Source organism: Tenrec ecaudatus, chromosome X, assembly GCF_050624435.1.
Source record: "Tenrec ecaudatus isolate mTenEca1 chromosome X, mTenEca1.hap1, whole genome shotgun sequence".
NCBI classification, from domain to species: domain Eukaryota; kingdom Metazoa; phylum Chordata; class Mammalia; order Afrosoricida; family Tenrecidae; genus Tenrec; species Tenrec ecaudatus.
The window spans coordinates 113323855-113391095 of NC_134548.1; the positions used below are offsets into that span (position 1 = coordinate 113323855).

At 39.3% G+C, this 67241-nt stretch overlaps 1 pseudogene; it reads left to right on the forward strand.

Moving 5' to 3' along the window:
- Positions 1-21810: 21810 nt before the first annotated feature.
- Positions 21811-59094, forward strand: LOC142433657 (E3 ubiquitin-protein ligase SIAH1B-like; annotated as a pseudogene).
- The last annotated feature ends 8147 nt before the right edge of the window (positions 59095-67241 follow it).

Sequence of the window (67241 nt, forward strand, 5' to 3'; positions counted from 1 at the left end):
TCCACAGGAAAATATGAGGGTGTCTACTCCTCCTCAGAAACGCAAAAGGGCAGTTCTACTCTGTCCTATAGGATCGCTATTTGTCAGAATTGATTAGATGGCAGTGAGTTTGGTTTGGAATGGAAGCAGAATAACCTACACTCAGCAGAAGCAGAAGTATCAGTGACTTTGATACGAATCAGATTTTAGAATCAATTTATAAAGTCATCCTTAAAATGTTGTTTCTCTAAAAATCAACTAGATAGATAGATAGATAGATAGATAGATAGATAGATAGATAGATAGATAGATAGATAGATAGATAGATAATGAGAGAGAGAGGCAGGCAGGTCAGGTGGCAGGGTTCTGGCTGTAGATGTGAATGATTCCAAGGTTGGCAGGTAAGGTGGCAGGCTGCTGCTGATTCTTAGGATTAGCCAGCAATACCGCAGTCTGCTGACACCAAGTCCAAAATATGAGAGGTCTGATAATGAGTCAGATGTAGGTTCCAGACCCAGAAAAAAAGCAAGCAAACTTTTCTATTGTCCACTTACATTGGAAGCATGCCACCCCCTCCAAGGAGAACATATCCTGGGAAAATTATGAGTCTTAAAAGCCAGACCACTGAGCATCTTGGCCTGGCCTGGTCAAATTAACATAAAATCCTAACTACCACAGGAAAATAAGACATGTTTACTACTACAACAACTTGTCTGTGACTACCCACTGACCACAGAGGTGTATTTAAACAGGTTTTGTTTCTGCACAACCCGTGCATGTATAAATTGATATATTAGTATCAGTATTTTGTATTTATCCTAGTATATTCCAAATCAAAGTTTCAAACAATTATTAGACATAAAAAGCCTGAGCAGTAATCATGTAGCACAGATAATGCTGTTTTCAAGAAAATATACTGGTTACTAGTGGCAATGGGGTAAGTACGTTTTCACATGTAGGGTGGAGTGATGAGTTTCACAAAATTTGTAGAGTGCAACAAAAAGTACATTTAAAATAACATGTAGACCAAAACCAATCGCTTCTGCATAACCATTATGCAACCGGAGTCCTTATAATATATATTAGGGGTAGTAATTCTTGATAGTATAATAACTAAAAGTTGAATTAACTATAGAGACAACTATATTCAGATGCAGCTCCTCAGCCTAGGCATGACTGACCCCTGTGCATCTGAACATGTGTGGCACAGGCTGGTAGGCTGGGGGTTGAGCACCTGGTCAGGCTCACAGGAGTCTTTCACAGCTTCTCCCGTCTTTCACAGCTGCTCCAGTGCTGGTGGAGCCTTGGTGTTTGCCAACAACACAGATTGTGCTGGGTAAGCTGTCAAGCAGAGCCACGCCTGAGCTTCCGTCCCCTTGCCAGCATGGGAGTGGAGTGGTGGGGGTCGTTGGGCTGGTGTGGGGAGGGTGAGCTAGGAGACGGGCATAGGCATGCTAAATACAGGACCCTTGGCCAAGGGAGTAAATAACGCCCTGCGCACCGGAGCTTTTCCTTTGAGGCTGCAACTCAGTTGAATTCGTTTGCACTTGTGGGAGGTAGTGCAATTACAATCTTCAATTACTCAAAGTGTACCAGAAACTGGCTCAATCATTCCTTATATTTCCTCAGGCTAGATAGGTAGAATCAGAGAGATTGTTACATTATGAAACAGAAATCAGGGATGTAGGAGGAAAACTTGAGATAGATACTAAGCGCCCAAAGGAAATGAATAAAGCGGGTAAGAAGAAATTACACAGGCAAGTTACGGAGTTCTAAGGGTATGGAGTTCCTGGGTGGCACATACAGATGTGGCAGGCAGCTGTTTTTATAGGACCTAAGCTGCAGAGCACTGAAAGGAACTCACCTAAGCCCAGATTGCCAGTTCACAACAGTGATGATAGGTCACAGGAGGAACCAGAAAAGAGTATGAAAACAGTGAAAATTCTTTATCCCTTTTGGAAAAATGCATCAAAGGATTCAACTGTCACCGATGACTGTCTTAGTGAATACCATGTGAGAGAAAAATTTACTATCAGAGTTGCGTAGAATGACAACTTGATGTAGAAGCTCGAGGGCAACTGTGAATGAAAAAATCATGCAATAGTAACCCTAATTTCTTTACCTGAACATGGATGACTTCAGATAATAAAAGATAGGATTGTATACATAACATATAACTTAGAGTACTATAATTTTAAAATATTACTTTAATCTTTATCTAAAAATGTTTTGGTGGAGGAAAGCTGCATCTCTTTCTAAATAGAAGAATAACCAAAGTGTGATAGTTAAGGTTTATTGTGCGAATCGGGCAGATAAACACATGTGGGATTAAATGAAGGGCAGTGAGATAAATGGCTCAGTGAGCCTTGCCTTTCCTGTTCTCTGGTCTCTTGTTCTCTGATGGTCAGACTAGTGTGCGGCTACCTTAGCTAGTTCTTTGCCTCAGCTGGCAAGGCTCACTTCCTGTGAGACACCCGTGAGGAAAAGCCACATAGACGTACCCTTAGGCAGCCCTGGGTTCTGAAGAAGCCATGTGGATACCCCTGCCAGCGCTGAGATGCTTACACGTACACTGACTCAGCTTTCCTCCTGCATTAGGCATTATTATGTGTGTTTTGAAAGTTTGAGGAGGATTTTGTAGATCAGTGTCAGACAAATGGGCTAATGTTATACTTATGGGCTTGGACTGAACTAGGGTGGGATGCTTTCTTAATGTACACTTACCTTTTATATAAAACTATTTACCAGAATTGAATTAGGTTCATGTGTTACCAAGAGAAATTTTACTTTTGGAAGACATAGGGCATTGGCGAGAATTTTATTTAAGAATTCCTAGGAGGAAGGAAAATTTACTAGCAAACAAGGCCGGCCTCAGTATTTCTGGCCCTTGCTGCTACTCTTCACCCCTCTCCTGCACATCAGAGCTTTTACAAAGCCCCCACCCAACCACCCCTACAACATTCTCAGACCTTCCAGTCAGATAGCCAGAATTTCTGGGAAACATATTCCCAAACTGGTGTCATGGGCATCATGCACATTCTGTCAAAATCTCGACCTTCCTTCCTTTGCCATGTCTCATTCTGCCCTGCCCTCCCCCACCAAGAGATTGCATACGCATAGTTCTTTATGATATTAGGGGCAGAAGTTTCCGATTCTGTGGCTTCTTTTTAATTATATAAGACAGAGAGTATCATCACCCTGCTTGTATGAGTAGTGATGTGTCTTAATTTACATGAAGGGAAGGAGGCTCTTTAGAGTAGATATGCTTGACTCAGGGCTGTGAGTCATTCGCAGGCAAAAAGCTGCAGTCAAGGTTTCTTCAGAATTGACTGAGTTTATTTCAGAAAATTCCACAAGAGTCACACCAAAGGTTGTTCTAGGAGGAAACTCTCAGTCATAATGAGACAAAATAAAAGAGGGGTGAGAAATGAACTGCTGTTGTTTGGTGCTGTAGTGTTGGTTCTGCCTCATAGTGATCCAATGCACAATAGAACGAAACACTGCCCAGTCCTGTGCCATCCTCATAATTATTCCTATGCCTGAAGCCATTCTTGAAGCCACTATGTCAATCTGTCTCATTGAGGGCCTTCCTCTTCTCACCACTGCTTCACTTTATCAAGCACATGTCCTTCTCTGGGGATTGGCCTCTCCTGACAACATGTCCAAAGTATGTACGATGAAGTCTTGCCATCTTGCCTCGCAGGAGCTCTCTGACTTTACTTCTTCCAATACAGATCTCTTTGTATTTCTAGCAGTCCGTGGTACTTTCAATATCCTTCACCAGCACCATAATTTAAATATATCAATTCTTTAGTCGTCCTTATTCAATGCTCACCTTTCACATGCATATATGGCAACTGAGAATACTATGACTGGAGTCAGGTCCACCTTAGTCCTCAAATTAACATTCTTGCTTTTCAATGTTGTAAAGAGGTCCTGAGCACAGATTTACCCAAAGCAACACATCTTTTGATTGCTACTTCCATGAGCATTGATCAAGGTCTGACTTTTGATCTCTAGGCATGTCCTTCAGTCATGTCCTTTGTACGTACTCGGAGGCTCCCTGCTCTGCTCCACAGTTGCTCTGTCACATGCTTTTAGTGGTTTCCCTCAGTATCACAGGGTCAGTCTGGGCCAGTCCCGGCCCTGAGTCTCCAGTGTTGTCCTCCTTATGGCCCTGGGTCATCAAGGGACGTTGGGTCTCATAGTGGGATCAGCCATATTGTCCATTCTATCCACGAGTCTCTCTTCTTTTTTAATATGTGCATTTATTGCTATCAGCCTTCCTCTGATAAACGCCTTTGCTGTATCCCACAGGCTTTGGTATGTTGTACTTTCATTCTCAATGGTTTCTAGAATGTTCCTGATTTCATCTCTGATCTGGGTCAATACCCACACCTTTTGCAATAGGAAATTGTTCATCCTCCAATTGTTTCCCCTTGTTTTCTTCACTATCCTGTTAATTTCCAGCTTTATGCCACAATGATCAGAGAGAGATGTCTGTATAATCTCTATGTGCTTGAATTTACTCAATTTCGACTTGTGTCCCAGTATGAGGTCTATTTTTGAGTATGTGTCATGTGTGATTGAAAATAATGTGAATTTTTTTTGCATGTGGGTGGAAAGCTCTGAAAATATCTATTAAGTCAAGTCTTCCAATTGTGCTATTTAGATCTGAAGCCTCCTTGTTGGGTTTCTTTCTGAATGATCTGTCATTATTAGAGAGTGGTGTATTAAAGTCACCAACTGTAATTGTTGAGCCTGTGATCTCTTTTTTCATCTTTTGGAATGTTTAATTTACGAATTTCACTAGGTACATATATGTTTATTATGCTCACTGGTTATTGGTCTATTGTGACCTTGAGCATTATATAGTGCCCCTCTTTGTATCTTGTTATGTCCTGTATCTTGAGGTCAATTTGGTCAAATATTAACATTGCTACCCCTGTGTTTTTTGCATTACCATTTGCTTGGTATATTTTTCTCCAACGTTTAATTCTCAACCTGTTTTTGTCAGTAAGCTTGAGATGAGTCTCCTGGAGGCAGCAGATCAATGGGTTATGTTTCCTTAGCCAGTCTGTTAGCTTCTGCCTCTTAATGCCTGAGTTCAGGGAATTGATATTCAGTGTTATTATATCTATCAGTGAACTCTGTGATGTCATATTGTACCTTTTGTGATGGATATTTCCTTATCTACCTATCTTATCTGCTTGTGTTGTGTGCGTGGTTTATGTTTGCCTTCTTTCCACTATTGAGCTGATGCTATCCTGGGGCTGTTTCCTCTTTGTCACCCTATAGGTGGAATTGTTCTAGGTGATGGTCTCTTATTTGCCCTTGGTGAGTGTTGATCTTCTGCCCATACTGGATCATCAAGGGTTTGATTTAATGTACTCTTTGAGGTTGTCTTCTGGGAAGACTCTTACGTTTCCATCTATCTTAATAGATAATTTGGCTGGGTACAGTATTTTTGAATATGGGTTGTTTTCCTTCAATTTTTGAAATACGTTACTCCATTCCCCCCTCTTCTTCATTGTTTCCGCTGATAGATCAGAACATACTCTTATTGGGGTACCTTTATACGTGACTGTTTTTCCCTAGCTGCTTTTATGATCTTCTCCTTTTCCTCATAGTTGGATAGTTTGACAATTATGTGTCTTGGTGACATCTTGGGATTCAGTCTGGCTGGTGTTCTTTCAGCATCCTATATGGTTGCTTGATTTTCATTTATTAAGCTGGGGAAGTTTTCCTCTAAGAATTCCCTTGCTATTTTCACTGTTGAATTCTTTGTTGTGTCTTGTTCTGGGAGTCCAATTATTCTAATATTGTTTCTTTTCATAGCATGTGACATGGCTCTCAAGTTTTATTCAGTTTCTTTGATTGTCTTATTTATCTGTTTTTCCCCTTTGGTGAGGTCTGCTTGTTTGTCCTCTAGGTCATGGGTTCGATTCTCTGCCTCCTCAAGCCTATTTGCAAGGTCTGCCAATTTGTCACTGGATTCTCTTATTTCATCCCTTAACACTTGTATTTCCCTTCGGTGCGTTGACTTTATCTCCTCTATCATTTCATCTTTTTTCTGAATTGCTTCCTTCATATCCTTTATTACTTTAAGGAGCATTTTGAAAATTTCTTTTTGTGACAGGTCAATATCTTCTTCTTCAATGCACATCGTTAGGTTCATGACGTCTTCTGTCATTGTTTTCTGTTTTTCCTGCTTTTTCGTTGAAGCTGTTAGAACTGTTTGTTGTTTACGTGTTGTTTTGGAGGAGCCTGGAGCCATCTTCCTGAGTCTAAGGTCCCTGGGCTCTCTCTTGGGAGATTTGTTTGAGTACTTCTATGAACTACGTGCTGGTAGCTGTTCTGAGGGTCAGGCTATCGCTATATCTTCCTGTGGTTTCATTCTTATCCTAACCATCCAAAATTCCATTACATGGAATGTGTGTTGGATATTCCTCTCAAGTGACACTGGTCAGATTGTGCTGGGCCCATGATGGTGTTGCTTCCCTGGCCTATCTCTAAGTAGGCTTCACAGTTCTTGGAGCACCTCGGCTGTCCTGTTGTTTTTCTCTGAAACTGTAGTACTGCGGAGGGCATGCAGGTATACCCTCCTTGGTGTAGTACTCTGTAGCTGGCAGAGGAATTACCGTAGACAGAGAGATCACCTTGGAGGTTGGGTGGATGATCCTGCTATAATGCGGAGCCCCACAAGTGGTGGATAGGTGTTTTCCCCAGTTACTTGTAAGGCCTCAGGATTTAAGCTGGCGATGCCGCCACTTTTCGTAGGGGAGAACCCCCTTCTACTTGGAATGTGGGACAGGACTGGAGTGAATTCCCAGCTGCTTTCCAAACCAATAAATGGGGGTGAGAGCTCCACCAGTTGGGCCTTCAGAGTTTCCCTAGGCACAGGGTGATTGGCTTGGAGTCTGCTAGTGTTTTGTGACAGGAAAGAGAGTGAAAGGAGAGGAAAAAGAGAGAAAGAGGAAGACACAGACTGGGGCAATAATGCCAAGCAAACTGGCACCCACTCACCCATGCATAACTAAAATGCACAGAGTATAAAAAGGTGAAAACAGTAAAAAAAAAAAAAGGGGGGGGGGAGAAAGAAAGAAAAGAAAACAACTAAAAAGGAAACTTAATCTGTTGAGGTTGTAGTAGGAAATGGAGAAGAGATTGGAGGAGAGGATAAAAGAAGAAAATGTGTAAGAAGAGTGCAATGAAAGAAAAAAGAGAAGAGAAAGGGGAGGAGACTTTTAAAAATAGGTAAATAAATAGCTGGTGCTGTGCTGTGTGTAGCACTGACTCGTCCTGTGTGCAGCACTGTCTTAGGGGTCAGCTTCCCCACTGGGAAGACAGGGTTGCCCTAGGCTGAGTATAGGGGTCTGGGAAGCAGCAGTGGTATGTGTAAGGAATGAGAGAGAGCAGAGAATCATACAAGAAGAGAGAGAGAGAGAGAGAGAGAGGCTAAGACAGCAAAGACAAAAAGATGAAAGAAAGAAAAAGAGAATAAAGAGAAGGAAAGAAACCCAACTGAGTTGACTAAGATTGGCTGTGATGGTAAAGAGGGAGGAGAGAGAGAAGGAGGAAATAAAGTATAAAGAGATAGCTGATCCCTGATTACTTGGATATGGAACAAGAGGGGTTTAGACCCTGCCCCAAAATGGCAGGTTGGTGTGCCCTTTAATTCCGGGACACAGTGGTGCTGGGCAGAATTTCCCTAGTTGACAAGATCGCCTTAGAGGTCTGACGGAGGTTTCCTCAGCAGCACAGAACAATGTAGGTGTTTGTCCCAGGTGCCTTTGTGGGGTCCTGGTTTACAACTGCCAGCACCAGCACCATGACATGCTGTATAAAACCGAAGTCTGGGCCAGGCTTAAGCTCTAATTTCAGATTCCTGGACACTGAGGCAATTCAATCAGAGAAGGCATCATCTGTCCCAGACTGACCAGTAGGGTGCAGCGACCACCACCCCCAATTGACCAGTAAAGAAAACATGCGTGAAATTGCTTGCCAACCACCACTGGACAATGCTGACACCAGAAGTTTTCTCCAATAAATTTAAAAACAGCACTGGACTGGCCCTGGCCCCATGAAATCCCAGGGAACAAAGAACTCAGGGCTGATTCCCTTTGGACGCTGGGTCCCCGCTGCACTGGACAGTGGAGGGAGGGAAGCCCTAGCTCAAGCTAGCAAATAAACTCCTTTTGCATCTCAACTGGTCGTAATTCTTCCGTGCGCCCAAGGTGATCTCGCGTTCCCTTCCCCAATCCAACACCTTGTGTGGTATACAGCCCTCCCATGGAGAGTAGGCTGTTGTTCCTCCTGCTATTTGGGTTGATTTGCCCTGAGCAGAGGGTAGTGGCCTGGAATCCAATAGTGGCATATGATAGGAGAAAGTGGGAGAGAAGAGGAGAAAGAGGGAAAAAGAAGAATAAAGGGAGGGATAAAGAAGAAAGAGAGAAAATAAAACCCCAACACAAACCTGAGTTCATTGAGACTGAGTGTGGTGCAAAAGTTTGAAGGACTAGTGAATATACTGAGAAGAAATAGGGTAGTAGATAAGAAAATAACTGAGACTTGAGCCCCCGTCCATGAGATTGGAGGAGTCCCAATTCTTCCTCAAGGTAGCGGGGTGGTGTACACATTTGATGGAGGGTTCCACAGATGCTGTGTGGAATTACTTCAAAAGCAAGATAGTACCTGTGGCCAGGGGTCACTTGGGTGCTGGTGTTCGCTGGTGTACCTGCTTTGTGCTGTATATAGCACTGCAGCAGGGGCTGGGAGGGGGGCACTGGGGTATTCCCACAGCCCCGTCTAGGGTCCCAGGACAGGCAGGGCCTCCCCAGCTATGTGTAGAATCACTGAAAGGAAAGCTGAGCTTGTCCTATCTAGTCTGCTGGTGCTTACTAGATCAGAGGATTTTATTTATTTTTTTAATCCCCTTGGCCAGCTAGTATGTAATCAAATGAAATTGTCTCTCACAGTCACTGGCCTGTTTACAGCTGACACTTGCTACAGTGGGTCTTTGTTATGCTAAAAGCCACCAGACACTGTAGCTGAGTTCTGGCTTTCCTTAGCTAGGTTGCTTTTTATGCTGATTTATTTTAAGGGCCCCCGCCCATGTGCTCCTTGGAGCTGAGCAACCAGACTTGGGTTTGAGTTTTAAACCAATATTTCACATTTTTTGGTAATTCTTGTGTTGTGCTCAATTTGGGGGCTGTCAGGCTGATCCCCCAAGGGGGAGATCCAGCTTATTAGGGGGATTGTTCATTCTCAGCCAATTGGAATTAAATTTGCTCCCTGGACTCCCAACTTTCGGCAAATTTTCTCCCACACCACAATCTTCGTAAGGTAATAACATATTTTTTATTCTACTCTAAATTATGGATACCTGCCACCACTCCCCTGGCCATGGGTTCAAGGTTGCCAACCACGCGGAGAGCTCCGTAGTGGGGTTCCCCTCATGTGTAGGATTCTGTCCCATCTCAGGCATCTGCCTGTAAAATCGCTTCTCCTGACAAGGGCACAGCCAAAGCTAGAGCACTTTAAAGCGTTTTTGGTTTGCTTTGTGAGTGGAAATCCTATGCAAAAAGGGGTTCAGGAGAAACCCTGGTACCCTAGTTCTAATTTCAGGACTCTACCTCCCCATTTCCTTCACCTTACCTCCCAATTTTCTGGTCTGGCAGCAAAAGCTCCGGACTGATGAGTCCTATCTAGTCGCCATTTTCTCTGATGTCTGGTGTAAGTTTTGTGCCAGCATATCAACCGTAAGTCTCTCTTCCTTTTTCATGTGTGCATGTGTTGCTATCAGACTTCCTCTGATATGCTACATCCCAAAGGTTTTGGTATGTCTTATTTTCATTCTCATCTCTGATCTAGGCCATTACCCTCCCTTTTTGTAATAGTTATTCAACCTCTAATTGTTTGCCCCTGTTTTCTTCATCGTCTTTTTGCTGATTTCCAGCCTTATGGTATAGTGGTCACAGAAAAAAAGACTGCATAATCTCTATGTGCTTTTATTTGCTCAGGTTCAACTTGTGTCCCAGTATGTAGTCTATTCCTGCATATGTGCTCTGTGGTATTGAAAGCAATGTGAATTGTTCTGCATTTGTGTGGACAGCTCTAAAAATATCTATCAGATTATTTCATCCAATAGTGCTATTTAGATCTGTAGCCATCCTGTAAAGTTTCTTTTCCTATGATCTGTCTTTTTCAGAGAGTGATGTATAGAAGTCACCTAATATAATTGTTGAGCCTGTGATTTCTTTTTTCATCTCTTGGAGTATTTAACAAATTTCACAAGTCTCTCATTGGGAGCATATATATTTATTATGCTCCTTAGTTCATGATCTACTGTTCCCTTGATAATTATATAGTGCCCCCTCCATGTCTCTTTTTATGGCTCATACATTGAGATCAATTTTATCAGAGGACTCTGTGTTGTTACAATTTCATCTATGGGCTCTGTGATGTGACCTTGTACCCTTTGTTGGGTGTTTCCTTACCTACCTATCTTAACAGTTTGTGTTGTGTGTGTGTGGTTCATTCTTGCCTTCTTTCCTCTATTTAGCAAATACTATCTTAGGAGCTATTTTCTTTTTGTCAGCCTTTGGATGAAGTTGTTCTATGGGATGATATCTTATTTGTGCTTGGTGAGTATTGATCTTCTGCCCATACTGGGTAAGTAAGAATCTTTTGTAGGGTTTGGGGTTGGTTTTTTTTAATGTATTGTTTGAGCTTTTCCTTTTCTGGGAAAACACTTACATCTCCATCTATCTTAATAGATGATTGGTCCGAGTATACTATTCTTGGTTTGTGTTATTTTACTTCCATTTTTGGAATGGTACTCCACTACCTCATCTTCTTCATCATGGCTGCTGATATGTTTGAACATTTTCTTATTTGGGTACCTTTGTAAGGGACTATTTGTTTTTCCCTAGCTGCTCTTAGGATTTTCTCCTTTTCCTCATAGTTGGATAACTTAACTCTTATGTGTCTTGGTGAATTTTTCTTGGGATTCAGTTTGGCTGGTGTTCTTTAACCCTCCTGAATGGTTGTCTGATTTTCATTTATTAAGATGGGTAAGTTTTCCTCTAAGGATTCCTTCACTATTTTCGCTGTTGGATTATTTGTTGTGTCTTGTTCTGGTCATCCAATTATTCTAATATTGTTCTTCTTCATAGCAGCAGACATGGCTCTTCAGCTTCTCTGATTGTCTTATTTGATTGCCATTTCCATTTGTTCAAGGTTGCCTGGTTATCCATTAGACCACTGGTGTGACTCTCTGCCTCCTCGATTCTGTTGGCAAAATCTGTTAATTTGCTACAGGATTTTGTTATTTGATTCCCTTAGTTCTTCTATTTCCCTTTGGTGCATTGTCTTTATCTTCTCTATCATTTCATACACTTCATAATTTTTCTGTATTTCTTCCTTGATATCCTCTATGACTCAGAGCCACATTCTGGAGGCAGGTCAATGTCTGCTTTCTGTGGCAGGCCAATGTTTGCTTCTTCTATGCACGTCATTAAGTTCTTGACTTCTTGCATCATTGTCTTCTGTTTCTTCTCTTTTTTTAGTGCAGGCTGTTGGGGCTGGTTGCTGTTTATACATAGTTTTAGAGGATGCAGTGCCATCTACAGAGTCTAAAAGCACTGGGCACTCTCTTGTGGAGACTCAGATGAGTGCTTTTTGAACTACCTGAAGGTAGCTGCACTGGGAGTTAGGCTACTTGTGTATCTTCTTGTGGTTTCACTCTTACCTTAGCCAACCAGTATTTCGTTATTTGGAATGTGAGTTGGATAGTCCTCTCATGGGAAGCTGATCGGGTGGTTGTGAGCTCACAAGGGTGGAGTTTCTCTGCCTGAACTGCCAGAACACCGTAGTGGTGTGTCCCTCTGGGCTTGGAGCGCCTTGGATAATGTGTGGTGTTTCCCTCTGCAACTGGAGTGCCACAGAAGGTGAGTGGGCATACTATTCTTGGTGTACAGCACCGTGGATTTCAGGCGGAAGTACCCTAGGTGGAGAGATCACCCTGGAGGTTAGATAGATGTTCCCACAGCAGCGTGGAGCACCACAAATGGCAGTCAGGCGTTTCCCCAGTCACCTACAGGGCCTTGGGGTATAGGCGGGAGTTACCCCTGCCATTTGTAGGAGAGATTCCCTCTGTCATTTGGGGTGTAGATGAGGGCAGGTGTGATTTCTTCAGCTGCATTTAAAGCCAATAAGTGCGGGTGGGAGCTATGCCAACAGGGATGTCAGTGTTGCCCTAGAAGGACAGGAGTGGCCTGGATGCCAGTAGAGGTTTGTAAAAATTAACAAAGGGGAATCGAAGAAAAAGGAGAAAACAAAGACAAGTACAAAAATAAGAATCAAATTTACACATATATAAAAACAGCAAAGACAAAACCAGAACAAAGACAAAAAGAGAACAACAAAAAATAAATACAGTTTCTGAGACTGTGGCAGGAAAGAGAGAAAAGATAGAAGAGGAAAAACGAAGAAAATGTGAAAGGAGAATAAAAGAGACTAAAATAAATAAAGTGATAGCTGAGCTCCGTGTCATGCTGTGTGCAGCACTGCCACAGGGAGAAGGCTGGGGCTCTACCAGCTGGGTGGGTGGAGTTGCCCTAAACAGATGGTAGCGGGCTTCTAGGCAGCAGTGGCATGTGGAAGGTAAGAGAGGAAGAGGAGAAAAACAGAAAAGAAGAGAAAAGGGGAGGGAAGAAAGAAAGAGGAATGGGAAAGATACAACTGTGTTCGCTGAGACTGACCGTAATTGGAAATAGAGAAGAAAAAAATAAAGAGGTAGCTGATCCCTGATCTCCTGAATGTGGGGCTGAAGGGGTTGAAACCCCGCTCCAAGGTGGTGGGTTGGTGTACCGTTTGGGTGTAGGGTCCCACCAGTTCTGGGCAGAATTGCGCAAGTTGGCAAGAACAGCACAGGGAGCAGACAGAGGCTTCCTCAGCAGCGTGAAATGCTGTGGAGGGCTATCACAGCTGCCTTGTGTGATGTGGAGCACTCCCACAGAGGGCAGGCTGGAGTTTCCCCTGCTCTTTGGGTTAAGTTGCTCTAGGCAGAGAGTTGTGGCCCTGAAGCCAGAAGTGGCATGTGAAAGGAGAGAGAGGGAGATAAGAGGGAAAGAAAGAAACAAACAAACAGACCAATCGTGGTGGGAAAGAGAGACAGGAGAGAGAAGTAAAAGAATAGAAAGTAAGGAGATAACTGAGCCTGATCTCCTGACTGTAGGGCTGGAGGAATTCCAACCCTGACTCAAGGTGGCAGGATGGTGTGTCCACTTGGTGTAGAGTCCCATAAATGCTTGGCATAATTACCTTCATAGTGAAAAAGTACAAGCAGATGTCCCTGCAGAATTGTTGAGCGCTTGAGATCACTAGTACAACTGCCTTGTGCTGTATGCAGCACATCAGCAGGTCGGGAGGAAGTCCCCTCAGCCACGTGTAGAGCCCCAGGACAGGCAGGGGATGTCCCAGCCACGCCGAGGACAGGCAGGACCTCCCCAGCTGCCTGTAGGATCACTGAGGGTGGACAGTAGCTCCCCCTGTTGGACTCGCGGGGTTGCCCTCCATGCACAATTCTTTACAAGCTAATTTCCTCAATAGACATCCGCAAAGTTTGCTGAGAAAATTTGTCATTTGGTTTGACCCCAAAATCTTTAAATAAAATGAATTTAACCTTCCTAGATGTTGCAAGCAGTTTGCAGTAAACTACTGAACAAAAAGGTTGACAGTTGAGACCCACAGAGTAGGACTGGGGGGAAATTTTTAAGGCCTGCTAATCTGCTTCTATAAAGATTATAGCAATAAAAACTCTCTAGAGCTCTGCTCCTCTTTGTAACACATGGGAATCAACTCAATGGCTTAGTATCATTATTAACCCAGGTTCACCGTTTCAAAACTAAGCGGTCTGGGGCTGGATAAGTTGAACAAATACACCCATATCAATTAGACCTTACAGGTATTTATCTGAAAATCACTAACTCCTCAATTCAGAAGAAATATATAACAGGTTGAAATTGAGTTCTAAGGATATTTCTCAATATATTCTGCAATCAATCTATGAACATTTGTGTTTTCCACTGAATTTCTCAATCCTTACACCAATCTGTTTACTCAAAGTAAATATATATATGTATATATATATGTATGCACATATAATTATGCCTGTGTGTATATATCTAATTCCAAAGTGAAATTTGAGTAAAATATCTCATCAAGTCAATGTAGGCAGTGCAATATATTTTCTGTAGCATGTAACTTTGAGTACCAGATTGAGTTCAAATTATGTTTTTATGTGACCTCAGCAACAACTCCAGTCACTGCTATGAAGACAATTCTGCCTCATATTGTCCCTCTAGTAACCTCACCTCTAATTAACCTCACCTGTGATATTCAATCTCTCCACTATAATATAAGATGATGCTATTCATTAACATGGGATGAATGGTAGCTATAACATTGTAAAACAAGACAGAAATGGAAGTGATGGGAAAAGAAATGACAGTAAGATAAATTCAAGCCTGCAATAAAATCCATGGACAAAATACCATGCATTCCTGTATGAACGCCAGAGATGGACTGCAAATTTGTCTCTGAATTGTCACGTGTCTAAGAATTCTAAGTTGTACTTGTCTAAGAAAAGAAACAAAACAAATATTTGTAATATCCAATAGCTACATAATATAATGGCAAAGTAGTTTATTTCCTGAAATGGAGAAGCTGAAAACCCAAGATGAATTTCCCAGGTGGGTACACATAAGGGGAACATTGTTTGAGATAGTGGTCTGTATCTTCCATAATATGCCTACGAGAATAGCTTTGTGGAGAAGAATCAAAATAAAGCCAATTCCAGTGTGCAAAAAAATAATATTCAGCTTTCTTAAGCTTTAAACATATCTGACACTTGTATCACATGGCTCTCTATCTGGCTGGCTGTCCACAGTGTGTACAGGGCTATATCAAACCTAGTAGTTTAAGGTGATGCTGTCTTGTGTCCATTAATGTGCTAGGAGAGCTCTCAGAACTCACAGAAGGCATTATACTTAACAACTATCAGGTAAACAAAACACTGCCATCAAGTTGATACTGATTGATGGCAACCATATAGAACAAGATAGAAGTAGACCTGTGAGCTTCTAAGACTGTAACTCTTAACAAGAGAAGGAAACTATATCTTTTTTTCCATGAAGTGGCTGGTGGCTTCAAACTGCCGACTTTGCAGTAAACAATCAATGTGTAATGACTACTCTACCAGGGCTCCTTGCCAGTTATAGAAGGTGTACTCAGAATGCAAGCAAAAGAGCCATTATCTTCTAGCTTCATTTTTCCACACACAAAGCACCCCTCATTAAAAAATATATATAAATCAGGATCATCATAAAGAACAGATCATAAGCAAGGTCTGGGCAGATTTCCAGTGTATAGTCTCCATGTCTTAGAGAGAGCATACCACCTTCCTTCATTCAGGAAATTGCTCTCTTCCCTGAATGTTCTGGACTTTTATTGGTCAGTCCTGCAAGATAAGCTAAAGCATACCTCTTGAAGCTAATTAATTTTGGATTCCCCACTGAGCCTTTTTAGTTTTAGCCAGTTCCTATTCACCATTGAATTTTTGTGCTGGACAAGAATATTGAAAGTACCATAAACTTCTCAGAGAATAGAAACTGATATGTAATGGAAGAAGGAAGCCCAGAGTGCTCCTTAGGGACAAGGATGGCAAGACTTTGTCTTACATACATGTGACATATAGTCAGGAGAGAGGAATCACTGGAGAAGGACATCATATTTGGTAAAGTTGAGGGGCAGCAAAAAGAGGAAGACCCACAACAAGATGGATTGACTCAATTGACTCAGGCATTGGAACGACTATAAGGATGGCACCAGTCTGTGGGTGTTTCGTTCTGTTGTACATAGTTTCATTGTGTTGGAATTGACTCAATGGCACCTGTAGTAATTACATAGTGTGTTGTCTATTTGAGAGGATAAAGAGTGAAGGGTTGGAGTTTATCCTGTCAATCAGGTCGCAGCTCGTTGGCCTCATTTAGAGGCAATAAAGAAATAATTAGCTCGCTGGAGGCAGGACGCAGGCTCACTCACTGGGAGACATTGCAGTAGACAAAACACATAGAACTACCTAGTTCCCTGAGCTTCCACACTGAGTTGCTTACAATGCAACTAGATCCACAAGGTTTCCGACCCACTGGCCTGTGATCTTTGTGCATTTGGCGTCATTACATGTGTTTCATGAGTCTGAAGAGGACTTTATACATTGGTATCAAACATATGGGCTAATATCAGACTTATGAACTTGATCTGAACTGGGCTGGGATGTTTTCTCAATATTCAATTGCTCTTGTATATACACATCTTTCTAATACACATATGAGTGTCTATGAATTGGTTTCTCTAATCTGCCCAGCCTAAAACAGCACATAACAAGAACAACAACAACATTTGACAGCACAATTCCTCAAGTGTCACCTGGAAATCCCAGACAAAGTCATACGAGTTGACTTGAGGGTTATTACTCTGGAGTCATGGACAAAGACCACTATCTTTAGAGTAAACCTAAGTCATTTCCCCTACCGCCCCATGATAAATATAAGTGTGTATAATATTCCTTTACTTGGCCTAAGTAAATGTCAAGTGAATGAACTACAAGATAATTTCACTATACTCTGGATTAATTCAAACACAAAATCTGATTATCAAATAGTCACAAACTGTATCACAAGAGAAATAATTAAATGTCCAGATGCTTTTGTTTGGTACACAGAGTCCCTCTATTTCTTTTTTCAGTTTTAATATATTAAACCAATGCATATGGTCTCTAGATTTTTAAAGCCTCTATCATTTTGTTGTCTTATACTGGACTGCATAATGTATACATGTGAGGTCCTTGGCATTCCAGGCATTTGAGATCTCATCTCTTTAAGAAAATAACTGTAGAGGAGGAAGTAGCACCTTTGAGAGGGACTTCTCAGAGCCCAGCACACAAAGGGGACATGGAGACAGAGAGCCTTCACATCCAGATAGGAATATTATCAGCAAAAAGTAAGTAGTCCACCACCACCACCACCACCACCACCACCCCACCACCACCCACCACCCCATAAAAAAAAAGTAAGTAGTAAGAAGTTTGTCTAATTAAAAGAGTAGCAACGTTTGCCAAGAGATTCTCATATATCATTGACCTTCAACATAAGCTGGAGGATTACAGTTCCCCAACTCTCCAGACCGAGTTTTCCCAGTCCTAAAGAGAGCCAAGGTGGCTGACCAACAAAGCTGCATGGAAATAGCTCTGTGTGACCAGCCTAGTGATGCTATAAGAACAAATAGTTTCTGAGGCCAAGCCAAGGGAGCTCCATTTGGATTCTCTCACAACCACACCATCCAGATAGCTGGGATAGGATAGCCTATGAAGCCACTTGAGGATAATTCTACAGGGCATCCTGGAACTGGCATAAATACTGAATAAGCTAACTCTCCACAAAAGTCAGGGGAACTAAAACCTCACTCAACAAAACTAACTCCCTATCCAAGAGGTACAGCTCTGCAGGGCCTGTCTTCTTACAGCACCCAAATGCATTGCCATTTGCAGGCTCTTCTTTTTCCTTTGGTCTCAGAAAACACATTAGCATAGCAATACAAGTTAAGTGCTAAGAGACAGCGGAACTGAAACTGAGCTCACAGACCCTAAAGAAATAATCAATTTCTTAGATTTGAACCACATCACCTGGCCTCCAGAGAATGCACAAAACTGAAACATTCTACAGAATGTGGGTGGTCATCTACACAGGTGTCAACAAAGAAGACTATACATAGCAGAGACAGGAAGTTTCTGCATGAGACAAGGGCCATAAGCAACATGACTTAAGTGCCAAATAGATTGAGCAATGTCCATTGTACCAGAGGCTGCACTCTACACCTTTCAGATTCCCAACCTGCTCCCTGAGTAGCTTCATATCTCCCTCCTCGAGGACCTAGATAGAGGCAGTTATCGACCCCACTTCCCCAGCACAATTTGGTCACTTCCATCATCTGAAAAGTGCAAACTCCATCCATCCCCTTTGATCTGACCTACCAGAGGTCTATTTCTTTAGGATAATTAACCTAAATCGCAAGTATACAGGATGTTCAACCCTAATAGAAACCAAAATAATTCCCCTGGTCTTAATCTCAACCCTTCCCTGCCATTCTCAAAGACCACAACATACTATCAGACATTGCCCCAAACTTCTCAAAAGACCTCTGCTCCAAACAGAACGGGTTTCCCATCAGGACAAGGTCTAGACCCAAGCTTTTATTTTGTTGTTACTATTGTTGCTGTGTGTTCTGTCATTCCCATACCCTCCACGTCTTTAAAACAAAGTCATGCAATATCCTTAAAATTCACTTCTAATTAGGACTTCCCATTATGCTGGTCTACACAAGGACAAAAATATATATTTGCAGTTTTGGTTTCAATTTACTTTTTATTATTTTAATCCCTCAACACATTTTCAAACCAGATGTTAGCACCCACATCACAGACAAAGCTCAAGGGAAAACTTAGAGAGCACAAGCAACCATAAATTAACAGATATTCCACATCTTAATCTAGTATCATTTTTTCTATCCTTATGTTTAATTCTATTATTTCATAGTGGTTTTTTCTTATCTTTAACATTTTCTTTTCTTCTCTTCAGTCCTTTACTTTCCTTCTTATACTCATAAAACCAAAAGCTGACAATACCTTTACTTTCCCCCCCTCAAATATTATTAGCAATTCCTCCATTACTGCAAGACAAGGCAATTTTTGGCCTAATTTTCTTTCTATTAACCTGTGATTTAACACTACCTGATCCACCCCTTTTTTGCTTAATTTTCCTTTTATTTTTCCCTCCTCTAACATTCCCCTTCCACTCTTTGACCTCACCCCCTAATGCTTATTTTAACACTCCCCCCAAATAGTTAATATAAAATATCTATCACCCCTTTACTGCAACACCTAAGAGTTAACTACTCCCAGATAACCCTAGCTCCAGAATACCCCTAATTTAGACACCAAGATGTCTAGAAAACAACAGAAGATACCCGTTCACACAAAAAATCAAGAGAAACAGACTCAGAATTTTGAACATCAAGTATACCTAAATCAAATGCCTGAAATTGAACAGGCTATGGAATTAACAGAAATAGAACTTAAAAATCATGTTTCCTCTCATACAACAGACGATGAAAGAGTCTGAGAAGAAAAGAGAAAAAAATTAAAGAACATAGAAACCACTATATGCCTTACTACAAAAACTCCAAAGAGAATCAGAAAAGTAAAACACTATAATAGCAGAATTACACTATACTAGCAGAGAAATAAGAAACCGGATTGAAGAGCTGGAAACAAATTAGTGAGCTTGAAGACAAATCTATAGTCTCCTATCTAAGAGAAGAACAAATTTTAAAAAATGCAAAGGGGACACAGAAAAGCTAGAGCACAATGTGTGACACAATCAAGAGCAATAGCCTGAATGTAGAGCGATACCAGAAGCAATTAACAACCCAGAAGTAGTAGTCCAAGAATGCCTACAAGAAAAATTTCCTCAATTCATAAAACATGAAAAGATAACTACACACAAAGCTGAAAGTATTGCAACCAGGAGAGAACCACAAATCAAAAGTCTCTGGCATATTTCAGTCAAGATGTCGAACATCAAAGACAAGGAAATAATTACAGGACCAGTCAGGAAAAAATAGAAATTATATACGAAGTGACAGCAATTAGAATAACCATAGTATGCTTCGTGGAAATTACACAGGCTAGGATGCAATGGAGTGACATATACAGAGTCCCGGAGGAAAATTAAAATATCAACATAGAACCTTTTACCCAATAAAAATACCATTCAAATATAATGAAGAATTAAAAGAGTTTTCAGATTAAGAGAAATTAAAGGAATTTACAAAACATGTCCACAACTACAAAAAATTAACCAATGAAGAAATAAGGTAAAAAAAACCATGAGCAACAATAATAGCAAACCTGAAATCAACATACACCACAGCATCACCCAGAGAACACCAGAGCAACATCCAAAGCAATTAAGTAACAAAGGCATAAAAAATTAAAGCAAATCACATATACACTCATGCAACACACAAATATAACGTGAGTTGACAGTAAAATTATATACATATCAATAATCTCACTGAATGCTATTGAACTCAATGCACCAGTGAAATAGACAAGAAAGAAACAATACCTATTAATATGCTACCTACAAGAAGCACACATCAGAAACATAGACATGAACAAATTAAAAATCAGAGGCTGGACAACTACATAATAAGCAAATAACAACCAAAAGAGAGTAGATGTAGCAATATTAATCTTTGAAAAAATAGACTTCAAGACACACAATGTAACAAGTGAAAAGAACAGATAATAAATAATGATCAAGGTAATAATACACCAAGAAGTTACAACTATAATAAACATATATGCACCCAATGAAAGATCCTCAAAATACATCAAACAAATCCTCACAGAATTGAACATGGATATAAACAGCTGGACAATAATAACAGGAGACTTCAATTCGCCATACTCCAAGAAAGACAGAATATCAAGGAAGAAACTCAATAAAGGCCCAAAGAGCTCAACAATACAACCAATAAAATTGATATCTTAGATATATACAGAACACTCCACCCTGAAAAACACATCATGTGTTCTTCACCTGCACGTGTGGAACATTCTCAAGGATAGGCCACAGTCTAGAACACAAAGCATGCTACAGTAAATTCAAAAACATTGAGGTCCATTAGCTTACCTTCTCAGACCCCTTTCTAGGCCACAAAACATGTCTCCATAAATTAAAAAGCATTGAGATCCTAAAACCTATCTCCTCAGATCACAAAGTTATAAAACACGAAATCAATGAGGAAGCAGACAGGAATTCAGAGACAAATGGAGAGTGAACAACATAGTACCATATATACTCAAGTATAAGTCAACTCAAATATCAGCTGAGGCACCGAATTTTACCACAAAAATTGCATTAAAAGTGTGCTGAAAAACTGGGCTTATACTCGAGTATATAGGGTACTAAAATGGGCAATAAGGAAAATAAGGGAGGATAATTTAAAATTCCTTGAGACAAATGAGAATAATAATACCGCATATCAAAACCTTTGAGACACAGCCAAAACAATAATCAGGACCCAATATAGAACAATCCACACGCAGGAAAAAAAGAAGAGAAATCCAAAATCAACACCCCAACAAAACACCTTCAAACAATAAAAAAAAAGACATGATAAACCTTACAATACAAGAAGTAATGAAATTATAAGAATAAAAGCAGAAATAAATGATACAAAACCACAACAGAAAACGTCAACAAGAAGCTGGTTCTTTGGAAAGGTTCATAAAATTGACAGACCACTGGAAATTTTACAAATGAAAAAAAAGGCTAAAAATACATACAATAAGAGAGGAAATGGGTGATTTTACAGCAGATCCAAATCAAATTAAAAGAATAATAACACAGCATCATGAAAAAGTTTATTCAAACAGATTTTACAATATATGAAATATGGAAAGGTACCTAGAAAATATCATCCATGCAAATTAATTCAGACAGATATTGAAAAAAGTAACAGGCTGATAACAGAAGAAATAAAGCCTGTCTCTCCGAAACTTCCAACAAAGAAAAGCTCCTGACACCAATGCAACACAAATCATACCAGAACATATAAGACAACCCCCCACACTCATTCAAGGAAGCCAGCATAGCAATGATCAGGCAAAGACCTCACAAAGATAGGAAATTATAGACCAACATGAACATAGAAGCTAAAGGCCTCAACCAAATTCTAGCCAATAGAGTGCAACATCACATCAATAATAATAATAATTCACCAAGATCAAATTCCAAAACAATCAATGTAACCCACCACATAAATAAGACAAAGAATAAAATCCACATGATCATATAAAGTCATTTGAAAATATCCAACACCCACTTTCTGATAAAACCTCAACAAAATAGGATAAAAGAGAAATTCCTCAACATAATAAAAGCCTTATGACCCAACATCACACTCAATGGGGAAAATAAAAACACAAGAGACCAGACAAAAATATCCTTATCACCATACTGGAAGTCGTACCTAAAGCTTTCAGAGATCAAAAAGAAAAGAAGAGCTTTTTCTTACCCGACCCGCCACTCCCCTGCTACAGACCTACCGCCCAATTGCTCCCTCCCCCGCCCTTTCAGGGAGCTAAACCACGCCCCACTGAGCAGGCGCCTCGGTGCTTCAGTGTGTGGTATCAAGCGGAAGTGCAGATGCGGAACAGGTTGGGAAAGGCCAGAAGGGAATCCCAGCAGCCTTTGCGAGGCTCATTCTCTATCTGAGGCGACTAACGGCTGCGTCAGCACCACGGTTGTGATCAGTGTCACCTTCGGTGGCCCAGTGTGTCTCCTCAGTCTTCGCACCTTGAAAAAGTGGCGGCATTGTCTGTGCTGGAGGGAATTGGCGAAAGTGTGGGCGACAGAGAGCGTTTGTAGGAAGCCTGGGGTCCAGGGCGCTCTCGCCGATCCCGGAAGTGAGCCTTCAGACTGCGACAGCTTTCCTACTTATACTGTACACCCTCCCAGGGGGTGCCCGCGCTGCCCGGCCACAACCGCCGACTCCAGGACTTGGTGAGTCTTTGTGCTTGTCTAGCCCTCTGACTGTGCGTTACCACCCGTCCTCCAGTGTCAGAAAGCTCGTCTTGTTTGTAGCAACTGCCGCCCAAAGCTCACCTGTTGTCCCATTTGCAGGAGGATCTATTCGTAACGTGGCTGTGGAGAACATGACCAATTCAGCACTCTTCCCTTGTAAATATGCCGCTTCCGGATGTGAAAAAACTCTGCCTCCTGAGGAAAAAGCAGCCCACGAAGTGCGCTGTGAGTTCAGGCCTTATTCCTGTCCGCTTCCTGGTGTTTGCTGTAAATGGAAAGGCCACGTGGATGCTGTTGTGCCCCATCTGATGCGTCATCGAACACCCATTACAATGGTAGAGGGGCCAAATGCAGTTTTCCATGCTACGGGCATTGATCTTCCTGGCACTATGGACTGGGTGTCGTTACAGTCCTGTTTTGGCTTTCAGTTCATGATAGTAATGGAGAAACAGGTAGGATTTCATGGTGACGAGCCCATCTTCGCAGTAGTACAGTTGATAGGAACACCGGAGCAAGCTACAACTTTTGCATGTCAACTTGAGCTAACTTGTCCTGGGAGGCGTTTGGCTTGGACATCTCATCCTCGATCTATTCGCCAGGGAGTTAGAACAGCCATTTTGAATCGTGACTGTCTAGGTTTTGACATCACAGGTGCACAGTGTTTTACAGAAAATGGCACCTTAAGCATGAATGTAACTATTTCCAGGTGTTCAACCGGTAATGAAACCTGATCTGGCCAGTGTTTAAAACTATTGCATTCAGTTTTCACAGAGAATTAATGTACCCAGTAGCCAGCTAGTCTGAATTGTTTTAGTAGGTGGAAGTTAGATATATGAAGGTAAATAAAAGGATCTGTTAATACACGAAAAAATAGTATCTATTAATGCCAATATAATGTAAACTATGTCAACATAATCTACTTTCAAAACTATATCTATATTCCCAAGTTAGGCGTTGTTTGTAAAAAAAGTTGATTCTATAGGATGTATTGAAAAATAATTCTGAATTTTAGCTTATTGTAGATTGATTAGTATCATTGAGAAACTGATGAAAAAAGGTTTTATTTGATGCGTGCACCTGCATACAGGTTGTACGGTTATGTGTGGTTTTTTACTTTGCGTTTAACTGACAAGTCATGTGAAATGCTTTGGAGCACTGTGTAAGTCGCTACAGAGTTCAGCTGTGTGTATTTGGGGAGCAAGGTTGTTAATGTTTATTAATTGTACTTTCTCATTAAATAAAGATATTTGAATTGTAATTAAGGCTTTTGTTGGAAACAGTTTTATTCGCCCTTCATCCAAAAATGCAATAGTTCAATCATATCAAGAAGTGTACAATCATTACCACTGTCAATCTTCTACCATTTTCTTCTTTATTGAAGTCATTGTTATTAATATATTTATATATTAATTGGGACATAAAATAATAAACAAAATACACTGTCCAATTCAACAAATTATACATGGATAATTCAGTGCCATTAATTATGCTCTTCATGTTGTGCAATCATTATTGCTACCCGTTTTGAAATGATTCCACCCACATAAACTAAACTAAATGCACCGTAAACAAAACTTCTTCCAACTTTATTCATAGCAGTATTCCACAACTTTGGTTATTTTTTAAAGTCTATTTCTTGATACATTGTTCACATATCCTACATTTCCATAGTTAGCTTTTTACAAGAGTTGTGTATACATCATCACAATCAGTTATAGTGTCCCTCCTTTCTTTATCCTGAATTCATTTTTTGCCCTTCATTACCCTCACCCTGCCCACCCCTCATCTCCAATAAAACCTTCCATCTGTTATTTTTTGTATGTATCCACTCCTTCTATGCTTCATAAAATGGAAGCCCTAACAGAAAAATAAACAACCACAACAAAATGAAACAGAAAGAAGAAAATAGTAATGATATAAAGATGAAAATAACAAGAAATGGTAAGAAAGGAAAGACCACCAATAAATTTTAAATGCCAGAGAAGACATTTCTGTGGTGGACCCGGTGAGAAATATTTGAGCTCAGAGCAAATTCATATTGGGTCAAGACAGATGGCATCCCTCCAATTATCATACCATGTTTGGATCTCATAAGTTTACAACCATCTCTATGAGAGTAATGTTGTTTGAGTTCCTGATCTGTGGCCAGAGGGGATCTGCTGGAGTTTTAATCTGACTAGGAACATATTCAGAGTTTCCACCCAGACACAGATAATTAGGGTGTGTCTACACTTAGCCTCTCTAAAATTATTGTTTAGCATCACTTGCCGAGGTGAGATGGTTTGTCCCCATTTACCCACCACATCCATCAATAGAGGAAATAGTCATCATCTTTTCCCCCTGACATTAACAAAGATATTATTAATTTATTAGCATATCATTTCTAATTGATAGAGGCATTGTTTATCCAATAAAAAGAAGAAGAGTGAGATATTGGTGATATCTTTCTATTTGTTCTAGAGGGAGATTCTTTTTTAAAAAAACATTTTATTAGGGGCTCATAAACTCATCACAATCCATACATATACATACATCAATTATATAAAGCACATCTGTACATTCTTTGCCCTAATCATTTTCTTTTTTTTCTTTTCTTTTTTTACATTTTATTAGGGGCTCATACAACTCTTATAATCCACACATATACATACATCAATTGTCTAAAGCACATCCATACATTCTTTGCCCTAATCACTCTCAAAGCATTTGCTCTCCACTTAAGCCCTCTGCATCAGGTCCTCTTTTTTCCCCTCCCTCCCCGCTCCCCCCTCCCTCATGAGCCCTTGATAATCCACAGATTGTTGTTTTGTCATATTTTGCCCTATCCGAAGTCTCCCTTCCCCTCCTTCTCTGCCGTCCATCTCCCTGGGAGGAGGTCACATGTGGATCCTTGTAATCAGTTCCCCTGTGCCTCCAGCTCCCATATGCACCAGTGTACAACCTCTGCCCTATCCAGTCCTGCAAGGTAGAATTCAGATCATGGTAGTTGGGGGGAGGAAGCATCCAGGATCTAGGGCAAAGCTGTGTTCTTCATCGGTACTACATCGCACCCTGACTGACCCATCTCCTCTCCTAAAACCCTCTATGAGGGGATCTCCAGTGGTCGACATTTGGGCCTCGGGTCTCCACACTGCACTTCCCCCTTCATTCACTATGGTATATATATATATTTGCATGATGCCTTATACCTGGTCCCTTTGACACCTCGTGATCGCACCAGCTGGTGTGCTTCTTCCATGTGGGCTTTATTGCTTCTGAGCTAGATGGCCGCTTGTTCACCTTCAAGCCTTTAAGACCCCAGACATTATCTCTTTTGATAGTTGGGCACCATGAGCTTTCTTCGCCACATTTGCTTATGCACCTGTTTGTCTTCGGCGATCGTATCATGGAGGTGTGCAGCCAATGTTATGATTTTTTGTTCTTTGATGCCTGATAACTGATCCCTTCGGGATCACTCGCTCACACAGGCTGGTGTGTTCTTCCATGTGGGCTTTGTTGCTTCTGAGCTAGATGGCTGCTTGTTTATCTTCAAGCCTTTAAGACCTCAGTCACTATCTCTTTTGATAGCCGGGCACCATCAGCTTTCTTCACCACATTTACTTTTTCACCCACTTTGGCTTCAGCAGTTGTGTCGGGAGAGTGAGCATCGTAGAGTGCCAATTTAATAAAAGAAAATATTCATGCATTGAGGGAGTGCTTGAGTAGAGGCCCAAGGTCCTTCCGCCACCTTAATATTACACCTATCAATATAGACATATAGATCTATTTCCCCATCCTCATATATATATTTGCATGTACATGTTTTTGTCTAGACCTCCATAAATTCCCCTTGACTCCCAGCTCCTTCCTCCATCTCCCTTGACTTTCCTCCTGCCCCACTACCATGCTCCGTCCCCACCTGGGCTACAGTTATACCTCTTCTCTACGCAACCTTACCCTTGATCATTCCCCACCAGGCCTGCCCCTCCCCCCTCACTACCATTTTGGGTCCCATGTTGTTCCCTTGTCCCTGTGTTTGTTAACATCACTTCCTTACCCCTAGAGGGAGATTCTTACCCAAGAATTTCATGATATTGGAACTTTGATGCCATTCTCAGACTCAAACCTTATCTTTTTTGCAAGCTTTAGATTAGTTTTGAGGGGAAAATACAAACACAATCCTTCTTTGTACATGCCAGTTACCTCATTTCTCTGAAGTCTTCTCCAAGTGAAATAATATAGATTTATGATTGTAATTAGCACATTAGGTCATTTACCACTTTGTAATTGCTGCAGGTTGTGAATTATCTGGCAAATGAAAGCATCTGCAGTGCAAATAGAACCTAGGCAAGAATGGGGTGGGTGCTAATTAGAAGACCGTCTAATGATCAGACCCTGGGGAAAAATGGCACAGTCAAATCCCTCCTCACTCTGCAGTCACAAAACAACCAAATATCCCTAAGGAGTTAGAAAATGAATCCATTATTAAGTAGTAGCTTTCCTCTCTCAGACTCTGAATCATCTTTCCTGCAAATCAACTACTTGTGCATCCCATGCTCTGCTTTCAAGTCATTGTTATAAGAATGTTATTTTAGAATTAAAGGTAAACTAAGATTTACTGAAGCTCTGCGAATAGAAGAGCTAAACCATCTATGTAGATAGACACAATAAAGGAAGGCTAGTCAGACCTCTCCAAGTGTTCAGGTGTGCAGAACAGGTCATGAAAAGACAATGGAAAGGAAAAGATGAATGAAGTTAAAAACAAACAATGATATTGTGATGTCCCTGAAACCAAGTAAAGATATTTCAAGGGAGGAGAGATTTATTTTTAAAAATGCTTGTGAGAATTGCCAAAACAAACAAACAAACAAACAAACAGAGGATTGATAAACTACTCATTAGTGACCTTACGAGCAATCTTAATAAAAAGATGGAGACAGGAAACTAACAGTAATTTTAATCCATCATTTAAATGAAGACTTTCTGTGAAATAGAAAGGGGAGCTAGAACATTCTCTACAGAGTAATATTGATGATAATTGTGAAGGAAAAGACACTTGAAGCCGCAAAGTCCTTTAAAAAAAGGAGGAAGAAAAAAGGTTAGCAAAAAAATAAATTAATTTTAAAAAAGGTTAGCACCCAAAATTCAAAGTGAAAAATGAACCTGATCAGTCATCAAACATTTTATCCATTGGATCAGGATAGAAGGCAGGAAAAATGGCCTCAGCTTTTGATAAACTAGACGTTTTGAAAAGATGAAGATGTTGCTATTTGAATCCTTCTCTGCCCCTCCCTCAAATGTAGTATGTAACAGTTTTCAGCAGAATGTTAGGTGGTAGGAAGAGCAAGTATCAGAAATTACAAAATCATGGGGGTTAAATTATTCTCTTCAAAAGGGAAAAAGGCATGCATATCAGGGAAATTCTGAATATTGCTGGTTTTCTTGAGCTCGTTTTTGAAATATGTGAGACTAGTTGGTATCAGTGGGCACGATTCTTCAGCTACACTGGTAAGGAGACAGAAGAGTCAAATAAATAGACAATCTGGGATGGGAAGGAGGCCTGGGCGAACAGTGCATAAAGTTCTAGGAGGCTAACCTAATGATTAGTGGTTCAAACTGACCAGGGGCTGTGCAAAAGAAAAAAGAAACGGAGAGATTTGGAAGTCTGCTTTCCTAAAGATTTAGTCATGGAAGCTGAATGATGCAGTTCTACTTGCTCCACAGGAGTCTTTTGACTTAGAATTGATCCCATTACAGTATATGTGGTTCTGATGGACGTCATGTTAGGTAGAAACAAGATTGTAACACGCAGAAGGGAGCTAATTTTGCATAAAGATTGAACAGAGTGACAGACCTTATATCTAAACCTGGTGAGAACAGATAGGGAGGGTGCTTAATAGTGAAAAAGTGGTCATTGTTGTCTGATCATTTCTGATGACTATGTCAAGAATTTTCCTGATCAATTGCAATCTTTAAAAAGTAATAGAACTTGCCAGAATATGATAATTAAATTCTAATCCCAGATGTTAGATCATTAAAAATATTTAAACTAATTGTTGAAAAAAAATTGATAAATCTATAAACTGGAATTTTCATATCTAGAGTAACCTAAGGCTAAACATTTATGATAAACTCAGTTTGGAATTTTTCACTTTAGTTTGTATTAATACTCACTGTATGATTTAGCCCCCTCCCCAACAAAAAGTATGACTGTGGTATGACTTAAAACCACACCAGAATACAAAGAGAGAAATAAAGAATCCAAAAATATAGAGACACACTGTGCTTATGAGGATTTAGCTTTAATATTAATAGCAGTAAAAGTTTCCACTCCCATCTTTGGATTTTATATTACAGATACAGTGAATTATCTAACTGTCCGTATTTTCTTTCTGAAACAGAGGGTGTGTGGTGCGAAGTGATTTGCAGTCGATGACACTCTCTCACAAGCACATTTCCCATAATCCCTTACTACCCAAATGGAAGTTTCTGAGGATCCCATACAAGCAGAACTATTTTAAAAAATCTTGATGTGCATCCATGAAGCAAGAACACGGAGTCAAGCCTTGCTGGCTGGTAAGTTTGCGTCCCCTTAGGAGCTTCTACATAAAATTCTCCTTCAATGCCCGATGTCTTCCTTCCAAAAGGAAATCTTTCTCTTGGTAAGGCAAGAACCTAATTCTGGTAATAGTAGCATGGTCAAAGCACAAATAATCACAAAGCACAATTAACTATCATTCCATTTATCAAGTGTTCCCTAGCAAAACACCTCTGAGTTTATTTAAAATAGTACAAAGTGAATTTTTGTCACAAATGACAATTTAGGCAGGACTTGCTGGGAATCCCACACTTGGTTGGCTGTCAGCTGGGATAGCTCCAAAACAGGGTACTCACTGTTACCTTTGCCATATCTTCTGTATCTACATATAGAATGGAACATATTGTTGAGGTTGTTTTTGAAATTATAGTCTACCGTCGTTATAATGGCAATGTGGTTAATTGACTGATCCCAATGTTCTCTGCTTAAAACTTGTGAATGAGAGAAATGAAATGCTTTAAGGTCACAGTTTTCTAGTTTCTGATGACAGCAATAACTACAAAATCCTTAATTCATTAGCATACTAGAAGTGGAGGTCATATCTATGGGTCTCACCTCTCCATTTCTGTCCGAAATCTTCAGGAAATGCTCCTACATATTCCATTGTTAAATTAGATGTTCCCATTTACCAACTCACAGGTCTTCTGCTTATATGACCATTGTTTGATATCAATAGCATTACAAATTCTGAACTTAAAAGTTCTCAACAATAAAACCACAATTTCAAAGAAAACGTGAAAGGGGAGAAGGACCTAAGAGACAAACCAAATGTGTCCTAAGAGAGACAAATCAAATGTTTAAAAAAGTGGACCTGACTTGAATCATCATTCAGGCAAATAAAATATTTAAAAAGAGGAAGAAGAAAGAAAAGATAATTGGGAAATTAGAACTCTGACTCAGTATGTGATGATACTAAATTATTATTTTGAAGTTAGGGTTATGATAATGTTGTCTAATTAAAATAAAACACCTTATATTTAGGTATCTTCGGTTAAAAAGAAAAGGTATTCCATGTAAGCTTCCGGCTCATATGTGCACAGGTTGATAACAAACAAAACATTTAAACAAGTCTCTGCAATCAGAGGATGTTTTCTGCAGTCATTCAATTGTCTTTTTCTCAGTAGGGTATCTTGACAGAAGATTCAATCAAAGCAATGGTTACAAGGGGATCAAAGTCACTTAATCAATACAGAGAGATCAGCTTAAAAGGTTTGAGTGAATGGTTTTTTTGGATTCTAAAGGGGTAATATTAATAGTTTCTTTCAAAGGAAACAAGACAACCAAGAGGGATTATTATGAAGAACTTTTAAGAAAATTGAACATGGCATTGGTAAGAAAAAAGACTAGGAAAGTTGTAAAGAACATTTTTTCCCCATCACACAGTATACCTGCTTGGCAGTAGAGGCTAACTTTACCCCACCCACCCTACAGCCCCAATCTTTCCACTTCAAATGTCTTTGTCTTCCTCAAAGTCTTAGACTCTTTAAATGGCAGTCAATTTATTTGAATACCTTGAAGATTCCAAAACTGCTGTTTCAATGCTGTTTAAATGAAGAAGTGAAAATTCTTCTGGATGTGTTAGAGAGGTATGGAAACTCCACTTTCAGAAGTGTGTAGACCTCACTCATTGTAACCAAGTCAATTCTCACTCACAGCAACCCTACAGGGTAGGAGAGCTGTACCTGTGTGTGTCTGAGACTCTTGCTCTTTATAGGCGTAGCAACCTCATCATTCCTCCACAGAATGACTGGTGGTTTTGAACTGCTGACCTCTCAGTTATCAGTTTAATATGTAATCACTGCGCTACCAGGCCTCCTTTGAATAGTTCTACAGGAGGATATGTTGATATTTTGCTTAATAAAGGTTTCTATGATATTGTAGCAATATTTGTTGACTACCATGATAAACAATATAATATTTGCTGAAGATGTCTGAATTGTTCTTTAAATCATCCAAGAGACAGAGTGTGCGGTGATTAAAATTTTAATAAATGTTTAATATGGATCAAGTGTATAAAAGTGAATCACTGTTATTCTTTTTTGAAATAAGCATTTTTGTTTTAAGTTCTGAGTCCTGGTCTTGATTTGTCAAGTATCTTTTGCTTATAATTCTTATTCTTAAAACTTTTCTACTTCCTGATTTTACCATAAAAGAAAGACAGGAGAGGCTTTGAAACATTCTCCCTGATTATATTTATCACGGCTGCTAAACTGCTCAATTTGCTATAAGGATTGCCAGCACTAGCCATATGCTCTTTAAAATGCCACAAGGATTACCTTTCTGATACTGTCCTCTCACCTAGTCAAGCTGCTGTTTAACCTTGGGGCTAGATATATTATTGCCCAAATATACATGACCTTTTCTTATGGGGGTGGAGTAGGAGTGGGGGTGGGCATCTTTTCCTGTTCCACTGACCAGATCTAACCATATAATATCTATTGACCAATGAAATGTAAGGGAAGTGGACCTTTGTGATTTCAAAGCAGAGGTTTAAAAGCCGGCATAAGATTCCAGTGTTCTAATTTCTGCCTGTCACAAGACCAGCAACATCCCAAGAAGAAGCTATCCCTTCCGCCTGGATCCTAGAATGAAGATGACGCAGGAGCCCTGGTGACACCGTGGTTACACTGGGCTGCTAACAGCAAGCGTCAGCAGTTCAATATACTATCCAGTTCTTCATGAGAGAGGCGAGGCTTTCTACTTCCTAGAAAGATGACCCAGAGCAGAGGCAAGTCAGCACAAATGAGTTTCTAATACATGGGAGTGTTAGCCCTGTTGTAAGCCCCTTCTTTTGAGGCTGGTTCTCACTGCAGGAAAGCAGTCTAATCTCCTGGACACAAACTGTTCAATCTCCATTTCTTGTGGTTGTAAAGAGTGTTCCATCCAAAAAGCCCTGTCATCCACGAACGGTTCATAGTGATGTTAGTTACATCATAAGGTCTGTTTCTCATGAATTATAAGAAGATGATCTTCATTTTCAGGACTTTATTGATGATACCAAAGGAAGAGAAATGTTCATCTGTTTACGTGCACTCACATTCAGAGCCTACTTAATTCCTGCAGGAAATTGTTAGTTTATGATCAGTACTATGCGTTCAAACGGGAAAATGTTGATGTCTGTTTATTACATCTCCTTAAATATTTGGAAATAGCCATTAGAATGCTGAATGGAAACAAGTGGCCGCAGCAACAATAAATATCTCCCACATTTTCTTCCTTCCAGGACAAGCACAGAGATAGCACATTAAAATGAGTAATGTGATTTTTTTCTTTAGGAAAGAATGCCAGTATGAGTCGTACGTGAAACACAGCACCATACTCTGTTTTAGTCAAGTTAGAGTAGGTAACAAACCACTTTGAAATCTCAGGAGCTCCAAACTTATCCTTTATTTTTGGTTCACACAAAGTGTTTAGAGGTCAGGTCACCCTCCTGGGCAGCTGCCCTGTATGTGGAAGCTCAACAACCTAAGCTGTTTTGATTTTGCTGCTCTACTCTCCCAAGCAGTGTTTCTCAAAGTGAGTGATACTGCCCTCTGGGGAGCACTGGGCAGATCAAGTAGTGGTGACATGTTAGGGTTCTAACTGCAAGTCAGCAATTTCAAAACCCCCTGTCACACCAGCCAGGGCTTTCTTCTTCTGTAAAGAGTTACAATTTAGGAATGCACGGGGACTCTACTACCCTGTCCTATAGAGACATTATGAATCACCGCAGCTCGATGGCCATGTGAAGCACTTGATCCTGGATTTTGTATAATGTGTCCTACTTAGACAGTCAAACAGTATTGACCCTGAAAATTTTAAATCTTCAAGTAGCAATTATTGTTGCATGGAAAGTTTTCTCTCTAGAGATTTATAAAAATTTCTTAAAATGATGGGAACATAAAGAAAGTATGTCATCCTAATTGTTTTCATTTAGAATTGAAAATTAGAAAAAGTGTTCCATTCTTTTGCTCCATGATAAGTTAGGCATATTAATGAAATAGTTCTATTCACCATAATAAAGTTGCTGTTTTGCAGGTTTCATATAAGGGTACTCTTGCCTGTTTTAAAAGGATAGAGTGGTATAATGAGTAAATCATAGGTATTTGGTGATTTTAATAAATTCAGAAGCAGATTTAAATTATGGGAATGGTTATCCCTATAAAAGGCAACCTATTAAAAGACACTTTAACATTGTAACTATTATCGCATAAGTAACATACAAAGGGACATGAGTGGAAAAAATCATTCCAATGTCATTATTGACTTGTTATATGAGGATAAGGATGGTGTACACATGACATTCCATTTTATCTGATGGTTGACAGCAACTCCAGCTAGATGTGGCCTAAGAGTCCTTCCCAACACACAGTTCTGGAAATCAACCAAACCAAGCCCATTACCACCTAGTCAATTCTTATTCCTGTAAGCCAACTTAAATCAGTTATTAATCAAAGCAAAATGCTTTTCCTATTTCTTTGTGAGCAGCTGCATTATCAGTGGTTTTTCCCCCAGATTTTCTATAGCTTGATGGTTACTTGTTGGACTGAGATCAACATGGTTGGCAGTTCAAAACCACCAGCAGCTCTGCAGGAGAAAGACTGGGCTTTCTTCTCCTATTGACAGTTTCGAAGTTATAGTCTTGGAAACCCACAGCTGGTAATTATGAGTCAGCATTGACTCATAGCACTGAGCTGGATTTATATTTAGTTGTATTTTGACAAATTATGTGATTACATATTTATTTTAAAATGTTGATCTAAAATCATAACTATCCCAAAGGAAATTAATTCCTTTCCAAAGATGTCTTACCTAATGGAAGTTTAAACTATCAAAAGTAAGAGAATGACATGTTTGCCTTTTCTAGAAAGATGCTAGAGAGTGCCAGCATTTTCATCAACCCAAACATCAAGCACAACTTTTATGGACAGATAAAATTGTGGAAAGCAAGTGAGTTATAAGTATCAAATTCTACTCTATTAAAGGTAAATATCTGTCCAGTATATCAGCTCAGCATATTTTAAACTGGAAGTAATCAAGAAAAAAATTCAAGCCTTAACTTTCAATCTTGAAAACTTTTATGGATAAAATATTGAATGAGGCATGAAGCATCAAAAGAAGGTGGAAAGAATACTCAAGGGCCACTATACAAAAATAAGGAGATGACATTCAAACATTTCAGGAGGCAGCATGTGAGCAAGAACCAATGGTGCTGAAGGAAGACGTTCAAGTGGCACTGAAAATAGCCAAAAACAAGGCTCCCAGAAATGATGGAATAATAATTGAAATGTTTAAGCAAGCTGATGAAGCACTAAAAGTCCTGACTCACCTATACCAGGAAATTTGGAAGACAGCTACTTGGACAACTCCCTAGAAGAGATCCATGTCTGTACTCATTCCAAAGAAAGGTGACCCAACAGAAAGCTCAAATTACAGAACAATATTACTAATATAATTACATGCCAATAAAACTTTGCTTAAAATCATCAAACAGTGATTGCAGCAGTACATTGATAGGAAGCTGCCAGAGGTTCAAACTGGATTCAAAAGAGGATGTGGAATGAGGTATATCATATCTGATGTTAGATGACAGATCTTGTGTTTTAATTAAATGTTTTATTTGATGAGCTATTGTAGTCTAAGGTTTTATACCAAATCCTACAATTCATATGGTATGAAGCAGAGGACAGTATCAGCAGGGGGTTCAGAGATACAGCAGGAAATCTCTTACAATTCAAAAGGGTCAGAGTGTAGCTCCTTGGAAGTCTCCCTAAAGCAGCCACACTCTGTGTCTGTTAAGCCCAGTACCTTGTGCCTGTTTGTTAGGACCTCACCAAGCTTCCCTTTTCTTCCAAAGGCTCAGCCAGGCATCCAGTTCGGTAATGCTTTACTTATTTTCTAATGATGAAGCAGGGTTGAGTATTTTTTATAAATAAATAAATAACAACCAAACTTCTTTACGCTTTCTTTCACATTAGGCTAATTTAATGTTCATTTCATATTTATTCCTATTAATTAAAAGTGAATCGTGTGCGGTAGTTAGTTTATTGTTCCAACGTGGTCCATAAACTCACGTGGGGTTAATTGAAGGGCAGAGGAATAAGTGGCTCTGTGAGCCTCGCCTTTCCAGTTCTCAGGTCTCATGGTTTCTGATGGTTGGACTAGGGTGTAGTTGCCTTAGCCAGTTCCCTGCTTTAGCTGGCAAGGCTCACTTACTGCAAGATCCCTGAGGAGAAGCCGCATGGACCTACCCAGATGCAGCCCTGGGTGCTGGAGATGCAAATTACCAGACCTGTGGACCAGTCTTAGGAAGGAGAGGTGTTTCTTAGAAACTGGGAAGTTTCAATCAGTGACCAAAACAGCATAGTTTCCAGTGAATGAATTTATCTGAGAGAACTATACTGCATTACGAATAAGCGTTAGGGAGATGCTAGAATACTGATTAGTTTAAGAAAACATTCTCTATTTCTTTGATAAAGTTTAATTCAAATGATTTCAGGGATTAGTGTTCAAAGTGGGTCAAGGAATACATATGCTCTTAAGATATCTATAGTTTCCCTTTAGAAATCACCGTAAAGAGAACAAAATTCAAAGAGGACTGTAACTATCCAATGGTAAGTATTCTAAATAAAAGTGACAAATGAGAGGTTGGAGACAGAGGCGCAGAAGGCTTAGTCAGGAATGAGAAGTAGAGCGAGGCTTTATTAGGGTGAGGGAAAACTCCCAGACAAGTTCCGCGACCTAAGGAGTTAGGTCAGGGAAGTCGCCTTTTTTTGGTGAGGTGGTGGGAGATATATAGGATTCGAGCTTAGGAAGTATACATGTTCAGAAGGAAGGGAGAATTTGTATTGCTTGCAGCCTCAGAGCCTTAAGTCAGGATCCGACCTGACTAGTGGGAAGTCAGCTTGTTGTTTGCAAACCTGCTCTTTAGAAGTGCTGGGAAAAGGCCTATGTAGACCTGCCTGGCAACACAAATAGCTTCCTGGGGTACTGGGACAGGAGTTGCATAGTTCAAAAGGTCAAATGGGGGCTGTGAAGTTTCATCTTCCTGAGGAGCTAGAGAAGAGGTGAGGGCTGCCTGGTCCAGACCAGACCAAACTACACACTCAATTACCAAGGATGTTTCCAAATACTCAAAATTTTTGGCATCAACTTGGCCAAACAAGAAATAAAGAGAAGCAAGTCTCCTTTCTCTAATGACAATTATTTTTGAGTTATTTAAATAACTGATCTAAAGGCAGCTTGTATACTTTGGATTAACTAGATATTTGTTAAAAACACTTCATTTCACATTTCCAAAATTGAAATTAATTTTAATATATTTAGAATTGTGGAATTGACGCTGTTCCTTTAAAAACACTGCAGTCTTTTCTAACCCAAACTAGCAATATGGAACCACAATGTTCAAGCATAGACTCTGCACTTTTACATGGCCTCTTGAGTGTGCACGCTCCTACAAAGGCGGTCAGACCTGCTAAATGGCACAGCCAAATTTCTCTTGAGTCCTGTTAGAATACAACGATGCATAAGTGTAAGTCAAAGCAGCATCTGACTCTTCAAATATCACACCAAAAGTTCCTTTCAATACAAAGCTCAATTCACGTGGAGAATTTGAGCCAACTTCAGGGAAAAAAATCTGTATCTTTACATGCCTTCTGCATATAATAACCCAATCTCAAACTTTCCCACAATTTTTCCTGCAGTAAATCTCACTTTAAAATTATCTGGTTTGGTTTAGAATGGATTTACAACATGCAGCTGCTGAATTTACCCTTATTTGACTAAAATAAGTCTATAGCATACACATTTTTATAAATGCTAATAACAAAGTTTCTATGTATTTCCAAAATATTTTTATTTCAAAGTATGTAGGAAATAATATATATCTAAAACACTCAATATATTATGAGAAATGAACTAGAAAATGGAAGACTGTAAGGTGAAGAAAAATGGTTCTTCAATTTAGTCAAGTTCTTGTCATAATATACATTAACATATTTTAGGTGGATTGCTATTTGTTTTGGGTTATTTTTCCTTAAAGTTGTCTATTCTAAAGAGTAGAGACGACAGCTTAGCTAGCCTTCTCTCTGCTCAGTAGCACTAACATAGGAACACAATTTTAAAAATACCTGTATTTAATGTTAATTGAAATTAACACTCTAAGAAGAAATTTAAACATTTCAGCTGCCACTTGAATTTTGAAATTAGTAGGTAAAATTACATTACTTGAATTAGTGCAAAAAGTTTTTGTTTGTTTTTTTTCTCCCTAGATTCAAACCATTGGGAATGGTATTTTTTTTAACAATTTATTGGGGCTCATATAATTCTTATCACAGTTCATACATATACATACATCAATTGTATAAAGCTCATCTGTACAGTCTTTGCCCTAATCATTTTTTTCTCTTTTCTTTTTTTACATTTTATTAGGGACTCAAACAACTCTTACCACAATCCATACATATACATACATCAATTGTATAAAGCACATCCATACATTCCCTGCCCCAATCATTCTCAAGGCATTTGCTCTCCACTTAAGCCTCTTGCATCAGGTCCTCTTTTTTTCCCCCCTCTCTCCCCATTCCCCCCTCCCTCATGTGCCCTTGGTAATTTATACATCGTTATTTTGTCATATCTTGCCCTATCCGGAGTCTACCTTCCCCCCTTCTCTGCTGTCCCTCTCCCAGGGAAGAGGTCACATGTGGATCCTTGTAATCAGTTCCCGGAATGGTATTTTTAACACCAATACTTTCTGAGAGAAAATTGTTTAATTTTATTTCTCTTCTTAAAAAGTTGATGTCAATGATAGGTGCATTATACCTTTTCTTAAACTTAAAAGTGAAAAGAATGATTTTTGTAATACTGATTTTATTTTTCCTTAAATTTCACATATAATTTCATAGTTAGTCTCTTCATTTTATGTTTTAAAGATTTTAAAACATTGCATTAATGGAACTTCCAAAAGGTATATGATAAAATTGTAATAAGTGTAAATTTTCAATAATTGCTCACACGTTATGAGTTGTCAGAGATTTAACAGAGTGCCCAGGCAAAACAATTCTTGAAATATTTGCCATCCTTTGGTTATAGCAACACATCTATATTTCTACCATTGCATTTCTCTGAACAGAGATTAAAATATTTTTCTATCCAAAGTCTCAGCTAACCATCTTGCTACCTAGTGGTTTTTTTAGACAATACATAGGCCGGCATCCATCATTCAGAGACTCTGGCTTGAAAATTCTGGAATAACTTTAGGTATCAATATGTGGCATTCATTAGTGTAATTTTGATTCTCTCTTATGCTTAAGAATTAGCATGGATTCCATGACACCAAGAATCTAGTGTTGTCATATCATTTGTGAGCTTCCATTTTTCTTTCAACTTCAGTAATATGTGATCTATTCATGGTTGAAACCCTAAAATGTGTGAATGAGGTCTATAGTAATCTTAGTATTATTTGCCTATCATCAAACAATTATATAAAATTATTCCTTTGAGAATCTATACCTTTTAATGATCTTTTCTTCATTTTTTAAGATATCTGTAAATAGATTGGGAAAATATTGAGTGCCTCTTTAAATTATTGTAATTATTCCCACCTTATTAATATAAAACCTTAGAAATTTAAAGATAGTAGCATCAGGCCCCTTTTGCAATAGGACAAATTTTATAAAGGAAACATGATAACTTCACATGAGACAATAGGAACTGGAATGCGGTGGCACATCCTTCTTTCCTTATGAATTTATAACAGCCTTCTGAGCACATATTCACTTTCAGATTTTTAAGCAATTAGTTTGCAGATGTCACTAAACAAATGGCATTCTGTCTTTAAGCAGGAATCCTACCTGTTAAGCATCTCAGCCTATTCTAGCTTTAAAGCTGAGCTTGATGTGCACAGCATGTTCAAACCTGTACTCACAGTACAAATGAGCTGCATTACAAACCACGACCATTGAGACCCTCTCATGACAAAGCCTTTGGGTAATTAATATGAGGGCTAAATTGCTCTCTGGACTGCTGCTAAAGTGATTTAAATCATGCACATAAAAATGTGATCACAAATTTAGCATGGTGGACAGAGTAGTCACAGTGGGCTTGATTGCATAGAAGATCCCAAATGTGTTTCTTTGGTTTGTTTTTTTAGTCATTTTACTGGGGGCTCGTACAATGCTTATCACAATTCATACATACATCCATTGTGTCAAGCACATTTGTACATTTGTTGCCATCATCATTCTCAAAACATTTGCTTTCTAATTGAGCCCTTGACATCAGTTCCTCATTTTCCCCTCCTTCCTTGTTCCCCCTCCCACATGAACCCTTGATAATATGTTATTATTATATTGTCATATCTTACACTGTCTGACATCTCCCTTCATCCACTTTTCTGTTGTCTGTCATCGAGAAAGGAGGTTATATGTAGAACCATTTTAATTGGTTCGTTTCCCCTTTCTACCTCACCTTCGCTCCACCCTCCCGGTATCGGCGTCTTACCACTGGTCCTGTGGGGTTCATCTGTCCTAGATTCCTGTGTTTCCAGTTCCTGTCTGTACCAGTGTACATCCTCCAGTCCAGTCAGATTTTTAAGGTAGAATTGGGATCATGATAGTTGTGAGAAGGAAGCAATTAAGAACCAGAGGAAAATTGTATGTTTCATCGTTGCTCCATTGCACGCTGACCAGCTCATCTCCTCCCTGCGACCCTTCTGAAAGGGGATGTCCAGTTGCCCACAAATGGCCTTAGGGTCCCAACTCTAACTCCCCCTAATTCACAATGATGTGACTTTTGTTCCTTGATGCATGATCCCTTCAACACCTCGTGATCACATAGGTTGGTGTGCTTCTTCTATGTGGGCTTTGATGCTTCTGTTCTAGATTGCCATTTGTTTACCTTCAAGCCTTTAAGACCCCAGGTACTTTATCTTTTGATAGCTGGGCACCATCAGCTTTCTCCACCATGTTTGATTATGCACTCATTTGTCTTCAGCAATCGTATCAGGCAAACAATGATATGATTCTTTGTTTTTTGATGCCTGGTACCTGATTGCTTCCACAGCTCATGATCACACAGGCTGGTGTTCTTCTTCCATAGTGGGCTTTGTTGCTCCTGAGCTAGATATCCACCTGTTTACCTTCAAGCCTTTAAGACCCCAGATGCTTTATCTTCTGATAGCCGGGGACCATCAGCTTTCTTCACCACACTTGCTTATGCCCCCATTTGTCTTCAGTGATCATATTGGGAAGGTGAGCACACAATATGATTTTTCCTTTTTTGATGCCTGAAACTGAATCCCTTCAACACCTCCTGATCACACAGGCTGGTGTGCTTCTTCCGTGTGGGCTTGGTTGCTTCTCAGCTAGATGGCCACTTGTTTATCCTCAAGCCTTTAAGACCACAGATGCTATATTTTGATAATATGTTTTAAATGTCCTTTAAGATTGAGATTAGGACTTGTATTTACAAGATGCATATTAATCTAAAACTCAACATTTTTCAGTGTTGGATCTCAATAGGAGAACATTTTGGGCAATAGAGGTTCATTCTAATCCCAGGAGGTAATTACACTTTGAAACAATATTCTTTAATTAAATCTTGTTTGCAGTTGATTGATTTAAACACTAAATCTATATTGGAATTTTTATCAGTTTTTGATGCTTATTGCACACAACTTGGGCTTTAATTGATGTTTCTGAAGTCTTCATAGCCCTTGATCCCCATATTGTGGTTGAATTTAGTGTAATTATTAGCATCATTCTTTAATACACTTAATGACTTCCTCTGAAAGCTCAATATATTTGAGCACTTTTATGATTCTAGTAAATCCTTCAAATGTGTTTAATATGTGATACAGCCAATATTGCATTGAAGGGTTCTTCTGTCACACCTTCAGTATACACATATCCTAATCCCCTCTCAGAAATACTGACAAAGGTTCTTTTTTCTAAAGTAGCTATCATTTCCAACAGTATAAGATACAACTTTGCTCAGAGTTCTAGTAATGTGCAATGTACTAAATTTGATAAATATTTGCATTTTTCAAAATCCAATGAATATGACATTAAACAAGAATAAAATGTATCTCTCTCACATATTCAAAAATGGGAGGCTAACTATACACACAAATACGCAAACGAGGGTAATTCAAAAGGCATAGCTACACGATCTCTCTTATTCAACAAAAATATCAAATGTGAGGCGAGTGTTTCTCATCATATCCTCTATCTAGGTCGATGCATTTCTGAAGGCCAGGTGTATACCTCCATAGCTTTTCCTCAAATGATTCCTTGCTCTTTTAATTTATACCATGACAAAACAGCAGTTTTGGCATCCTTGAAGGATGCAAAGTATTTTACTGGTCAATGTTCTTTGAAATTTGAGGACCCAAAAGAAGTGGTAATGGGCACAATAAAGTCTATGGTGTGGATGGAGTAAAGTTTCCCAAGAAAATTCCCACAGGGAAGCCCTTGCTACCATAGAAGAACGAATGGTGCACTGTTGTGGGAGAAACCAATTCCTTGGTACAATGTTACTGGCCTTTTCCTCTATTCTAAATAAGCCCCCCTTTATTATCCCATGTCCATCAAGAAAAATTTATGAATATTAACCCTTTGGAATCTAATAAAACACTTGCTGTAAAGTTCTGTGTTAACCTCTCTTCCTTGAATTGGATTGGCCAAGCAGGTGCCTTTGAAGCCACTGTTTTGATTGGACTTTTTGTGGATGCACGCTAAGACAAGAGTAAGATTAGTGTATTACTGAGAGAACTTGTCTGCAGCAGCTATCACAGATACGTGATAAATATATTTTGTTTGGAATAAGCCCAGGTATGCACTAGAAGTCTAATAGTGATACTATCTGATTTACCCTCGTGTGTGTGTGTGTGTGTGTGTGAGAGAGAGAGAGAGAGAGAGAGAGAGAGAGAGAGAGAGAGAGAGAAAACTTTTTCTCCCTAGTTGGCAGAGGTTACAAAAATATAGTTAAAATGATGATTGTGTGCATTTTAGTAGAATTCCTTTTATATTTGTCAACCCATAGAACACCAAATCTATATTAAAATAAAAGAAAAACTTGTTTTAGAGCTGATTCCACTTATAAAATCCCTATCGCATCAAATGAACTTCCACTTAGTATATCTGAGACTGTCTCATCTTTACAAGGAAGACAGCCTTCCCTTTCTCTATAGTGTGACTGGTGGGCTTCAACAACTGACTTTGAGGTTATCAGCCAATGCAAAGCACCTTCCAAATCTGTATAAAAACTACTAAAATTGAGGCATTTTACTGCTATTGTGAAATAAGGCTGGTCTGGCAGCTACCATTAATGGCTTACTAAATTTAGACATGTCAATTTGGGAACTCTTACAGTTGTGTATTCTTTTTTTAGGAAAGTTGTGAAAAATTTACTATCTTATGACCTGTGAAAAGGAACTTTGAAATATGTCTGTCTTTGGCATATGATATTATCTGCAGAGATGTTATAAAATCTTCACAGTTTTTTTAAAATTTTGTAATTTAAAAAAATCATTTTATTAGGGGCTCATACAACTATTATCACAATCCACACACACATAAACTGTCAAGCACGTGTGTACATTCATAGCCTTCATCATTCTCAAAACATTTGCTCTCCCCTTAAGCTCCCTTATCAGCTCCTCACTTTTCCGCCCTCACTCCCCACTAGCCCCTCTCTGCCCAGTCCCCTCTCCCTCACATTTTTTGGAATATTTGAAAATTACAATGGGAGTATCTTAATAGGCATCTAGATAATCCGCCGTAGTTCACAGATTTATATCAGGGAACACAAAATTAGATCTGTGGCCTAATCATTTAAGAATGCTCTTCACCAATGTTTCTATTTAAACTAGCACAAATGAGAGCAGATGTGTTTTCAGCTCCAGCAGTACCTTATAGCAGCATCTTGCACATTTCGTGAACTACACACACAATGCCATAATTAATAACTTAAAATACACATTTTACAACAATTGCATTTGTCACTGATGAATAACAAACCAGTATGTGGAAAGTTTTATTACAATGACTACATTCTTGTGAGAAATAATTTTAAGTCAATAAAAAAGTAAGGCCAAAAGACCTCATTCACCATAACGCAAATATTAATCACACATAAATAATACAGGTGTCTTACCATATGCCCCTAAAATATAGATTACAAATCCTAGGGGAAATTTACACCGATATAAGAGAATGAAAGGAAAATGAAATCTGACTAATCGACCTGTTAAAAATATGACTTTTAATTTCAAGAATTTTCTATAACTACCACAAATAATAAATATGCTGCTCACAATTAAACCATAGCCTTTCATTTTTAATGATTTCACAGCAGCAGAAAAATAAACCAGTCTCTCAATTCAAAAAGAAGTTTCCCTAGTATGCATCCATCCTCCATCTGGAAGAAAAGAAGGCTCCCTGCCAACCTAGAACACCGCAGAGGGAGACAAACTTCACCAACAGAGATGAACACGAAGTGAAATAGAGAATGCCTCTGGGAGAGGATGTGGAACACCGGAGCTGAAGACAGAAGAAAGACTAATTTGTCACCACTTTCACATTTGTACCTATTGAATGTTGGGACATGACTCTATGCTAGTTTAACCCTTTTGTGATCTGGAGGACATATATTGCCCAACAGTATTTTAATTCTCTCAGGTTTCTTGTAATGATGCTACCCCAGTGCAGTATATGGAATGCTTCCTGCCTGGTAGCACTTGTATTACTGTATTAATTTAAGGTAATGTCTTACCACCAGAGTCTACTTGGGACATCTGTGTCTCACATCATTGTATCAAAATGCTTGTTACCCCTTAATGTCTCCTCCTAGCTTTCAACACGCATTCCATGACATCAACAAAACTTTCAAAACGAAAAACAATTTGACCATGAAATGGATAGGGCACTTACATCTCTTATCACATTCCATAATTTCCTCCAGTGTGTCAAGCACGTTTGCAATATGATGCCATTATCATTTTTAAACATTCTCTTCCCACTTGAGCACCTGATATTCACTCCCCATCCCCCCCCCCACTATTCCTCACAAACCCTTGATAAGGTATAGATTACATTTTCCATATCTTACATCGTCCTCCATCGCACCTCAACTCCTTCTCCATTTTCCATCACCCTGGGAGGGGGTCAAGATAGTAGGACCCCGCGCCCTTCATCACTCTATTTAGCCTATTGGCCACTACTGGAGTAGCATCAGGAGAAAACGCCCTAAGATTATAACAAAACATCATGAGAAAATCTGCAAGAGCTTTAGTAAAGACTAATTACACTAGCCTTAGTACAGGAACAATTAAAATATCTAACCAGGGTTGTGCTATAAAACTAATGAGCTCGAAGTTCTAACTCCCTGCAGGGAAAGACCAGCACTGGAGGCCCACTGCCCAGATCACTCAGAGCATGTCTCTTCTACTTGCAAAACACTTTAGCATGAACTTGGGCAAGCTAGTTTACCGCATATACTCAATCATAAGCCAACCCGAGTATAAGCCGAGATACCTAATTATTACCTGAGAAACCAGAAAAACTGATTGACTCGAGTATAAGCCTAGGGTGGAAAATGCAGAAGCTATTGGTGAGTTTCAATAATCAAAACAAATGAAAATAAAATTACTAAAAATTGAGATATCAGTGGGGTAATGTATTTAAATATTTATTTTAAATAAAAACATAAATAAAACTAATGAGCTCTGGAGTTAAAAAGAAAGAAAGTTATCTCTACCGTAGAAGGCTGTTTATTATATCAAGTCAGGGCAAGTTAAAGACAGTATCACTGAGATTCTAGGATCAGTAACAAATATTAAGGGTAAAGCCTCATATAAACTCCCTTTGTGGTTGCTATCACTATTACTACCTCTAACTATGCCTGTAATAGTCTTTATTATTCCTCGAACTCTCGATCCATACTTACTTGAGTAGTTCACACATGCTTCTTTTCTTCTAGAATTGAAGATCTCATATTACAAATGGTATTGAACCAAGACTACTATCCTCAAGAATATCAATATTTGTACCTTACCCTAATCCCCATTTACCTGTTAAGCTAGCCTCTTCTAGAAGGACATTCAGTAGGAAGCACCCAGAATGACTGATACCCTTCCCCAATTATTTGAGTCCAAATTTCTTGAGTCAGGATGCCAGAGAAAAAGTAGTTATTCCCTACAAAGATCCACCATTTATCAAGGAACAACAAACCAAGCACATAAGAAAAGGGGAAATTTCTAAGCAGTCATGTATGCCCCAGAAGACTATGAAAAGAACAGGTAAAGTAGGACAGTTATGTCACACACCCATTTAAGCACACCTAATCAAAGCCTGAACATACCAAGTAAGTACTACTTATATTACATGCCACCTGCACACAGGAGAGCATCCACTAAGAGCCTTAGCTCACAGGCAACACCCACCAGGTGGAGGTATGTTGTCTGTATATTGCAAATAGTTCATAAACTTTCCTCCCATCCTGATGCTGTGTCCTTCATCATACAGTCCAGCTTATTATTTGTTCCACATACAAATTGAACAAGTAGGGTGAAACGATACAGACTTTTCTGATTTTCAAGCACACAGTGTTACCTTGTTCTGTTAAAGCAACTTCTTCAGTTTTTACATGAACACATGTTCTGGATTCTAATTCTTCTCTAAGTGATCCAGAGATGGCTAGGATCCACACTGTCTAATATATTGTTTATACATTAAAAAGTGTAGTTAAACTTCTTTCTAGTATTATTTGTTTTCAACCAACATCCATTTTATAGCCGCTACCTCGGGGCAGGGACTAAACTCTTGCAGCTCCATGGGTGGGGAGTGGGACTCAGCTACATAATTGCTTTTGTTTCCCTCTCTTTCCTATATACCTGCACAGTCTAAACGGTCTTACTTTTTAATTTTTCCTCCTTTTTGTTTCTTTCCTGTTCTCTCACACTCCACTGCTGACCTGTAGACCACTCGCTTTAGCCTAGGGCACTTACACCTGTACCAACCCCAGCTAGGTGAGCTCCACTGTGTGTAACTAGCCCAAGGTTAGGAAAGCCCAGCTTTCCCTCCAGAGGATATTTTGCCCAACTTTTCACAAATTCCTGCCTGGCTACCTGGGGGCATAAAGCAGCTCAGCCAACAATCATCAACATTCCAAGCTGTTGCAGGAAGCATTGCCCAGCCTCCACAACACCAAAGCAGGCAACCCACTAGCCTTCTGGGGCACTCACCTGAGAGGGAAGCCACAGAAGGATAACGTGGTAGGTTAATCCCATAGTAAAATTAGCTGTAGGCAGTTCTAAGAAGTATTCCTGTAAGTCTCCCAGAGAGAGCCAGTGTTTTTGACTCCCTGGAACATGGTACATGGCTCCTCTAAAACAAAGCAATGCAAACAGCCATCAGCGCCAACGACCTCAACGAAAAAACAGGAGAAACAACGGTAATGGCAGAAGACGTCCTGAACATAACAACATACATAGAAGATGCAGACATTGAGCTGCCACACAAAGAAATTTTCAGAATGCTACTTGGAGTCATACAGGATATGAGGGAAACAATACAGAAAAAGAATGAAATTATATAGGAGATAAAGGCCATACACCAAAGGGAAATACAGGAGCTTAGGGAGGAGATATGAAAAACCAGTAGCAGAAACACAGACCTTGAGATTAGACTGGAGGAATCAGAGAACTGCATAAGTGACTTGGAGGACAGCCAAACAGACTTTAACAAATATGAACAAAAATCTAACAAGAGCATCACAGGAGCTGAAGAAAACATAAGAGCTATGTCTAACGCTATGAAGCAGAACAACATTAGAATAATTGGCTTACCGAAGGAAGACACAACCAAGAATTTATCTGCAACAATAGTGAGAGAATTCTTGGAGGAAATCTTACCCAGTTTAATGAATGAAAACCAGGCAACTATTCAGGAGGCTGAAAGAACACCAACTACACTTGATCCCAAGAAGAAGTCACCAAGGCACATAAACTATCCAACTTTGAGGAAAAGGAGAAAATCATGAGAGCAGCTAGGGAAAAACAAGCAATCACATATAAAGGTTCCCAAATAAGAATATGCTCAGACCTATTAGTAGAAACTAGGAACAAGAGGAGAGAGTGGGGTAACATATACCAAAAATTGAAGGAAAACAACGCAAACCCAAGAATACTCAACCCAGCCAAATTATCAATAAAGATAGATGAAGACGTAAGATTCTTCCCAGACAAGGAAAAACTCAAAGAATACATTAGAAGAAATCCAGCCCTACAAAAGATCCTTGCCGACCCAGTATGGGCAGAAGAGCAACACCCACCAAGCATAATTAAGAGACCACCACATAGAACAACCTCACCCAGAGGGCAACAAAGAGAAAACAGACCCCAAGATAGCATTGGCTTAAGGATGGAAAGAAGTCAAGAATGATACACACACATACATGCACAACACACTAATGAGAAAGGCAGTAGGAAAACTCCCAACACAAAAGGTATAAGATGACATCACAGAGTTCACAGATGGAGATGGTAACCCTGAATATCAATGGCCTGAGCTCAGGCATTAAAAGACTCAGACTAGCAGACTGGTTTAGAAAACACAACCCATCAATATGGGAGACACATCTCAAGGCTACAGACAAAAAGGGGCTGAGAATCAAAGGCAGGAGAACATCAAACCAAGCAAACAGCAATACAAAAAAAGCAGGGGTTGCAATCCTAATCTCAGATAAAATTGACCACAAAGTGAAAACCATAAAAAGAGATAAGGAAGGACACTATATAATGCTCAAGGGAATCGTAGACAAAGAACCACTAAGCATTGTAAACATATATTCCCCCAATGAGAGACCCACTGAATATGTCAAACACTGCAAAAGATTAAAAAAGAAATCACAGCCTCAACAATTATAGTGGGTAAGTTTAACACACCATTCTCTCAGAAAGATAGATCACAGGGTAAGAAACTCAACAAGGAGTCTAGAGACTAAACACCACAATTAGACAATTTGACCTGATAGATATTTATAGAGCTTTTCATCCAAATAGAAAAAACTTAACATTCTTTTCATGGCCCCATGGCACATATTCAAAAATAGACCACATGCTGGGCCATAAGGCAAATCTACATAAATTTATGCACATTGAAATAATACATAACTCTCTCTCTGACCACTGTGCCATCAGGCTGGAAATCAACAAAAGGAAGACAAAGAAAACAAGAGCAAACAATTGGAGGATGAATAACTCTCTACTGCAAAAGGAGTGCGTACTGGCACAGATCAGAGACGAAATTAGGAAATTTCTATAAACCAACGAGAATGAGCACATGACATACCAAAACGTATGGGACACAGCAAAGGCAGTCATCAGAGGAAGTTTCATAACAATACATGCACACCTGAGAAAGGAAGAGAGATTCATGATTGATATGCTGGCACAAATTTTACAACAACTAGAGCACAGTCAGCAGGAAAATCCTACTAATAGCCAGAGAAAATAAATTATAAAAATCAGGGCTGAGATTCAGGAGAGGGAAAATAAGAAATCTATGGAAAAAATTAATACTGTTAAAAGTTGGTTATTTGGAAGGATAAACAGAATCAATAGACCATTGGCAAACCTAAGCATAGAAAGGAGGGAACAAATTTCCATAGCAAGAATAAGGGATGAAAGAGGGGATATTACAAAAGACTATAATGAAATTGAAAGTATAGTTACACAGTACTACAAAGGATTGTACTCCAATGAATTCAACAATTTGGAAGACATGGACAAATTCCTGGAAAAACACCCCTCCCTAGACTATCCTCGGCGGACATCAAGAATCTCAACAGAACCATAGCAATAGAAGAAATAGAAAAGGTTATCAAGGGATTACCAACAAAGAAATCCCCTGGACCAGATGGGTTCACTGGAGAATTCTACCAAATATTTAGGGAAGAACTAACACCAATCCTACACAAACTCTTCCAGAACATAGAAAGAGATGGCAAACTCCTGAACTTCTTCTATCAAGCTAGTATAACTCTGATACCAAAACTGGCCAAGGATCCCACAAGAATTGAGAACTACAGACGAATATCCCTAGTGAACATTGATGCAAAAATCCTTAACAAAATACTAGCCAACAGAATACAAAAGTATATAAAACAAATAATTCACCACGACCAAGTGGGATTCATATTAGGGATGCAGGGATAGTTCAACATATGAAAGACCATTATTATTTTTCGTCACATCGACATGAAAAACTATAAGAACCACACGATAATATTGATAGATGCCAAAAAAACATTTGACAACATCCAACAGCAATTCCTGTTTAAGAAACTTGAGAAGATAGGAATGGAAGGACAATACAAGCTATATATGAAAAACCAACAACTAACGTGGTAGTCAATGGTAACACAATCCCACTGAAAAGGGGGACCAGACAAGGATGCCCATTGTACCAAATCTTATTTAATATTGTGCTGGAGGTTTTAGCTAATAGCATAAGGCAAAGAAGAGACATCAAAGGTATTCATCTGAGGAATGAAGAGGTGAAACTATCCTTATTTGCTGATGATACAATTTTATGTATGGAAAATCCCAAAAGTTCCACAAGGGGAGTACTGGAAGCAATAGAGGAGTTTGGCAGAATGGCAGGATACAAGATAACAAACAGAAGTCCATTCTACTGTTATACACATCGGATAAGATCACATAAAAGGAGATCAAAAAGGTGGTACACTTCAAAACAGCCATATACAAATTGAAATATCTACGGATATACCGGACTTAAAAAAACAAAACATCTATACAGGGAAAACTACAGAACACTATTACAAGAAACTAAGAGCGACCTCAACAAATGGAAGAATATCCCATGCTTGGATTGGAAGACCCAATATAGTCAAGATGTCAGTTCTGTCAAAGGCACTATATAAGTTTAATGCAATCCCAATACAATTATCCTCATCTTGCTTCAAAGAAATTGAAAAACGGATTGTGAATTTCATATGGAGAGAGCAGAAGCCCAGAATTAGCACAGAAATCCTCGAGAAGAAGGACACAGTGGGAGGGCTAGCTTACCTGACTTTAGTACATACTATACAGCCATAGTTGTCTAAACCGCATGGTATTGGTACAATGACAAATACTCAGACCAAAGGAAAAGAACTGAAAATCCAGAAATAAAATCATCAGCATGCAGACAATTGATCTTTGATAAAGGCCCCAAAAATATGAATTGAGAAGCAGATGCCCTCTTTAACAAGTGGTGATGGAAAAAATGGATATTTACCTGCAGAAAAATTAAGCAAGAACCTTATCTCACTTCATGCACAAGAATAAACTTAAGGTGGATCACAGACCTTGAAGTTAAACCCCAAACTATTAGGGCCATCAGTGAGGGAATTGGGACCCACTTGAGAACTTTGGCACAGGGAATACATAGGCTATCAGAAATAGGGAAGGACACAAACACAGAGGAGGCACAAATTGGCAAATGGGATATACTGAAGATAAAACACCTGGGTATATCGAAATAATTCACCAAGAGAGTAATGAGAGGGTTCACGGACTGGGAAAACATCTGTGGCAATGTCACGTTAGACAAATGCCTTATTACTAAAATCTACAATACCCTGCTAGCTTCCAAAAATTAAAAAAAATAAAAACCTAATTGTCCACTTGAGAGGTCGACAAAGGGCTTGAGCAGAAGTTTCACAGGGGCAGAAATCCGAATGGCCAACAAACATAGGAGAAAATGTTCCCGATCTTTAGCCATAAGAGAAATGCAAATTGAAACACAATGAGGTACCACCTCACATCCTCAAAAGTAGTCCATTTCAAAAAATCAGAAAGCAACAAATGTTGGTGGGGCTGTGGGGAGACAGGAACCCTCATCCACTGCTGGTGGACTTGTAATTATGTACAACCACTATGGAAATCAATCAAATGGAAATTGAGCTCTCATATGGCTCAGCAATCCCCCTACTGGGCATATACCCAGAAGAGGCAAGAAACAAACTAAGGCCAGACATCTGTGCTCTAATATTCATTGTGGCACAGTTCACAATTGCAAGGAGTTGGAAGCAATCCAAATTTCCATCAACTGACGATTAGATTAAAAAACTGTGGTATATACATGCAATGGAGTACTACGCATCACTAAAAAGCAGTGATGAACGTATGAAGCACATCGCAGCATGGGAAGAACTGGAGGAAATCGTGCTAAGCGAAGTAAGTTAGGCACAAAAGGACAAGTACAACATGAACCCGCTGACGTAAACATTAAAAAATGCAAAAGGGGCATAAGGAAAAAGCTACTATATACAAACATTCTTGGGGTGAAGGCCATGTAGTGTGGCAGGGACCACATAAAATGCAGGGATGCACAAGGTATACAACTCGGGAGGAGGTGGGGAAAGGAAAAAAAGGATGAAAATAAGGAAGAAATGGGTAGAGGGGCACGGGTCGCTAACCCACCCAAAGGGAGGGTATTGTTCATTTCTCCACAGGGAAAGAGGGACCAGACTTCAACCCAGTGCCCCAAGGAGTGAATGCAACATTCCGGCGTGGAGTAGGGCACCATTAGAGAGGTCTGGGGGTTTGGCCCCAGTCCCAAATACTAAGTGGACTCCTGCCCCACCTCCCAGAAGTATTTATTTCAAAGGAAGGCATTGAATCTGCAGCTCCAGGAGAGGGACATATCTAATAGGAGCACACTGGAGCAGATGAAGGGGGAATAGGAGAGGGTGCAGCACATCGTGGCCCACCAGACCTTGAGGACGATGACCCCAATTAGAGCAGCCAGTCCACAGAGAGGATCACATGGCCAGTCCCACTATGAGACATGACGTCCCTCGCTGACCCATGGCCCTGGGGGGACAGCACCAGAGACACAGTGTGGGAATTGCGCCCCACCTGATCCCACCACACGGAGACAAAGTACTGGGGGAGTGCAGCAGAACAGCAAGGGAATGGAGCGGCAAGGTCCCTAGGAATGCTGAAGGTGGACTTTGGGGCCAGGGTGTGGCACCCCAACAGACTGGACTGGAAAACACTCTTAAAGGTCAACAAATTATCCTTGAACTAACTATAAGCTTTCCTTTCTTATTGTGCTTTGTTCTTTTGTTGTATATTGTCGCTTGCTTTTGCTCTGCCTTGTTTTTGTGCATGTTATTATCTCTGCATGTCTGTCTAAATAAGATAGACTGGATGAACAATCTGGAGGAGAAAACAATGGGACCGACAGTTCCGGGGGGACATGGGATAGGGGGAGGTGGGGGGAAAGGAAGTGGTGTTAACAAATCCAGGGACAAGGGAACAACAAGTGATCCAAATTGATGGTGAGGTGGGTGTGGCAGGCCTGGTAGGGCATGATCAAGGGTAATGGAATGAAGAGGTATTGCGGAAACACAGGTGGGGATGGAGCATGATAGTGGGACAGGAGGAAAGTCAAGGGAAACAGAGGCAAGAGCTGGGAGGCAAAGGTTATTTATAGAGATCTAGATAAATACATTTACATATGCAAATATATTTATATATGTGGATGGGGGGGAATAGATTTATGTGCCCACATTTATAGGTTTAGTATTAAGGTAGCACAAAGTCATTGGGCCTCCACTCAAGTACTCCCTCAATGCAAGAATACTTTTTCTATTAAGTTGGTATTCTATGATGCTCACCGTCCAGAGACAGCCACACAAAGCGGGTGAATAAGCAAATGTGGTGAAGAAAGCTGATGGTGCCCGGCTATCAAAAGATATTGTGTCTGGGGTCTTAAAGGCTTGAAGGTAAACAAGCGGTCATCTATCACAGCATCAACAAAGCCCTCATGGAAGAACCATACCAGCCTGTGTGATCATGAGGTGTCGAAGGGATCAGGTATAAGGCATCATCAGAACAAAAAAAATCTTACCATAGTAAATAAAAGGGGAAGTACAGAGTGGAGACAAAGCCCCTTTGTCGGCCACGAGAGATCCCCTTGCAGAGGGGTCTAGGGGAGGATATGAGTCAGTCAGGGTGTGATGTAGCACTGATGAAGAATACAGCTTTCCTCCAGTTCCTAAATGCTTCCTCCCTCCCACACCCAGCACACTATCATGATCCGAATTCTACCTTGCAAATCTGGCTAGACCAGAGGATGTTCACTGGTAAAGATAGGAACTGGAAACACAGGGAATCCGGGGCGGATGATACCTTCAGTGACAGCGGTGTGAGTGGTGACACTGGGAGGGTAGAGGGAGAGTGGGTTGGAAAGAGGGAACTGATTACAAGGATCTACATGTGACCTCCTCTCTGGGGGATGGACAACAGAAAAAAAGGGGGTGAAGGGAGACGTCTGACAGGGCAAGATATGACAAAATAATAATTTATAAATTATCAAGTGCTCATGAGGAGGGGGTAGCAGGGAGGAAGGGGGAAAAAAGAGGACCTGATGCAAAGGGCTTAAGTGCAGAGCAAATGTTTTGAAAATGATGAGGGCAATGATTGTACAGATGTGCTTTACAAAATTGATTTATGTATGGATTTTGATAAGAGTTTTATGATCCCCTAATAAAACATTTAAAAACAACTTACTTATGATCTTATTGTCATTATTTCATAAATTCTCCATTCTGTTCAGTCCCTTTTCTTTTGTATGGGTAAATGTATTTACCTTTTTGAGTCAGTTGAACACAAAAGTAGTCTCCAATTATTCTTTTTAGCTTAGGTAAGTACGCATTTTCTGAATGACTTCCAGTTGTTGACTCTTCTCACATCGCATTCTACCAATGCCTTCAGTGCATTTTGGGCTTCTCTCTTCCATACCATGGGTTCTTGATCATCTGTTACTTTCAGAAATGATCGAATATTGACGAATTCTATTTATAACAATGACTGTATGCTTCCATCTTCTTTTGGCGCTTTCTTTGTTGTTAATATACTTCCCATCTAATCCTTCAATATTTCAACTTGAGGTCTGCATTTTTTTCAGTTCTTTCAGTTTGAGAGTGGTAAGTGTGCATTTCCCCTTTGGTCTTCTCATTTCTAGTCTTTACACATTTCATTATAACATTTTACATTGTCATATGGGGTTGTCCTTTGAAATCTGTTCAACTGTTCACTTAACCATTTATAAATTTTCTTTAGCTGCTGTAACTTTAAGAGCAACTTTCTGAGATTCTCCTGACATCCATTTTGGAGTTTTCTTTCTTTTTAGTGATTTTTTTCTTTCTTCAGGTATCATGTTCTTGATGGCACCTTGCTTTCTGGTTCTTAATTATTCTTGGTCAATAGTTCAAATCTATTCTCCACATGATCTCTAAGTTAAAATGGGATTTATTTTGGCTTCCATAGATGTATTTTAATTTTGTTCAGTTCTAACTGGAACTTGCATATGAGCAATTGATTTGTGGTACAGGTGGTCTCAGCCTTTCTTGATTGATAATATTAAGCTTTTCCACAGTCTCTTTCCACAGATTTATTGGATTTGAGTTCTTTGCTGAGCTCCAGTTGTATAGTCATCGGTTGAAAAGAGGTAGTATTCTAGCTGGATTTCTTCCAGGACACTTTTATTCTTCTGGCAGTCCATGGTTCTTTCAATATTCTTTGCCAACATCATAATTCAAAGGCAACAACTCTTCTTTGGTCTTCTTTACTCATTATGCAGCTTTCACATGAGTATAAGACAATTGAAAATACCTTGGCTTCAATCATATTCAAATGAATCCTCAAAGTGACACCTTTGCTCATTAATCCTTTAAATAAATTGGGAGCAGATTTATTAAATGCAATATGTCATTTGATTTCCTAATTGGTTTTATGAAGAGCTCTGATCCAAGTAAAATGAAATATTTGACCACCATAACCTTTTTTCTAATTATCATGATGTTGCTTACTAGTCAAGTTCCATACCCCAAATCTGTAACCTTTGTTTTCTGTAAGTAGATCAAGTTTTCTTAACTTTTGTGGTAGTTACATAATCTGGTGTCAATTTGAGAAGCTTGTGAATGAAGGGGTGGAGTCTGACCTGTCAATTATGATATAACCAATGAGGTCTCTGTGTGGGCATGGCCTTTTCCTGAGAATTCTGGGAACTCCTGTATTTTCATCCTTGGGGACCAGAGACACTTCTCTCTCTCCCTCTGCTCACTCCCTGAGAGATGCTCTATTGAAAAGACACATGGTACTATCCCATGGAAGCTTGAGAAGACACATGGACCTACCCTGATGCAACCAAACCTCTGGAACTGGAGAAGCCACACAGAGACCCCTGCCAGTACTCAAGATACATACAATAGAATTGCTCAATATTTCCTGGGAGGGTGTGTTTAAGGTGATCAGGAGACTTGGTAGCTGTTCAATCTTGGTTCCAGGATGGACATGGATGACAGGACTGAGAATGCAGACATGATTGAGAAGACTCAAGAGCCTACTGTAGATAAGGACCCAAAAGTTACAATGGATGATTACACCACCTAAAACAGCCTTGATTATAAGAAGAGGAAGAACCTGATCCACAAAGGATGATGGACAAGGTCATATGGTCTCTTTCATGTTCCTCTTCTTCTTCCTCACCTGCCACTACCTTGGAGCTCAAGATGCCAACCCTGTCTTTACTTTCTAAATATCTCTTCCTCAACCTAAAGACAATCTCAAGAAAATCTCCCTAAAAAACAATTACAATTTTCTCTCTACTTAATCGTCTCTCTATAGTTTAGTTCCACATGGAGAAGATACTGCAAAGGGGACAATCTGTTGTGAACAGAATTCACAAAAACTGACCTGAGCAAATAAGTCAGCAATATGAGTCTGTCACTTAGGGAAGAATAAGAAAGAAGACCAAAGTCCAACATACGAGAAAGAGGAGGTCCCAGAGACACCAATCCTTCAACTGGTCCTTCTTGCTCATACAGTGATAACAGCCTTGAAATGCCTGGGATGTCCTGGAGGAGACTCTAGAGAAAACCTGAAAGCTATTGCAAACCATTCAGGACTGTGAGGATATACAGGTGACTGATGTTTGATGAAAAATTACTTCCACAGGTTGCAAAAATGACATGCTTGTATCACTGGAGTACTTGATGATGGTAAGGTACGGGAAGATGGGAAGACAAACTGTGTGAAGAGGTGGCCAGGGACTTCCCCAGTGAGGGTGAAGCAGAAGGTGGGGGTGGGTGAAGACTATGTATTGAAGACAAATGCATCAATGATCCACAAGAAAGAATCCAAAGGGCTTGATGGTGTAGGTGGTGGTTGTCATGCATGGTGGTGGTGTGCTTGTGTATTTTGGTAGAAGTAAATTATTTGGGATTGCAATCTCATTTTGTTACCGACACAACCATGCTCTTGCTGTCTTCCAGTCCTGATGCCACACTCTATTTCATACAATTACGTTCCTCTGATGATTTGTTCACCATATTTATTGAAAAAATATTTTAGATGACACAAAAATGATACCTAAATTTCTTCATATTAAACCATGGTGTGGTCCTTCTCAAAATCGATTCTTGGTTCATGCATAGGTTCTGCAGGTGCACAGTGAAGTGTTCTGGAAGTCACATTCCTCTCAAGGCTAATCCCAGGTTGTTATGATCCACACAGTTGACTGCCTTGGTATAGTCAAAAACACACTGGTAACCATCTGTCAGTTATTCCTGGCTTTCAATCAAGATATTTCTGACATCAGAAATTATATGGCTTATTCCAAGTTCTGTTCTGAATCTGCCTTGAACCCCTGAGAGCTTGCTGTCAATGAACTGCTGCAACCATTGTTGTATGATTTCATCAAAATTGTATTTACATGCGATAAAAATGATACTGTACTGTAGTCAGGCATTCTGTTGTGTCAACTTTCTTGGGATGGATACAAATATGTATAACTTCCAGGCTGTTGGCCAAGTAACTGTCTACCAATTTTCCTGGCGGAGAATCCTAAGTGCTTCCAGTGCTGCATCAACTCGTAGAAACTTGTCCATTGGTATTCCATTAATTCCCCAAGCCTTCTTTCTGTGCTTTCAGTGCAAATTAAATTTCTTCCTTCAGGACCATTTTTTCTTGTTTATTTGCTACCTCCTGAAACTTTGGAATGCCCTCCAGCTTTCCTTGGTACAGTGACTTCGTGTATTCTTTCCAGCTACTTTGTTATGCTCTTGCATTATTCAATATTTTCCCATTATTCAAGAATTCCCACAAAGAATCTTTCAGTATTGCAAACAGAGTCTTGATATTTTTCTTGAGTCCTTTCCATTGTAGACCCGCTGTGATTTCCCTTCCTTTTTGGTTTCCTAACATTAGGTGTTTCCACATTTCAATACAATTGACTTTTCTCACCTCCAGTTGCCCTTTGAAAATTTCTCTTCAGCTCTTTGACTTCATCATGTCGTCAATATGCCTTAGTTTCTCTAGAAGGAAACTTCTCTAAGCTTCAGCAACCTTTTTGACACCCACTTTGATGTTTGCCCTCTTTCCTGCCTTTTTAATGAACTTCGACATTCTTCATTAAGGATGGGCTTGATGTCCTCCAACAGGTCATTCGGTCTTCTGTCATTTCTATTCTAGGTGTCAGACCTGCACTTGAGATGTTCTCCCAATAATATTAAAGAGAGTCAAGGTCATATTTTATCTCTCATGGACATGTTTTAAGTGTCTTCAGCTGTAACTTGAATTTATAAATGAACCACTAGTGGACTAGTCCACCGTCAATCCCTGCCCTGGTTTTAGTTGCCGAGATAGAGCTACTCCATCTTCTCCTGCAACAGATGAACTAAATTGGGTTTGTCTGTATTGCATCGGAGAAGAGGGTATGCACAACTAACTTTTGTGTCATTCCTAAAGGGTTTGATATGATCATGCATAGACTGTGAAATTTTCTATCATGTGATCTCCAGGTTTGATCCATCAAAGGGTCCATATCTTCCAAACACTCTACATTCTTTTTTGTTTCCCTCTTTTGCATTTCTAATGTCCAAAATTATCAACACAACTGGATTGTGTTGTTGACCAATCTCTGACTAAAACTTGTGGGTAGAATTCTTCAACTTTTGCATCCCTTGCTATTGTGGTTGATTCATATATTGCTAATATAATTATATTGCATGGATTTCCATCAACGTGGAATCATATCATAGACAGTATTTTACTTCAAGGTGGACTGTGAAATTTCATTAAAAAAATGGAATGTGAAATCATTCATCTCAATAACTGTTGGACAGGTAGAAAGGGAAGATATATGGAGAAAATTGGCTGGCATTAGCCAAGTAATGGATTGCCTCCAAGAAACCGAAAGTAAATTGCTTCTATGGTAGTGGGGCAATTCATGACATTTCAAATGCCCAGATGAGTTTGGTGAGAAATGCCTTTGAATTTAATCCAAAACACTTGGTAATGGACCTGTAAGAAAGAGTAGAATGAACCTCTGAATGGGGGAGTCCATGGCATGGGGATTCTCATCCTTTAGGAGTGATTCCATGAAGATGTGCTTGCAGAAGTGGCATGTCTGTTTCAGAAAACGTTTCAAATGTCATTCACGGAACACTTGCCCTCTCTAATAAAGAATTTTGGCCTCTCTGGCATCCCCTCTCACCCTGTAAGTTGCTATGGGTGAGGTGCTCTGTGATGTCTGAGCTCTTCCCGGGTTCTCATTGGCTAACAGTGTTGCCATGCTGACCAACCAAACAATGGTAACCTGTTTTACGCTTCATTAACTGGGAGGGTGTGTTTAAGAAATTCAGGAGCCTTGGGAGCTGTTCACAGTTGGTTCCAGGATGGACGACATGTATGTGAAGGCAGACAACATTGAGAAGACTCAAGAGCCTGCTGTAGAGAAGAACCAAAAAGACACAATGGCGGATTAAACCACCAAAAGCAGCCTTGAATATAAGAAGAGGAAGAACCTGATCCATACAGAATGATGGAGAGGGACAAGGTGAGAAGACCTTTTCCATGTTCCTGTTCTAGTGCTTTACCTGCCACTCCCTTGGTGCTCAAGGTTCCAACCCTGTCTTTCCTTTCCAAATATCTACTCCTCAACATAAGAACAGTCTGAAGATAATCCCCTTGCAACCCTGTTCTCATTCTCTCTCTAATAAATTGTCTCAGAATATTTTACATCCACATGGAGAAGATATTGCAAAAGGGACAATCTGTTGTGAACAGAGTTCAGATAAAGTGACCTGAGCAAAGAAGTCAGCAATATTAGTTTATTACTTAGGGAAGAATAAGAAAGAAAATTAATGAGCACCAAAAGGAAAGAGGTGGTCACAGGGACACCAAGTTCTTCAAGAGACCCGTCTTGGTCATACCATGATAAGAGAATTGAAATACCTGGTGTGGCCTGGAGGAGACTCTGGAGAAAACCTGAAAGATATAGCAAACAATTCAGCATTATGAAGATATATGGGGGATTGTTGTTTATTTAAAATTAATTCCAACGTCTGTAAAAATGAAAGGCATGTGTCAGTGAGGCATTTGTTGATGGGAAGTTAGGGAAGGGTCAGAAGACTACCTGCTTTAAGAAGAGGGAAAGCACTTGCCCAGGGAGGGTGAACCATATGGTAGGGGTGGGTGAAGGCTAAGTATTGCAGACAAATGTCATCAATAATCCACAAGGAAAGAGTCCAAAGTGCTTGATGGTGTGGTTGGTAACGGTGAAGGTGGTAGTATTATATGTTTGTATTTTGGAGGAAATAAATTATTTGGGTTTGCAATCCGATTTTGTTATGAGCACAACCAAGTTCTTGGTGTCCTCTAGTCCATATGCCACATTCTATAGCATATAATCCAGTTTCTCTCACGATTTGTTCAGCATATTCATTGAATAAATGGTTTGAGAGGATACAGAAAGGATACCTTATTTACCTCATGCTAAATCACGGTGTGGTCCTTGTTCTATTCTCAAAATTGGCACTTGGTCCATGTACAGGTTCTGCTAATGCAGAATGAAGTGTTCTCGAAAGGACATTCCTCTCAAGACTAACCAAAGTTGGTTATGATCCACACATTTGCCTGACTTGGCATAGTCCCCAAAACACTGGTAACTATCTTTCAAGTATCCCCTGCTTTCAGTCAAAATATTTCTGACATCACCAATGATATTGCTTGTTCATGTTCTCTTCTGAACATTGGGCCTTAACTCAAATACTCCCTTAACACAAGAACACTGTGTTCTAACAATCCAGCATTCTGTGATGATGAGGATCACTGAAGACACAGTGGGTGCATAAGCAAATGTGGTGAAGAAAGCTGATGGTGCCCGGCTATCAAAATATATAGTATCTGGGTTCTTCAATGCTTGAAGATAAACAAGCAGCCATCTATCTGAGAAGCAACAAAGCCCACAGGGAAGAAGAACACCAGCCTGTGTGATCATGAGTTTTCAATGGGATCAGGTGTCAGGCATCTAAGACCCAGAATAAAACCATACCCAAGGTGAATGTGGGGTGGTGGTGTATTGAGTGGAGACCCAATGCCCATCTGTAGACAATTGGATATCCTCTCACAGAGGGGTCACAGGGAAGAGATGAGCCATTCAGGGTGCAGTATAGTACCAACTGAAACACACAACTTTCCTCTAGTTCTTTGTTGTTTCCTTCACCCCACTATCAAGACCTCAATTCTGCCTTTCAAATCAGATTGGACTAGAACATGCACACTGCTCCTGATAAGAGCCTTCAACATAGGGAATGTAAGATAGATAAAACCCTCAGGGCCAACTAGGAGAGTAGAGCTAGCAGGATGATTACGGGAGTGTGGGGGGAGAAAGGGTAACCCATCAGAAGGATCAAACTAGAAGCCCCTCCCAAGATGAGGAATAATGGAAAACTGGGTGAGTGGTGATGGAGGATGATGTAAGATATTGAAAAAATAATCTATAACTTATCAAGGGTTTGTGAGGTTTGTGAGAGATGGGGGTGGGGGAAGGGGAGAAGAAATAGGCAGTGGATATCAGAGGCTCAAGTGGGAAGAGAATGCTTTGAAAATGATGATGGCATCATATGTGCAAATGTGCTTTACAAACTGGAGGAATTTATGGATTGTGATAAGAGATATCAAATAAAAGTGTGTGTATATATACATATATATATATATACATATATATATATACATATATATATATATATACACAATTTCATGGTCAAATTGTTTTTCGTATTGAATTTTTTTGTTGATGCCATGGAATGCATGTTGAATGCCAGGAGGAGTCAATGAGAGGTAACATGCATTTTGATACAATGATGTGCGACACAGATGTCCCAATGGACTCTGGTGGTAAGACATTCCCTCAAATTAATACAGTAATACAAGTGCTACCAGGCAGGAAGCACCCCATGTCTTATGCTGTGGTAACATCTTTGCAAGAAACTTGAAAGAATTAAAATACTGGTGGGCAATATATGTCCTCCAGATCACAAAAGGGTTAAACTAGCATAGAGTCATGTCCCAACATTCAATAGGTACAAATGTGAAAGTGGTGAAAAATTAGTCTTTCTTCTGTCTTCAGCTCCGGTGTTCCACATCCTCTCCCAGAGGCATTCTCTATTTCACTTCATGTTCATCACTGTTGGTGATGTTTGTCTCCCTCTGCGGTGTTCTAGGTTGGCAGGCAGCCCTCTTTTCTTCTAGATGGAGGAGGGGTGCATACTAGGGAAACTTCTCTTTGAATTGAGAGACTGGTTTATTTTTTAGCTGCTGTGAAATCATTAAAAATGAAAGGATACGGTTTAATTGTGGGAAGTATATTTATTATTTGTGGTAGTTATAGAAAGTTCCTCGAAATTAAAAGCCATATTTTAACAGGTTGATTAGTCAGATTTAATTTTTCTTTCACTCTCTTATATTGGTGTAAATATTTTCATCTCTTATACATAACCAAAAAGTATATTAAACTATCAAAATATAAATGATTTTCTTTTGGCCACCAGGACTTGAGGGATTTATTTCAAGTCTGTGTTTCTGCTATTTGCCCCTAGGATGTGTAATATATACTTTAGGGGAATGTGGCATATGGTAAGACACCTGTATTATTTTTGTGTGATTAATATTTGCCTTATGGTGAATGAGGTCTTTTGACCTTACCTCTCTAGTGACTTAAAATCATTTCACGCAAGAATGTAGTCATTGTAATAAAACATTCCACATATTGGTTTGTTTTTCAGCAGTGACAAATGCAATTGTTGTAAAATGTCCATCTTTATGTATTAAATATGGCATCATGTGTGTAATTCATGTGTGCAAGATCCTGCTATTAGGTACTGCTGGAGCTGAAAACACATCTGCTCTCATTTGTGCTAGTTTAAATAGAAACATTCATGAACAGCATCTTTAAATGATTAGGCCACTGACTTAATTTGTGTTCCCTGATCTAAATCTATGAACTATGGCTGATTATCTAGATGCCTATTAAGATAATTTCATTGTAATTTTCAAATTTTCAAAAAACTCTGTGGGAGAGGGGTGCAGGGAGAGAGGAGGGAGTGGGCAGGGAGGAGGGGAAGTAAGGAGCTGATACCGGGGGGCTTAAGTGGAGAGCAGATTTTTTGAGAAGGATGAGGGCAGCAAATGTACAGATGTGCTTGACACAGTTGATGTGTGTGTATTGTAATTAGAGTTGTATAATCCCCCAATAAAATGATTTTTATAATTTAAAAAATGTGAAGATTCTATATCATTTCTGTGGATAATATCATATGCCCCCAAACAGACATATTTCAAAGTTCCTTTTCACAGGTCATAAGATAGTAAAATTTTCACAACTTTCCTAAAAAAATGTGTCAGACGAATAAGCAACTCTAAGAGTTCCCAAATTGACATGTCTAAATTTAGTAAGCCATTAATGGTAGCTGCCAGACCAGCCTTATTTCACAATAACAGTAAAATGCCTCAATTTTAGTAGTTTTTATACAGATTTGGAAGGTGCTTTGCATTGGCTGATAACCTCAAAGTCAGTTGTTGAAGCCCACCAGTCACACTATAGAGAAAGGGAAGGCTGTCTTCCTTGTAAAGATGAGACAGTCTCAGATATACTAAGTGGAAGTTCATTTGATGCAATAGGGTTTTTATAAGTGGAATCAGCTCTAAAACAAGTTTTTCTTTGTTTTTTAATATAGATTTGGTGTTCTATGGGTTGACAAATATAAAAGGAATTCTACTGAAATGCACACAATCATCATTTTAACTATATTTTTGTAACCTCTGCCAACTAGGGAGAAAAAATTTTCTCTCTCTCTCTCTCTCTATCTATCTCTCTATCTCTCTCTCACACACACACACACACACACACACGAGGGTAAATCAGACAGTATCGCTACTAGAATTCTAGTGCATACCTGGGCTTATTCCAAACAAAATGTATTTATCACATCTCTGTGATCAGTGGATAGCTGCAGACAAGTTCTCTCAACAATACACTTACTCTTGTCTTAGGGTACATCTACAAAACAGTGGCTTCTGAGGCACCTGCTGGCCCAATTAAATTCAAGGAAGAGAAGTTAACTCAGAAAGTCACAGCAACTGTTTTATTAGACTCCAAAAGTGTAATATTCATAGATTTTTCTCAATGGACATGGGATAATAAAGTGGGGCTTATTTAGAATTGAGGAAAAGGCCAGTAACATTGTACCAAGGAATTGGTTTCTCCCAGGACAATGCACCCATTCCTTCTTCTACGGTAGCAAGGACTTTCCCATGGGGATTTTCTTAGGAAACTTTACTTCATCCACACGATAACCTTTATTTTGCCCATTACCACTTCTTTTGGGTCCCCCAATTCAAAGAACAGTGAACTGTAAAATATTTTGGATCCTTTAAGGATGACAAACCTTCTGTTTTGATATGGTATAAATTAAAGAGCAAAGAATCATTTGAGGAAAAGCTACAGCGGTATACACTTGGCCTTCAGAAGTGCATCGACCTAGATAGAGGCTATATTGAGAAACATTAGCCTCACATTTGATATTTTTGTTGAATAAGAGTGATAGTATAGCTATGCCTTTTGAATTACCCTCATTTGTGCGTTTGTGTGCATAGTTAGATAGCCTCCCTTTTGTAAATATGTGAGTGGAATACATTTTGTTCTTGGTTAAGGTCCTTTGCATTAGAATTTGAAAAATGCAAATATCTATCAAATTTAGTAGTTTGCACATTATTAAACTCTGAGCAAAGTTGCATCCTGCAATGTTGGAAATGATAGCTACTTTAGAAAAAAGAAACTTTGTCAGTATTTCTGAGAAGGGCTTAGGATATGTGTATACTAAAGGTGTGATGGAAGCACCCTTCAATACAATATTGGCTGCATGATGTATCCAACACATTTCAGGGCTTATTAGAATCATAAAAGTGCTCAAACTTATTCAGCTTCCAGAGGAAGTCATCAAGTGTATTGAAGAAGGATGTTAATAATTACACTAAATTCAAACACGATGTGGTGATCAAGGGCTTTAAAGACTTCAGAAACACCAATTAAAGCCCAAGTTGTGTGCAATAAGCATCAAAAATGGATAAAAACACGAATTTGGATTTTGAGATTTCGTGTTTAAATCAATCAACCACAAACAATATAATTTCAAAGTGTAATTACCTCCTGGGACTAGAATGAACCTCTGTTGCCCATAATGTTCTCCTATTGTGATCCCACACTGAAAACTGTTGTTTTAGATTAATATGCATCTTGTAAATACAAGCCCTAATCTCTATCTTAAAGGACATCTAAAACACACTTGGAACATTCTATGCAATCAAGCCTAGTGTGACTACTCTGTCCACCATGCTACATTTGCAATTACATTTTTATGTGTATGATTTAAATCGCTTTAGCAGCAGTCCAGAGAGCAATTTAGCACGCATATTAATTACCCAAAGGCTTTGTCATGAGAGGGTCTCAATGGTCGTGGTTTGTAATCCAGCTCATTTGTACTGTGAGTACAGGTTTGAGCACACTGTGCACATCAAACTCAGTTTTAAAGCTAGAATAGGCTGAGATGCTTAACAGGTAGGATTCCTGCTTAAAGACAGAATGCCATTTGTTTAGTGACATCTGCAAACTAATTGCTTAAAAATATGAAAGTGAATATGTGCTCAGAAGCCTGTTATTGATATCTAAGGAAAGAAGCTACGTGCCACCGCATTCCAGTTCCTATTGTCTTATGCGAAATAATCATATGTTTCCTTTATAAAATTTGTCCTATTGAAAAAGGGCCCTGATGCTACTATCTTTAAATTTCTAAGGTTTTATATTAATAAGGCTATTCATAAGGTGGGAATAATTACAATAATTTAAAGAGGCACTCAATATTTTCCTAATGTATTTACAGATATCTAAAAAAACAATAAGCTGAAAATTGAAAGAAAAGATCATTAAAAGGTATAGTTTCTCAAAGGAATAATTTTATATAATTGGTACTGAATGATAGGCAATAATAATATGATTAATATAGACCTCATTCACACATTTTAGGGTTTCAACCATGAATAGATCATATATTACGGAAGCTGAAACAAAAATGGAAGCTCACAAATGATATGACAACACTAGAATCCTGATGTCATGGAATCCACGCTAATTCTAAAGCATAAGAGAGAATCAAAATTACACGAATAAATGCCACTTTTTGATACCTAATGCCATTCCAGAATTTTTAAACCAGAACCTCTAAAGGAGGGATATGGGCCTATTATCTAAAACAACACTAGGTAGCAAGATGGTTAGCTGAGACTTTTGATAGAAAACTATTTTAATCTCTGTTCAGAGAAATGCAGTGGTAGAAATATAGAAGTGATGCTATAACCAAAGGATGGGAAATACTTCAAGAATTGTTTTGCTTGGGCACTCTGTTAAATCTCTGACAACTCATGATGTGTGAGCAATTTTTGAAAATTTACCCTTACTATAATTTTATCGTATACCTTTTGGAAGTTCCTTTAATGCAATGTTTTAAAATCTTTAAAACATAAAATGAAGACACTAACTAACTACAACTTTAAAATTACTTGTGAAGTTTAAGGAAAAATAAAATCAGTATTACAAAAATCACTCTTTTCCCTTTTAAGTTTAAGAAAAGGTATAGTGCACCTATCATCAAATCCATTCTAAACCAAACCAGATAATTTTAAAGTGAGATTTGCTGTGGGAAAAATTGTGGGAAACTGTGAGATTGGGTTATTATGTGCAGAAGGTATGTAAAGATACATATTTTTTTTCTGGAGTTGATTCAAATTCTCCACATGAATTGAGCTTTGTATTGAAAGAACCTTTTGGTGTGGTATTTGAAGAGTCAAATGCTGCTTTGATTTACACTTACGCAGCATTGTATACTTACAAGATTCAAGAGAAATTTGGCTGTGCCATTGAGAAGTTTTGACAGCCTTTGTAGGAGTGTGAACACTCTCAAGAGACCATGTAAAAGTGCAGCGTCTATGTTTGCACATTTGTGGTTTCATACTGCTAGTTTGGGTTAGAAAAGATTGCGTTTTTTTAAAGGAAGAGCATTAATTCCACAATTCTAAATATATTTAAATTAATTTCAATTTTTGGAACATGAAATGAAATGTTTTAACAAATATCGAACTAATCCAAATATACAAGCTGCCTTTAGATCAGTTATTTAAATAACTCAAAAAAATTGTCACTAGAGAAAGAAGACTTGTTTCTTTTTTTTTCTTGTTTGGCCAAGTAGATGCCAAAAATTATGATTATTTGGAAACATCCTTGGTAATTGAGTCTGTCACTTTTATTCAGAATATTTACCAATGTATATGTTAAAGTCCTCATCAAATTTTGTTCTCTTTACGGTGATTTCTAAATGGAAACTATAGATATCTTAAAAGCATATGTATTCCTTGGCCCACTTTGAACACCAAACCCTGAAATCATTTGAATTAAACTTTATCAAAGAAATGGAGAGTGTTTTCTTAAAATAATCTTAGTATTCTAGCATCTCCCTAACACTGTTATTCATAATGCTGTATAGTTTTCTCAGATAAATTCATTCACTGGAAATTATGCTGT